This window comes from Candoia aspera, chromosome 6, assembly GCF_035149785.1.
Source record: "Candoia aspera isolate rCanAsp1 chromosome 6, rCanAsp1.hap2, whole genome shotgun sequence".
Taxonomy (NCBI): domain Eukaryota; kingdom Metazoa; phylum Chordata; class Lepidosauria; order Squamata; family Boidae; genus Candoia; species Candoia aspera.
The window spans coordinates 79,809,495-79,881,583 of record NC_086158.1 but is presented as its reverse complement, the minus strand read 5'-3'; the positions used below and the strand labels follow the sequence as shown (position 1 = coordinate 79,881,583).

Here is a 72,089-nt window from a genome sequence, read left to right as displayed (position 1 = left end):
TATTTAAAAATATAAGAAGACTTAGTGGGAATAAATGGAAAGTTTTTGTTTAGGGTTATGGAGAGAGATTTGCACTGATTATTCTTGAGGATCTTATTCAGATTAGTGCTGTTTAATTTGTTCGTATGTAAACCTAGAGCTAGAAGTTAGCCAAGCTTGCTGGTGACTTTAAATTATTTACATGTGCTACACAGTTAAATAATGGAACTGATCTTAAAAGGGGATTAATGGGTAAGACTACGAATGGCCACTAGGATATCTCTGAATACCAGTTAGTTTCAGGGGAAGAGCAAGCTATCAATATGCCTCTGGCCACCAATTAGAACCAAGTGTTTTGTGTTCTTTTTCTGCTAGGGGTTCCCACAGACATCTGGCTGGTCACTGTGCAAAAAGAAAACTAGACTAGGAATGACTCTGGGTTAATCCCACAATGTTCTTCTTAAAGCCTTAGATACAACCGTATGAAATCAGGATCACACCAAATTTTGCTTTTTAATTAATCTAGGGCTCTATCTGAGTATCTTCTCAGCCACAGGGATGTTGTGAAAATATTTCAGCTCCCTAGATCTGTGCTCATTATTTTAGTTTAGTGAAACTAAATTACTCTGCTGAGTCAGCCTTGCAATGTCTTCTACACCAAAGCAGCCCTGGATTATCATTGGCCAATTCAAAGGTAATTGCTAATGTAATTCTGAGGGCAGAAAGATGGGCAAAGATTCATCTGTGTTCACATGGTCAGGTTTTCTAATCCTGTTATGCCTATCTAAGGAAATCAATATGTTCTGATTATACAGCTATTTTCTGCAGAGAAGAGGCTCAGATCAAAATTTGCCTGAAGACTTTAAAACTCAGAATCATCTTACTTCTCAGTTCAGCTCTGTGTAAATGACATTCCTGTTTCTTCTAAATTTTTCCTTCCTTGTCATGGACAGGAATGCATTCATCTCCAAACCTTTGGAGAGACTCCTGACTCAGGAATTCCAGAGCTGCTACAGCTGCAAACTTAAAGAAGAAAACCTGAAGAACACCAAGCAGGAGATAATTCTCAGGCAAGGTCAGAAGAGTAGCTTGTACCTACTAGGCTAAGCCATAAACTAGATATAACTGCAGAAGACTTCTGTCTTCAAATGCTGATTGCAGCTAATGGAGCCATGGCACAAGAAGTAATCCTGCATCAGCTGCAAGAGACACTCCTGGCCACCACACAGCACCAGCTGCAACGCAGCGCTGGCATTTTGCAAAGCTGAGAAACTCTGCTTCTTTCCTCTTCTTGTTAAATCTGCTTCTTTTCCTCTCTGTTGCTTCAGTGCCAGCATGAATGTCTTCTTCTTCTTCTGTGCTTTGTATTTTCATTGATGAGGCTGCCTGCCACAAACGTATGTTAAAGCCACATTTCACTTCTAGGAAGGAGCCCCTGTAATGGAGAAACACATAGAAACAGAAAATATTTTGGTATCTTAGTAACTGTATATCTGTTGGGGAGCAGAAAACATGCACAAAAACTCTCTTTTACACTTTTTTTTTTAATTAAGGAAAATAGAAGAACCGCCACTTCTACAGAGTCCTGGAAGCTCTGAGCGCAATGGTAGGTATTTCTTCGGGTTCAAAGAAGACATACCATTGTGCAGTTCATCTGTGGACATGGAGGAGGCTCCGCAGTCCCAGTCTAGCACAATGGGGGCCCTGGAAGTCCATTGTTGTAGTACCTGGGAACAATAAGCAACTAACAAAAGCATGTAGGATCCTCTGATAGTGAGAATGAAGTGGAGGAAATACAGGTTAACTTTACAGGGCCTTGGTCATTAATGGTCGTATGACAGAATTTGATGGTGTAAAGCTGAATAGGTACACAGGACCTTGCATGGAAAATGGAGAACATTTCAATCTCAGGGGCCACATTGATTGCTGCCTTAGATATCAGAGGTTACTAACATCTGTGTGCCAATTTGTATGTATGTACTGTACATGTACTCTTCCACACAAAGGCACTTATCTCATTCCTAGCAACCTACCCCAGATCAAGGTACACTAGAAAACAGGTTTTCCACTACCAGCAGGAAACCAGCAATCTGGTCCCTCCAATCAACTGCTGTCAGCTCTCTGGTGATGAGTAGGCTGTTTTGTTTCTGGCCATCAATGACAGCAGGAAATCAATAGAAAAGTTGGATTAGTCTCTGAGACTAATTCCACAGACAATACTTTCATAACCAAGAATGTCCTTTGGTCTCTGTTTGTCTACTTACCTGCTAAACCATTTTTTTAGTTCACTATTCCTCCCTCCATTAATTTCTTACCTGGCTAGTTTTCAGGTAGGTTTTAATTCAGGTTTTAAGACTTGAAATAAGCTCAACTAAAAAAAAAGGTTCTTGGTTTTAAGATATAGAAATCCTGACCCAGAAGGTCAATTAAGATGATACCCCATTTCTTGGTCTTTAGAAAGTCAGTATGTTGGCGGATCATAGGGACTACCTGTGTTGTCTTGGTAAAGATGAAACTTCTGCTGGTGCAAAATGTAACAACAAGAGCTAAATCCAAAGCCAAGATTGTTGAATCTGATGCTGTTCACTGTTCTGGATCACTGATCTCCAACTGAATGGCTTTGCTATTTGCCGTCAGGGCCTTTTTCTTTATGGATGAACACTAGAACACCTGGGATGACCAGTTGGAGGGAAAGGAGTAACATGGGGGAAGGAAGGGAAATAGGCTATTCTGAAAGTAGGCATGGCTGGTTGGAACATTCCAAAATCCATGCTATGTCCAAACCATCCCTAACACAGCCTAGCATCACTGTACATTTCCCCTGCATCTTCTTCACTGGCCCTGATTTCCCAATACTGCCAGTATGGTGGCATGGTCTCTTCCCCAACAGAGCTTCCCTCACTCTGGCCAGTGGGGGAGCTCACCAGATCTTCTGGGGAACTAAGAGGTCCCATTACAGTCCAACTGTTCCCACTTTCTCTACTCTGTGAGCTAGGAGAAGGGGAAGTATGGCAGGCAATCATGGTTATAGCCCCACCTCTGCACTCAGACTGAAAACCTTATTTTCTGATATTTTGGGAGCTAGGTTCTTTGAATCAAGAGATAAAGACCAATCACATTTGCAGGGGGAATCATGGGACTGCTTGTAACTAAGGTACAATGCATCAACTTCTATGTGCCCAGTAGATCTTCCAGTAACCTTTTGCTGCAGACCTCTTGCACTGATTTAATTTATTCTGTGCAGTTTGCCTTGGGGCTGCAAGAAGAACCAGAAGGAATCTCTACCTGTTTTATTAAATATGTTGCCTGAGCTCAGACAGTTCCTTCAGAAGGTGTCCTAAATTCTGGCTTTTTGCTATCCAGATGTGTATAGCTAAATAAAGCTCTTTTTAGTACTAGACCTATGACACTTTTGACTCCTCCGTTCGACACACATCCATACACACTGCAATCCATGGGAGGGGGAGTTTTATTGCAACAAAAGCTGCACAGCTAAGCAGAGAGTCCTGCTGCACGAGGCACGGAAACTGCCCATTTGGAGTCAGGAGATATTAGCCACTCCCACAGACAAGGCAAAGAAATGACTCTGAGGATATTAGTCAACGGAACGTCTCTGCAGGTGGGGCGTGGAGAATGGGCCCACTCACATGAGCCTTTCCCTGGCAACTCCCTCAGGAAGGGTGTCTGTGATACCAGTCAGTGCACAATCCACAACGATCAACACTCAGAGATTTGTCCTTGTTTTGTCCTTGTTTACTCACAGCCTTAGTGAGAAGAGGCACGGCTTGGGACACAGGGTTTGAACAGGTATTCTCCAGTGGCAGAGCTCTCGTCTTCAGGTTGCCAGATGTTGTAGGACTATAACTCCAATAAATTCCCTAGTCAGAAACGCCAAAGTCTGAGAGTGACGAGAGCTGAATGCTCTTCGGGGATTCAGGGCTGAGAAAGACAGCTAGGAAGCTAGGAAACATGAGCCAAGATTTACACTCTCTTTTCATTTCTTTTGAGAGCATCTGGGATGGAAACTGGCACTGGTTACAGAGCTCATCTTTTTGCACTATGCCACATCACCAATCCCTTCCAGATGAAGTTTTTGTTGAATAATTGCCCAGCTGTATTTTGCAATGATTCCAGATGAGGTCATCCCCAATCCAAAGCCCCTCAGTATTTTCCCAGAACTTCTCCTATTATTTTTTTCTTACCAAAGAAAATACATTAACAGCTTGCCTATTTATTTGTTGTTTGTTTAGTTGTTTATTTTAATAGCGAAGTCCTATATTCTACCTTTCTGCCGGCAGGGCACTCGAGGCAATGAACAGTTTAAAAACCGCACTCAGTTGGTGGGTCAGCATCTCTTCATCATCACCTTACGGAAAGCATAAAAGTGCACAAATATTCTTCCTAGGGGAACAATTAGCAGTTGGGGATCTCTGTGTGTTTATGTTTGTTTTTGTATGAGGGATTAAAGCTTGTAAACCTAACCAGGGAATTTGTCCAACTGAAAATCATTAATTTTTCTCCTTTTCTTCTTCTGCCGAAAAAAGTTGCTGACGTCTGCTGTAGAAGTATTGAGATAACTTGAGGAGTATTCTTACTGCATATAAAATAGGCTGCTATCCTGTTACTCCTGTTTTTTATAGGCTCCAAAGGATTGCATGCTTATAAATAAAATCCAAGCATAATGTACCATTCAACGGATATAATAAAACCCCAAAACACAAGGGGTGTTATTCTAGATCAGTGTTTCAAGCTGGCTGGGGAATTCTGGGAGTTGGTCCACATGTCTTAAAGTCGCTAAGGTTGAGAAACACTGTTCTAGATAAATCTAAATATCCAAGGAACACCTACAGACAGGTGAGGATAGTACAAGGGCACCCAACCACTGCCTTTCTCTTTTTTACCCAAGTGAAAATTACAGTATTTCCACCCACCAAATGTAGGAATCCAAATTTGGGTTTTTAAAAATTAAAGAGGACAGATTAGTCAATTTTATCAATGCAACAATTCCCTGAGTACTGCACTATATTTTGGGAGGCTGTGGCAAGGAGGCCTATTACCTCCATCTTCATACTTCAGATCAGGACTGGAAAACTGAAGGTGCAAAATATATCAAATAATAAGAAACCTCCCCACCTTTTTTTCTTTTTTCAATTTAAGGCCAGAACTACACTAGTAGTTCAGATCTGGCTTTGAAAATCTGGATGACCACTAAATGGGAGGAAAGAGATAGAGAAAACTCGAATTCTTTGTTGCCAGTTAATGGTTAATTGCGCAGCCCAGAACTGGTAACCTTACACTGTGTTAATTATTCCTTTTTCTGAATAGTTTCTGAAGCTGGGAATAATTTTATAGTTCAGCAAATAATAACGCATATCCATCAATCCAGGTTTGAGGCTTCTACATGTCTGGGCCTTATCCTGGAGGCCATTTTGCTGAAGTTCTAAGCAAAGCCAGCTCCAACCCTGCCAGGATCCCTTGGTGTCAAAATGTTTTGTTAATTCATGAATGGCCAAAAGTCCCTAGTGGATATACTTAGTTGTGATAATCATGCTAGATCTACTAATCCTTTATATGTCTGGTTTTTCCCTGGTATACCTGTTGTGGGAAATGGAAATGATTGCTCAATTTAGGGCACTTCCCTACTGCCTCCATTTTTACTGCCCAAACCCTCAAGAGCAGTTTGTCAGCAATCCATGATTGTCTTAATTTCTGCCCACCCAGAAGGGCAACAAACAAAGAATTAGAACCAGGTTGCCCCGAACTACTGCAGGTCATAACATCACCAACCAACCAAACAAAAACAATAGCCTGGCATTATGTAAGTTGGATTTGGCTCAAGCACTTTAAATTATTATTATTTATTTACCATTGTTCCAAGCTCCAAGAACTACAGGGAGCATAGTGGTGACATGGTGATGACATTGGAAGGGATGCAATTTCATTCCTTGATGCTTCCAATTATAAGGATCAGGTGTCATGTCATTGGAGCAACACCTGCTAGATGCATTGAGAGAGCTACTATCATTCAGAGCAGACAAGAGGGCTAGACAGTCAGTCTATCTCTGAGTATCATAGGCTAAGATCAAACATGGGAGGCCATAATTTTCATGCCTAGCTGGGAACTTCCCTATCAGATATGGACTAATTGGACTTTACCCTTATCAACTAGGGCAATTCAGAGGTAACAGAGAAGTGAAATGCTGAAGAAGGAAAACAGGTACTGATCACAATCCAGACTGCCCCACCTCTGGATGTGATTATCAGCAACAAAGGGTATTATGCACTACCAACCCGTTTGGATGCATCCTTGGAGCTTTTGGTATGCCATATGGGCCTATTCTAAATCCTGTGGATTTCTCCTGGTTTTCAAGGCCTGGTTTCCAGATTTCCATTAGGGACAACCTTGAACTCACTGTCCCTTGTTCTGTTTGCTGTCTGGCAATTAGACAATGCAGTAGCACCTCATAATCAAGCAAGCCCAATCCAAAGCATACTGAACATTTCAACTGTGGTCATCTCTTCCACCCAAACTTTTTTGTTATTTTTTCTTATATCCCATTCCTCCACTCCTGGTGGGACAATTGGGTCAGTTTCCCATGATATTATCATCATCCTGCTTGGTTGGTCAGGCTGAAAGATTGTAACAGGCCCAAAGCAATATAGTGACCTTCATGGCTGGAGGGTAATTTGAATTCTATTTATGTGTTGTTGTTTATTCATTCAGTCGCTTCCGACTCTTCGTGACTTCATGGACCAGCCCACGCCAGAGCTTCCTGTTGGTCGACAACACCCCCAGCTCCCCCAGGGACAAGTCCGTCACCTCTAGAATATCATCCATCCACCTTGCCCTTGGTCGGCCTCTCTTCCTTTTGCCCTCCACTCTTCCTAGCATCAGCATCTTCTCCAGGGTGTCCTGTCTTCTCATTGTGTGGCCAAAGTATTTCAGTTTTGCCTTTAATATCATTCCCTCAAGTGAGCAGTCTGGCTTTATTTCCTGGAGGATGGACTGGTTGGATCTTCTGGCAGTCCAAGGCACTCTCAGAATTTTCCTCCAACACCACAGTTCAAAAGCATCGATCTTCCTTCTCTCAGCCTTCCTTATGGTCCAGCTCTCGCAGCCATATGTTACTACGGGGAACACCATTGCTTTAACAATGCGGACCTTTGTTGTCAGTGTGATGTCTCTGCTCTTAACTATTTTATCGAGATTTGTCATTGCTCTTCTCCCAAGGATTAAGTGTCTTCTGATTTCCTGACTGCAGTCAGCATCTGCAGTAATCTTCGCACCTAGAAATACGAAGTCTTTCACTGCTTCTACATTTTCTCCCTCTATTTGCCAGTTATCGATCAAGCTGGTTGCCATAATCTTGGTTTTTTTGAGGTTTAGCTGCAAGCCAGCTTTTGCACTTTCTTCTTTCACCTTCATCATAAGGCTCCTCAGTTCCTCTTCGCTTTCAGCCATCAAAGTGGTATCATCTGCATATCTGAGATTGTTAATGTTTCTTCCAGCGATTTTAATTCCAGCCTTGGATTCCTCAAGCCCAGCATGTCGCATGATGTGTTCTGTGTACAAGTTGAATAGGTAGGGTGAGAGTATACAGCCCTGCCGTACTCCTTTCCCAATCTTAAACCAGTCCGTTGTTCCGTGGTCTGTTCTTACTGTTGCTACTTGGTCGTTATACAGATTCTTCAGGAGGCAGACAAGATGACTTGGTATCCCCATACCGCTAAGAACTTGCCACAATTTGTTATGGTCCACACAGTCAAAGGCTTTAGAATAGTCAATAAAACAGAAATAGATGTTTTTCTGAAACTCCCTGGCTTTTTCCATTATCCAGCGGATATTGGCAATTTGGTCCCTAGTTCCTCTGCCTTTTCTAAACCCAGCTTGTACATCTGGCAATTCTCGCTCCATGAATTGCTGAAGTCTACCTTGCAGGACCTTGAGCTAGCTACTTTACTATTAATTATGAAGGCTACTCCATTTCTTCTGTGGTCCTCTTGTCCACAGTAGTAGATCTGGTGGTCATTTGATGTGAAGTGGCCCATTCCAGTCCATTTCAGTTCGCTGATGCCCAAAATGTCTATCTTTAATCTTGACATCTCACCAATAACCACATCCAATTTGCCCTGGCTCATAGATCTTACATTCCAGGTTCCAATGGCGTGTTGATCCTTAGAACATCGGATTCGCCGTTCACCACCAGCACCGTCGGCCGCTAACCGTCCTTTCGGCTTTGAGCTAGCTGCGACATCGCGTCTGGGGCTAGTTGAACTCATCCTCTGTTCCTCCCCAGTAGCATTTTGACCATCTTCCGACCTGGGGGTCTCATCTTCCGATGGTATACCGACATATCTCTGGTTGTACTGATCCATTTAGTTTTCATGGCAAGAATACTGGGGTGGGTTGCCATTACCTTCCCCAGGGATCGCATTTAGTCTGACCTCTCTGTCATGACCTTCCCGTCTTGGGTGGCCCTTCACGGTTTAGCTCATGGCATCATTGAGGTGCTCAAGCTCCAGCACCACGACAAGGTAACGATCCTTTGCTGAAGTCTATTTAAATAGGTATGAGGAATTTGTGGTTCTAAAGTTGTTGCTGAACTGTAGCTCCCCTTTGGTTATCCTTTTTGTAGCTGCTAGAAGTGGTGGTCCTATGACATTTAGAGCTCTGCGACATCTATGACACACTCAGTGCACCAGCCTCCCACAAATTAGCCCATTCCAGATGTGTTGGATTTCAACGTCCATAATTCTCAGCTAGCATAGAAATTAAAGTCAGACTTCTTCAGCGTGCATCTGGTGGGAGGAAGCTGCTCTCCATGATACTGTCTCACAGATCAGTCATCAGCTATAGAAGGGGCATGTGCAAAGCATGGAGGATCTAAAAACCAGGCCCGTCAGCACAGGGCCTTGTGCTCTGCACAAGTTCGCACAAGTTTGGATGGCCAAATGCAGCACAAGGAAAAAATTGCTGTGCCTTTGAAAATTGTGTGGCAGGGAAATTTTCAATCAGGGATTAAACATTAAGAGCTCTGTCTAGTTTTGCACTGGGCAATTCGAGGGCAATTTGGTGGAAATATTTAAGGACTGACCGGGAAATCCTAGGTGAACCCTCAGAAGTAAACCCAGGTTTGTTCAGTGGGATTAAACCCAGAGTCAGCAGTTTACTTTTATCACAGATTTTTTTTTTCTGATTCCAGCAGTGGAAGTGGATTTAGTACCAAATTTTACTTAGGCTGTTTTGGTTGTAGCAACAAGCACAGGACTGTTCCCTGGACAATAACCTGCAAAGGGAAAACCCACAAAAGTACAAACTACAGACCTGAGCTTGTCTCCTGACCTGTTCCCTGCAGGCCTGTATTTGTTCCTGCAGCAGTTCCTAGACGCCGTGTTCCAGCAAATGCCCTTCTATAGCTCAGTTTGTGAAGCAGAGAGACAGCTGTGACGACAATGGCTGCCGAGTCAGCTGCCTGCTAACAAGGGCTTGTTTATTTCTTGACTAGGATACACACATGGAGCAGAGAACAGGGGCGGAGCTGTTCCCACAGGTTTCTGAGAAAGGGTGAGTTAATGTGTCCCTGCCGGAGAGAGGCAAAAACAAAAACAACAGAAAACATACAGCAGGGAAGATTAACAACAAGACAGAGCCCAACAGAGAAGACCCAGGGCAGGGAAGGAAAACAGCAGAGGAAAAACACACATTAACGGAAGGAGAAAGAAATGATTACATGGGAATAGACTTCAGTGCCTCCAGCCAGATTATCAAGCCTTCGTACAGCAGTTCTCTAAGATTTCAGCCTGTGGCACCTGTTGCTACCTGATCTTTTTGAGGGCCATGGCACAGATGGCATCTGGGATTCGCCACACCAGTTCTCCCACTAAGCTGTGGGTCTTCCCTAAACAAGACAGCCAAATGCTTTTCAAGTGAGCTGTCCGGGCTGGAATCAGGAAACCTGTATCTCTGGAAACTATCCGACTTGGCCAGAACAGAAGTCTCTTGTCTTAGGAATTCTTACAAAGGCTGCTTTGTAAATCACATGTGAACCACACATTTCATTCATATCACATGTGATGTCTGAATGAGTCGGTTGTTTGAAATGCACCTAATGTTCATTGTGCGTGATGATTGCATATGTGCAGGATGTTTTTGGTGTATTTTACATACATGTTAGTGGGAACTGGATGGCAAGGGATGATGATTTAGGAAAGTAAAACCATCAAGAGGATTTTCTACTCCTCCTCCACAAATTGTTGGGCAATTAAATGAAATTAGTTCACATGATCAAAAAGCAGTCATTAAAGACCAGTTCACATATTCATCTTGGCACACTGTTATAATTTATATGTCAATGGTCTATAAGAAATCTAATACCACATATACAATTTACCTATTACCGCATACAATATGTCATATTTTTCAACTGAAGTTCATAAAGCCAGTGGGGTATAGAGGTGAAGGTGTTGGAATAGGAGTGAAGAAACCCAGGTTCTAGACCACCCTTGGTCATGTTCATGTTATGTTTATGGAATTAAACATAATATAAACAAACTACGCTTATATTACATCTGTGAAATTATTTCTCAGGAAATTCAGCCTGCTTAAAATGTTTAATGAATTACATCCAACTTTTCAGCTAAGATTGGCTGCCAAGCCATCTAGAAAAGACCCTTCAGAGAAATGTAGTGAAAACTTCCTTTCACTGCAGTGAAAGGAAAATTCTTCCTGATGCTAGTGGGAGCTTTCTTTTAAATTTAAGAAGAAATACAGGTTCTCCTGTTCCAGACTGGGATCAAGGCAACAGGCAAATGTGGAAACCCATCAAGCTTGTGCAGACCCAATCTAGTTTGAAAGCTGTACATTTGCCATTTACTCTCAAAACCTCCAGTAAATTGGTAACAGCAAGAATGGTGCAAATGGTCAATAAGGGCATTCATGGTGAGAGGAAGTCTAAGAAGTCAAGATGGTGGGTGCAGGGCTTCATTTGCACCATTGCAGCTGCCATCTTGATTTTTTTGACCCTGCCCTATGGACATTCCTGCAAAATCAGTTTGACCCAGAGCTCTCTAGGAGTTGCTGCTAGTCTGAGGAATTGCAGCAAGCTAACCAGGTTATAAGACTGAAATGAGGCACCAATTCAAGTCGTCAAAGTAAAGAGATATACAGTAATGTTCTGTGTTGTTTTTTTGGAAGAAGCCCGGCTTGGCAGACAAATGGTTGGTTAGAATAGCATGGGATAAATGAAATTACTCAGTATCAAACTGAAATGCTGTCTGAATCTCAGGACTAACAAAGCTGGAAGATAATAGGAATAACAGTAACAAAAACAACAAAAGTCTCCCTCAAGTACAGCTGGCCTCTGATGATTTCATGGAGACCTCCATGTGATGGATTTGGGGCAACAATATAAAAGTGGTTTGTTGTTTCCTTCTTGGGGAAAATTTTGGGCTTCCTAATCTAGCCTGCAGTGCCCATCCAAGTATACCCAGGTCCAACTCCGCTTTGCTTTCTGAGATAAGCCAAGATTGGCTAGAAGCTGCTGCTACTGTAACATCAATAATAATATCCCTTCATTAATTTACATAGTTTGTTTCAAACCCATCACAACACATTTGTCTGGGGGGAAAAACAGTTGTTAAATTTCGAGGATGTCTTTGATTGTTATCTTTCATTGTTGGTCACCTTAAAGCCTGTCACTAATCTGGCCTGTCACACAGAAAAATTACACTGGCTTCACTATGTTCCGGTTTTCCTCAACTCTTCTAGTAAAATGTAGATCCTCTGTGAAGAAAAAATTCTGCGGACAAGCATTGCTTAATCTTTGTGGCTGAGGATGGATATGAAAACCAGTACAGGAAAATGAGCTGACAATTGCTGATTCTCATAAAGAAGTTTTCACAGAGATCTGGAGATTCTGTGGGGGTAAAAAAAGTCAAGGTGTCAACCACAACCATAAGACTGAAGCTCCATTGTGACACACATAAAAAAGGTGGGGCTTTGATTTCATGGTTGTGGATGCCATCTTGACTTTTTTGACACACACACGCACACCCCCGTGGACACCCCGTTAGAAAGTGCCAACTTCCTGCATATCCCCGAACTTGAATGTGGTTGGGCTTTCATTCTGAGGCCAAAATTGAGCTGTTCCAGTTGTTTGCAGAGGCAAGAGAAGCCATCAATCATTTCTAATTTACCAAATGCTGGACTGAGAAATTCCTAGAAAGACAGCATTCCAGCCCCTACAATGTTTTTACAAATGCCAATGTCTAGTTCTCCTCCTTGTGGGAGAGGAATACAGAACCAAGAGCATGCTGATAGTTCCTTGAATTTTTTTACAGCCACATTTGCAATTCTCAGAATCCAGACAAAATATCTGGGCCATGTTAGATACACTGCCAACATAAAGACTTTCTGGGCTTGTTTTAGATGTCCTACCTCTTAATTTCTTCCTGCAAGATAAAAAAAACCTGGCTTCCTTTCAGCAATTCATGTTCCTGGTTCTCCAAAGAAAGGAAGAGAGACAGAGATCCCATTTCAAAGATGAGTCAACATCTACACAGGAAGCACTGCCATTTACAACTGAGATGGAGATAATCTAGTGCAACAATTGCCAACATGTAATTTGTTCTTGAAAGCTTTCAGATGAGGATTTCTTTGAAATATTCTATGCCTCTGAGGTTTCAGATGCATGCCTAAATGACACTTGATCGATTGCAGTTGATTTCTTTCATCACTGAGATGACACTCTAAAATAGCACTCAAGATTAACATCAGAAAAGCATTAGAAAAAAATAGCAAGCAACACAAAAATCAAACAAGCAACACAGTGGCATATAATTAAAGTATTGTTTATTTACTGTATTTTTATACTGCTCAATAACAGCACGTCCGCCCTGAAAAACAAAAGTAATTAACCCTAACAAAGTTATCCTCACCAAACACTGGATGGAAAAAGAGATGTAATTTTTTTTCATACAAAGTTTGAGCCATACACTGAAATATTGTCCATTCCAAAATCAACTGTCAGGACTCAAGCCCATGTTTTTGGTGTGTGTAGAAAACAGAACACTACAGAAAAAGCAGGGCTATACCTCCTTGAATCTGGCAACTTATATCAGTTGTTCACCCTGACACAAAAGCATAGACAGAAGTCAGCCAGATTATACCATTTTTTAATTAGGCAACTTCCTTAATAGACTATGGGAATGCTGTAGATATAATATATCTTGGCTTCAGCAAAGGATTTGATAAACTACCCCATAATGTGCTGATTGGTCAACTTGTGAACTATGGGCTGGGTGTCATGATAATGACATGGATACATGGCTCACTTGAAAACTGTATTGCTTCCTCATATTTTAATTTAAGTGGAACTGAAGATGGGAGTAGAGAATAAAGCTCAAGGCTGCAATCTGACAACCTTGAAGTCATTTTCTGTGTAAGAATCTGTCACATATAAATCAGATCACCCCCATTCCCCAAGCTCCTGCCTTTCATGAAACCATAATGACTTTTTAGTTCAGGACATTTTTATGTGTGGCCATTCAGAAGGCAGTGAATCAAGATGGTCATTAAAATACAAAAGCTAAAGAATGAAGAAGCAATTTAAGATGAAGTAAAGATGGCCAACTTTTGTGTTACATCGATATGAACCATACTACACCTTTTCAGTTGTAACAAATAAAACTGCAATCTGACATACATATATATGGGAGTTAATCCTTTGGACATAAAGGAAGTTATTTCTCAAAAAGGATTAGATTGTATGGCGGTGAGAGTCAGCTTTTTCTCACCTTAAGCCATAAGGCTGATGGAACTTGTATTCAAATTATCTGAAGGACATTAGACAGGAGAAGTCTAGCTTTTTGCCAGAACTCAAGGAAAATGTTTATATTTTGTTGAACCCAGTCTCTACTTGCACTTCAATCAATGGGACATAATCATTTCCTGTTCAGTGGGATTGAAGTATGAAGAACATAGCTGGCATCCAATCCAAGCCACTGATCTTAAGACGCAACTTTGAAATAATTGTTATTAATAATTGTTATAATTAAGTACTTCAGCAATATTTAAATATTGAGAGGAGGGCTTCAATTACAGAAGAAGAGAAAGGGGATGCCAACCCTTTATTTTTTGTGACAACCCTCTTAGTTCCTATTCTCAGATGAATCTAAAATTTGGGGAAGGGAGGGCAAAGGTTGTAGTGTGAAGACTTCATTGGTTCTCTTGCCCCAGCTTCTTAAAAAGTATACCCACCACAGCTTCTCTCAGAGAGCAAGATTTGTTCTCTCTCAAGGAAATGAGCACAAAGAATAACAGATCCTGTTCACTCCTTCAAAGCCAAAAGGAAGGAAATACAGTTAAACCCAAACTCTGCATTTTATAGGCATAGCATATTGATAAAACTGCCTTAAAATTTTAATTGCTAACAACACTGTAAGACTCCAGTGAAATAATATGGGAATTCATGGAACACTTCAACCTTTTCTCCCTTCCAGTGATCATATCCCACTTTCGATAATCCACATCCAAGCCCCAGATCTTTGATAGACATGTTTTTGCTCTTTGCTATGGTATCTATCTGCTAGGCAGTGAAAGACTTTGTATTTCTAGGTGCAAAGATTACTGCAGATGCTGACTGCAGTCAGGAAATCAGAAGACATTTAATCCTTGGGAGAAGAGCAATGACAAATCTCAATAAAATAGTTAAGAGCAGAGACATCACACTAACAACAAAGGTCCACATAGTTAAAGCAATGGTGTTCCCCCTAGGAACATTTGGCTGCGAGAGCTGGACCATAAGGAAGGCTGAGCGAAGGAAGATCGATGCTTTGGAGCTGTGCTGTTGGAGGAAAGTTCTGAGAGTGCCTTGGACTGCAAGAAGATCGAACCAGTCCATCCTCCAGGAAATAAAGCCAGACTGCTCACCTGAGGGGATGATATTAAAGGCAAAACTGAAATACTTTGGCCACATAATGAGAAGACAGGATACCCTGGAGAAGATGCTGATGCTAGGGAGAGCGGAAGGCAAAAGGAAGAGGGGCCGACCAAGGGCAAGATGGATAGATGATATTCTAGAGGTGATGGACTCGACCTTGGGGGAGCTGGGGGTGTTGACGACCGACAGGAAGCTCTGGCATGGGCTGGTGCATGAAGTCACGAAGAGTCGGAAGCGACTAAACAAATAGACAACAACAAAAACTACCTGCTAGGCAGAAATTCCGTAGGTGTGTTTCTTCCATCATTACACCTCCAAGCCACCTGATATCCTCCAAGCCCCTGATATCCTTCTGTCTGAATGTAACAATTAAAGGCATCAGAGCCTTACCAAAGAAAAAAAGGCAGACATTCTGCCATGATGTCAGCCCATTGTTTTAAAACATTTAGCTATGATTAAATGCAATTTTAAACAGAATTGTTTTGCAGGTCTGCAAACAAACAGCAGAGGCTGATAAATGGTGGCTTTTCCAAGGAGAAAATTACAGAGTATGGAAAACAATAGCAAGTCTTCCAAAGTCCTGTCCTGCATGTCTGTACACTAAGCTGCATTTCTTCTTCCCTTTGCTGGTCAACCAGAGTTATCACAGCTTCAGAAAGCTTTTCTGGAGAACCTGTTCTTCATCTGGGAATTATATGGTTAAGCCTGACTGCAAAGTTATTGCAATTAATTACAGCCAGACTCAGCTCCTGAACATTTGAAAATGTGGGCCATACAACATTTGGCAACCTCCAGTGTCAATTGCATGTACACCCTTGATTCTTGTTTGTTTCTCCCTTTTTACCACCAGAAGATTCCCCTCCCTGTCTCCCCACCTCCCCATAAGTAATGTCAGAATCAGTGGCAGGGAAATCACTTAAGGGGGAAAGGAGGGAGGGGAACAGAGCAGAAATTATGGTTGAATTTAGGAACAGCCAATGCTAAATGTTGGCTTAATGCTCAGCTCTCAGCATTTGAATTAGCTCTGTATCAACAGAGAGGCAGGACTGGGCAGTATCATTCCGTATGATCCAGCTTCAAATAATTGTTTAAAAATTGAATCACAACTTGGAAAAAAATAGGAAAGTCATGTAAGTTTAGTTTAGATATGTATATATTCATCTATTTATGTACCTGTTATCTTCAAATAGGCTTTTATATACTTACTTAGAAAAAGAGATAAATTAGATATTCAGGAGTTTTGCTTATTATCTTGATTTTTTTTAGTTTAGTGTAGCCTTTTTTAATCTTTTGGCAGGAGTATTTTTTCTTATTTTAGGTTTATTGCTTTTATTTAATTTAGTGCTTTACTTTTTTCTTCATTTTATCTTTATATGTATACATATGCAAAATAGTTTAGGTATCTGTTCTAAAGTACACAGTATTGTTAATACACTGATATATTATTATGCTGCTGGTTTTTATATAATATGATAGTTAACTTTAAAAAAAGTAATGCTTTTGAAATTTAAATAAAAAGGGAAAAGTCACTATGGAAAACAAGTAGATGCAAGAAATAATTCAATATTTATTTCATATGTTGATCCTTGACCACCAATAAATACTGATAAAGTAATCAGTAGTAAATAATTAGTAACTGATACGTTACTATGATTTCAAACTTGTTTCAAAACTAAAACAGGCTGGACTGTAGAAAAAAAACAGATGAAGTGATGCTATACAACTAGGAGCAATGTATAATATACACAGGTCGTATTCAGTATTCCATAAATTAAAACACATTTAACCTTTTCTGTGTGTCCTCAAGGATACCAACTGCTTTAGCTCAATCTGCAGCTAATTAATTCTGAATCCTGGGTAACTGCTGTGAAATGACTTCATCCTTGGTGTGATTCCATTCTGTATTCTTTCCAGCCACTGAGACTTACCATTTCAGGTAGTCCTTGACATACAACTATTTGTTTAGTGACCGTTCGAAGTTACGATGGTACTGAAGAAAATGACTTGCGACCCGTCCTTGTACCTATGACCATTGCTGCGTCCCTGCGGTCACATAATCAAAATTCAGGTGCTTGGTGACCAGCATGTATTTTTGACAATTGCAGTGTCCCTGGGTCATGTGATCACCGTTTGCAACCTTCCCAGCCAGCTTCCAACAAACAAAGTCAATGGGGCAAGCCAGATTCGCTTAACAACCATGTGATTTACTTAATGATCACAGTGATTTGCTTAATGACTGTGGCAAAAAAGGTCATAAAATTGGGCATGGCTCACTTAACAACTGCCTTGCTCAACAATGGAAGTTCTGGTCCCAATTGTGGTCCTAAGTTGAGGACTACCTGCTACTGCAAATATAGAATAAGGTAACTCTGAGATATTAAGTAATGTTAAATCTTGAAAATCATTTACATTTTCAACATTTAAAAACATCTCTTCCCCTACCAAACCCCAAGTAAAACTATGGATATATTCATGATCACATGATGATTAAAATATTGCTTTTTAAAAAATATTTGCACTTTTTAAATATTTAAGTGCTGAAAGAAAAAATTACTAGAGCTGGGAAACATTACCATATCTATGCATTTCAGAATAAAGCCAAAGAAACAAGGTGTAAGTATTCACATGCAGATTTTTATTGGGGGCATACAGTTGGAGTATTCCTCAGAATTGCCATTTTGCTTCCTGTGTTCCCAACAATCCATTGCAGGAATTGTCCTATTTTCCAGGTGAATTCTGGCTCAGCTGTTTTCAGGCTTGATTTTTGGCCAAACCGCATGCCAAACATTAACACGCACACATACATAAATACTTGTACACAGAGACACAGATGTAGCTAGAAAAATTAACTACACTGGTTCTTACACCTGGAAAATATGAAACAGATTTATTTCCACACCAATTTAGACATCTGTTCCTGTTATTTGTCACTGATGGATGCTCTGCTTGGTTCTGTAAGTATAATGCTGATGTTCAAAAGGCAATACGTTAAACTTGATGTTTACATTGTTGGGAGAAAAAAAAACCTAAAGCGAGTCAACCCTTATTATTTAATATGATGTAAAATACATTTGTAACACGAACAGATATTAATGCTACATTTTCCATGAAGCTGATGTTTGGCTGGATGCAAACAGGGAAAGGAGGGATTTATCCCCATTTTTTAGCCAGGAAAGCACTGAGAAAAGGGCAAGGAACAGAAGTAATTCAGATAATTCAAGTCGGAGCAGAGTTGATTTTCCATGTGCTACAGCAAAGCAAAGTCAAACTTCAACTAGCAATGAAATGCCTGACGCAACAGAGACCTCCAGATGGGTATCAGGAATTGCAGCAAAGCTGCTTCCCAGGATTTCTTTGGGCTGGGGGGAGAGTGAGAGAGACTGCTCCAAGTTTGAAAAAATGTCACGTAGCCCATGTCCCACATGGAGAAGATGAAAGGGGGAGGGGGGGCTTGGAGGAAGTAGATGGGTTAGGAAAGCCCAGCAGAACAAGCTCAGTTGCAGCTGGCCAACGAAGGAGGAGAAAACCACCAAGTCAGCAGATACAGTTCTCCCTCCAGTGGGAAACTCCAGAGCTTGCCAAATGAATTCCTGCTTTTTCAAAGACCCTAGAGAAATCCAGGGGGGGAGGAGGGGGGCTCTATGCAGCTGCTCACAGTGCTGCCTCAAACCCTCCAAGACACTGGCCTTGGCTCAGTTCCACGAAGGGAAGGACGAAGGACGGGCAGCTTTCATTTTCAAAGTCTGCAGGGGTTTAATAGCCCTAGAAGCAGACAAGGGAAAAGGTCAGCTATCAGTGTATCCCAGCTTGGATTACACTGAGTCTTGGGGCTTCCTGGTGTTTGTGCCGAACAGGAATAAAAACATGGAGGATATGCTTTTCAGGCAGTGTATTTATTTACATACCAGTAGTTCTGAGTGATCCCCCCACCCATGGAGGGCAGATATCAAAAAAGTCAAGATGATGGCCACAGCTGCACAGTCAGAGCCCCACCTCTTTTTTTGACAGGCATTTTGTCTGGGTGGGGCTTCAGTGGCACAGCTGCCACCACCATCTTGACTTTTTTACCCCTTCCTGCAGAAAGTCCTGCTTTCTAAGATGCTGTATGATAGATAGGTTAAAACATACAAATGTGCCCTACAGTTTTGTTTTGCTTTTTTCATGATGGAATTGCAGAAAAAGCCCTCTGAAGTCTGGATGGGAGGGATGAAGAGGAGTATTGAGACAATCACAGCATAAGCATCCATCCCTTGCCACAATGATGCCAGAAATAACACAATGTGCATTAGGTTGTTGGGATGCAAGCTCCATGCTTTCAAAATGCACTATGACGCATAGTGCAATGCACAAGCATGATGCATGTTTTGTTGCTTGCCTCTCCTTGCTTCTCAAGGACACCTATGAACCATGAACATGGCAGTTTTGCTAGGGTGATCCATTCCCCCTCCTATTTTAGCCTTCATTTTGAAACCTAACTATACGTAGTAGTAACTCCTTGAGTAAATTTGCAGGTAGTCCTCACTTAACAAACATTTGTCTAGTGATGATTTGGACTTACGTTAGTGCTGAAAAAAAACAACTTATGACTGGTTCTCACACTTACAACTGTTGCAACATTCCTGCAATCACATGATCACAAGCTTGGCAACCTGGTCACATTTATGACCATGGCCACGTCCCATGGTCATGTGATCACCATTTTCGACCTTCCCGGATGGCTTCTGGCAAGCAGAATCAATGGGGAACCATGTGACTCACTCAGCAACCACGTTTGCTTAATGTGTACGGTGATTCGCTTAACAAATGCCTCAAAAAAAGGTTGTAAAATCAGGTCAGGTTCACTTAATGACCACTTCGCTTAGCAACTGAAATTCCAGTCTCAGTTGTGGTTGTTAAGTGAAGACTACCTGTACTGTTAACAAGGGAAAGGAGGAGAAACAGAAGGCTGGAAGGCTGAATTCCTGAGCCAATCTTCCTCAACCTGGTGTCCTTGAGAAGTGTATGGATTACTGATCCCAGAATTCCGGACCAGCATGTGTGTTGGGCATTTTGGAACTTGTAGTCCTAATATATTTGGAAAGCACCTGGTTGGGGGGTTTGCTTCAGGATTTTGATTGCTTTTCAGTGAGGTATTCTGAATCAGTCCTAAAACTGGTAGATTACAAATCCCACAATTAATTGGAGGATTGGTTTCATGCTGTGTGGAGTTTGTGAATGTTTATTTATATGATGTTGATGCTATGTAAGCATTCAAAACACACAGCATGTTGTACAGTTACAAAATACCAGTTAAAACAATCCAAAGCAGCAAGCCATTATTAAAATAAACAACCTCAAAAGTAAAGTGGAGCAAAAATCTTCTGCATGAAATTTTGGCTGAAACTCAAGGACTTTAATGGCTCTCGTAGGGCTGACTACAGAGCTGAAATACTCAGCCAGGCAGCCTGGAACACCCGCCCAATTCAGCAGTTTTTCCTTTTTTTAAAGGAAACTAAATAAATGGAAATACTGGCTGTTGTAAAGTAAAGTTCCAAGCCCTAATGCTATCTTTATTTATAAGAATGCCTCTGAGTCCCACCAAGGCCCCAAAGGCATTCTTAAAACAGAAAAAAAGGGCAATTTGGGCAATTTTTCCAGGGCTTTTATGTGGAAGTGTGCCCATCTCTCCAGGGCGAGGTAGGGGGAGGCAGAGATTAGACAAGACCATCCTTGGAGGCTAAAAAAGAATGGTGAGGATCATCCTCATTAGTTTGTAATTAAGTACTTAATGGATATCTGGTGGCTGGATGTGACTCCTGTGGCAGCCATTTTGTGAATAGACATGCTCCCCTCATGGCAGCAATCTTATGAGAACCCCCATGACATCCTTTTAAGCCCCCTCAATGGGCCCATTAACCCCAAAGATTTGTCTATTCCTAGTCTAAAGGAACTAGAAGTTAGGTGAGATTTAGAATTTGGACCATATCTAAGAATACTTGAGCCATCAGTACTGAAGAAAGAGGAAAAGGAGAGGAAGAAAAGAAATGGGAAGGATGGAGCAGTCATTGACTGTGACATCCTGGTTCTGCAGATATGCATAAGAAAATTGGGGTGAGGGAAGAAGGAGCGTGTACTACAAGGCCAAATTTTCCATCTCTTCTCCCTACAATCCCTTCCCTGCCAGCACAATAAAACTTGTAGGTTCAGGGCTGGCGGATAGCCAGACACAATTCTACACCCTTTGATGCTATATGAACCACTAGAAAAAAATAGCAAAAGAATGGCATCCTGCATGAGTCCCCATGAGACAATTCTCAACAAGAATTAGTGGAAGCTCAGGAGTAGGGGCACTTGTGTTGGAGGCTGGAGGGCACCACAACCTTCTTTATTGAAGATCTTAATTTTTCTCCAGTCCATTATTAATTCTATGTACCTACCATAGAGCAGGCGAGGGCTAAGACCTCTCAGTATGTAACAGCGGCTTATGGGCCAGGTTTCAATTATTTTATCAGAGCTTGTTAACTCAGGGGTCCACCCCTCTCCCCACACCCCATGGATATTTCTTAGCTTGCAGCTTTGGCCAGGAAGGAAGTGCATCTTACTTCAAGGCACCTCTATTTCCTCCCTTAACAAAGGCAGGTCAGAAGTCTGCTCCTCCACCCTTCCAGATCATGGCAAACTGAAAGTTCCTAAGGCTGTTTCCTGATTCATATCAGCCACTCCACTATAGTTCATTCAATCAAGATCCAAAGCTCTGGGCTTGATGAGCAACTGGAGGTTGTAATACCAACAAGGCAAGAAAAATTAGAAGACAGCCAAAGACTCCTCCTGGGAACGAAATTGTAGCACTACCTAACACAAAATTCTACTGTGGAATCTTTTCCCGAAGACTAAGAACTCTGCTGGTGTGCTGGCATGATGGAGACTTTTTGCAAAATATGCTTCATAATGGGAATGAGAGACGGTAGTGATTTGAGTAGGAATGCACTTTGCCAGACTTCTTAATCTGTTGTACTGGACTCACCCTCACCCTCACTTCAGTGAAGGGAAGTAAACTGTTTAAAGGGAGCTCTGACAAAGGCACCTGTGTTCATTAAATATATACAGAACAATTTCTTTTGGTGATTCTTCCAATTCCTGTACAACTATTCTTTAATTAGAATAATGTTAATTCAATTAATAATCTAATTAATTTTAATCAGAGGTGATAACATCCTGAGAAAAGATGTTATCTTTTCTTTCAATGATTTTTCTGCTTTCAATGATTTTTTTTTACTGATTGAAATATTTTTAATTCCACATGAAACATGGCATGTGCAAAGAAAGAAAAAGACTTCCCTTCTATGTGGAATGTGTTTTTTTTCTGGGTAGAGCCCATAGGAATAATTTTTAGGGAGGATGCAGGGAACATATCCTTCCTGGTATTTCAAAGTTTCCCCTTTGTCTCCTGCAACATTTGGCCAATGTTGTGATGCCTGTAAGATAAAACCAGCAAGTGCATGCAGAATAGAAAATCCTCTCTGTATTTATTTGTGAGCATGTACTTTGAAGCTCTGATCATCAGCTATGATAATGGGAGTTCCACAAGGCACCCTCTTTTGTGACCTCAAAAGTTGTCCACACCTGAGACAGCTATGAATCTTCCTTAGCTTACTGGAGATGCACTTCACTGACCACTTGGACCATGGTGCACACAGGTTGTCCTCTAGGGCAATGTTTCTCAACCTTGGCAACTTTAAGATATGCGGACTTCAACTCCCAGAATTCCCAGCCAGCCACACACCTTAAAGTTTTCACCTAAGAAACACTGCTCTGGGGATGTGACCAGTTTAGCAGCCTCTTTAGGCTGGTGTGGGCACATCCCCCCTCCATTTTCTGGGCACTTAAGCTGTTGTTCAACCTGCTTTTGAACACAGGCACTTCACTGGAATAGTGCTAAATCTGTGTCCAGAGGGAGTCCAACTATTAGCTGAACTCAGCAGATAATCAGGCTCCTTTTGAACACACCACAAAAAACATTTGTTCAAAACCAGAGGGAGTTTTGCTTGGGGGCTCAATCTGCTGGTTTAGACATCTGTCGAAACTTGTCTCATCCCTGTCCTCCATCTCATGTTAAGGTGAGTGATTGCTGGTGACATTTGGTGGAAGAAGAGGGAAACAACTGGGGCAATCTATAAATCCCTGTCCTTAATATGCTTTGCACACCATAAATAAGAACACTACCATTTGTTGCCATTGTCCCTGTGGGATCATAAATGGGAGAGCAGTAAATTGTATGTCATGTGGTTTTCTGTTGGTTCAAAGACTGGTGAAGAGCATTTTAACTCAGTTGCAAGAAAGATCCCTATGTCCACTGTACTTAGGAAATAATGGGATCTAATAGTAACAATCCTTGTCTCTCACTTGTATTTCCATTTTGTTCTTCCTCAGCTTGGTAATTCTTGATCCCTGTCACATCATATTACTTGGCAAACTAAAGTCAGAACTTCACACAAGGACCATAACTTAAGAGTTATTGTTATTTCAAGCACAGAGGTTTATTTCTGTTGTTCAAACTGAAAGAATTTGGGTCTTAACCATCCATCAGTCTCTGCTGAGGCATTCACTGTTTTCCATTCTGTTCTGATAATTAGTCAAATACCTAAGAATAGCTTCCTGCTCTACTTTCTATGCAATATCTATGGCAAATAATATATGGCAAAACTTAAACTACCCACCATTGTGTAGGCTTGAACTTGAACTCTTCTCAGACTTGAGATGGGTCTTCCTACAGTGATGTTCTAGGTGTCTTCTCTGCTGCTTCATCTCCTTGAATGCAGTGGATCTTTCAGAGGTGAGAGGCTGCTCTAGTGCAATCTGATCAAGAGCCCTAACCACCCCCTTATTCCAGTGTGCAACCAGGGTCTCGACTGAACTGCCCACTAGATCCTTCTCTGAAAACCCACTGGATCAGTTAGGCACCTGGGGGAGACTGATGCAGTAAGCTCTTCCCCAGTGTGGAGGAGGATCGCACTGTGAAGCTCCATAGTAATCAGAGTGATCTGTCCATGACTACAGACTAAGTTTGATGCTCCTCAATTTCAGTTCACTTTGTGTTCACCCTGAGGTATGATCTCTTACTTACGTTGGACTCTCAGTAAGTGGAGTCAGGTCCATAGTTCTCATGGCCGTGAACTCTTGGGCCGCTCCAGACTCCTTGCCCAGGAAAGGCAGGTTGAAGTTCCCCAACACCACCAGTTTGGGGAACTCTGCCACCACCCCAGCAATTAGGTTGAGCAGGCCTGGCAGGGATGCTGCTGTGCAACAGAGGGAGCAGACAAACTGCCCCTTCAGGCTAACCTGTCAGCTGGGCTATTTTTGGACAAAGGTTTCACACTATTTCAGAAGAACGCTGATTGACTAGTAGCGAGAAACAGGTCATTCCAAGCACCCACCTACGTTTGCACAAACCCGCCCCACCCATTAGGGAGAGTGATTCATATGCATACTGTTTCCTCATCTAATATGTACCTGGTACATTTTTTCCTCTAAAAGAAATAGAAGGAAATAAAATGGTTTATGTTTGATGAAGAGGGAGAAGGGAGAAATAAATAAAAGAAGACTCAAGGAAGCCAGTTTGCTTAATTAAGCAAAATTTTATTCTACTTTTTTGAGCTTTGGGAGAGTCTTCCAAGGCACTGAACATCCCCAAAGTGGCCCATAATTTGTGTTCAGGTACAACAGCAACCACCTGTGTGCAGCTTATTTAAACTAAATTGGCCAAAGAGTACAATGAGAATGTGTGAGGTAATGTAAGCAATTTGCACAATGTTGACACAGATGAAATCCACACGAATGGTAGTTGTGTGGTCACAAAGGGTGTGACACACTGCCACATGATTAAGGACACAAGAGCTACTTTTGTGCCTCTGATCACCCTAAGGAAACACCAGAGTTGAAACTACAGAGGGAAGAACAGATGCCTAAGAAAGTTTTGGCATCTTCTAATGGAGTTTAGAAGAAGCTAAATACCTCTTACTGTTTGAATTGCATCCTATGGAGCTTGAGGATAGCACAGAGGTCAAGTTGTTAAATTGAGGGCTCTTCTGAGAAATCGTGCATGAGGTCTATGATTGTTATGAAATGCTAACAAGATGTCTCAATATGATGGCCAGAAAGTCCATATAATGTAAAAGTGGGTGATGGGATGTAAACTCTTCAGGCCAGCCTCTGACCTCACTGCCACAATTCCAGATCATAAGCAAGTAAGTAACCTGCACAATCTGCTTAAAAGCCTCCAAAAAGGGAACCACACTTATTCCAGTAGGCCACTCATGGCACTGCTGAAGGTTGTATGCATCAATACAGTCCATCTTACGTTCAGCTGAAACCCACTGTAATGTAACTTACTGTAAGCCCATTAGCTCTTGCCCCCTACAGATATCAGAGAGCTGAGCTCCCTATTATGATTAGTTCTTGCTTTCCGGTAATGTTTGCAACTTCAGAAAAACATCCACATTTGCTTTTGACCTGCCAGTCTGTAGTAGATCCCCACCTGAATTTCTTTATTTCTCTATGCATCTATTGTTCAATTGCTTCAATTTTTGTGCAGGGGGAGATGTTTGACATATCATGCTACTTCTATCTGTTCGATTTAGTTACATCCTTCCACTGCTACATTCTAATTTTGGGGATCATCCCACCAAGCTTCAGGAATCCCTATCGTATTCAATTTCCAGCAGGGTTATAGCTCATCTTCTTTCCAATGGTCTGTGCATCAGAATATCAGTCTCTCTCCAGTTGTTTTCCAGGAAAATTTCTAGGTATCTGCACATCCTCCTGGCTTCTCTTATAGCAGAGGTGTTTTTTTTCAGATGGAGCCTGTAGCCCATCTTCTTGATGGGCTAGTGGGCTGCAGGAAATATTCCAGTAATGTCACTGGAGGGGGCCTTGTTGTTGTTTATTCGTTTAGTCGCTTCCGACTCTTTGTGACTTCATGGACCAGCCCACACCAGAGCTTCCTGTCGGTCGTCAACACCCCCAGCTCCCCCAGGGACGAGTCCGTCACCTCTAGAATATCATCCATCCATCTTGCCCTGGGTCTGCCCCTCTTCCTTTTGCCTTCCACTCTCCCTAGCATCAGCATCTTCTCCAGGGTGTCCTGTCTTCTCATTATGTGGCCAAAGTATTTCAGTTTTGCCTTTAATATCATTCCCTCAAGTGAGCAGGGGACCTAGGCAAGGGTATTTTGCCCCTTTTTTTCATGGTATATGTATGTGTGTGAGTGGAGGTGGAAGGTTAAAGGTGAGAATGGATTCTTGCATTCCCATCCCTATTTATATTTTTAAGGTGAAAACCTGTTGAGTTTTGGTCATAAGCTCTCAAAGGAGGGGTAGGACTGAACTTAGCTGATGGTCCAAGAAACGAACCTTTTCTATCATCATCACTCATGTAGCCATCGTTCAGCTTTAGAGTTCTCTCCTTACAGTCCTCTTATCATTTATACACATACAAACACTACCACCCAAGTCCACCACCTTCCTCTTCAGGGTTTCAGTCAGACAGAACACAGTCACTGTAACACCTGGCAGCATTACTCATTCCCATGCAAACTTGTGAATATGAATCGTGATCAATGAGCTTGACAAGTCTTGGCAACCTGTTTATCACATCCTGGATCCACACATTGGGGGAGGGCGCACATTTTAACAGCCAACAAATCTGATAGCGACCTCTTTGGTATCCCAGTGAGAAACTCCAAAATCAACATCCTTAACCTCGTCCTTGGAGGGTTAAGAGTCTTCTTGCCCATATGTATATTCTGGAAACTTTTGTGAGGTACTGTGCGTAAACACTGCTTCTTCCCACATAATCTCTGATGAGAGGAGCCAGTCACCAGTTTCAGAGATTGCTTGCAAGTTCCATCCCTTCTCCCGTGGGGGAGAGATGGGCGGTGAATAAATTTATTTATTTATTAAATAAATAAATAGTTTTCTCCATGGTAGTATTCACCATTCACTTTGCTGGAAACATAAAAGCTCTCTTCTGTGGCGGGAATCGCCTCCCCAACTATGTGCCAAGTTGCGATTTGTTACTCCTTTCTGGGATTTCTGGATTCTTGGTATCACTACGAATGATAAAATATTACGAGATAGTTCTGGTTGAAGGTTATTGGGGAAGAAACAGCATTCTTCATTGGGTAATCTGACAGCAATTTGCAGCATACAGCAGCTTTTCACAACTAGAAGTTTCTATGGCTTGCTATTTGGACCAGCAGAACACTCAATCCCTGCTGATTCTGATAGATACACTTTGCCTATCGTGGAGCACAGAAATACATTCATTAGTGAAAACAGGCATCAGTTCAGTTTATGGGCAGTTGCTGTGTTGACCCCAACACAGCATTCAGCGAAATGACTCTGCTTTGCTTATATGGTGACACAAACACTGGGGGAGAGCTTTCATGTTATAAACCTTTATTTATAGATGTACAAGTATATAATTAAGAAATACAGCCTTCCTGAATATCTTTCAAGACCTACACTTTTTATTGCACATTGCTCATTCATCCCCGGCTATCTACTTAAGAAATCAAGAGCTCGGACTGTTAGGGCCTGGGGCTCCTGCTGCCATCCAAGAAGCTGATAATTTTGTCCTGGGCGGCTGAACAAGTGACCCTTCAAAATGGCTGGCATTCAAGGGATCACCGAACGCTAATCAACAGGGCTGAGGTTTCGAGCCAGCACCTCCTATCCGGGGACAGTGGAGAAGTCTCCTTGGGACTGCAGACATATGGAGTGGATTTGCCCTTCAAGGTGGCCGTCTAGGGCAGGAAAAAGGAAACCCACTAACTTCGTTTAAATCAATATCCACTTGTCAGTGCCAAAGAAATAACACAATTATCAGACCTCCCCTCATCCATCTGAGCTCTTATTTGGTACTTGGATCATTCTGAACAAGTCTTTAGATGGAAGTTTGCCAACTGTATAGAAAAAGTTTCTGGACAAAACTAACAGCAACATAAAGAAGATTCCAGTGTGAAGTAAAGATAATGCTGCTCACTTGGCATAACTAAGCCAGATTTAGCCTGATCCTGAGGGCTGATTTGCTTTGATGGTGGGAGCTAATCCATACAAGCAAAAGGACTGCTTCTTTGACTAATCAAAATCCAAGATCCCTTGCAGGAGTGGAAACATCTTGAGATTACTGCTAATTCAGGATGATGAGGTTTACTAGAATGAGGAGCATTAACTGTTACTCTGGTTGATGGCTCAGCTGTTTGAAGTAACTTCTCTTAAGGCTCTTCTGACAGCATTGTATGGACTCAAAAGACAAAAAAGTCTGGCATTTTATAGCATTTTTTTTCAAATGGAAGTTGGGCTTTACAGTCCAGTCAAGTAATAAGAATATTATTCTTTGCCTCTTTCAGTTGCTTAAATAATGGAAAGTTGCAAAACCTCTTTGGACAAAGATGGCCTGTTCTCCTGAGGAAGGTTCTCACGAGAGTCTATAAGCACTGTTGCTGCACAGCCTTTCCTTCCTCTAGATAGAAGGGCCATCCAAGTCTCAGCCAACAGAAGAGAAAGTATGTAGCTGCACCATTGCTTGGTAGGCCACGCAGCCGGAGAGTAGGTTCCTGGAAAGAAATCAGCAGTAGCATTTTGTCAAGGAAAAGCTATTTTGTAGGGTAAGAGGAAATCTGATTGGAGAGCCGGGGAAAACAGACAAGGGGCTGTCACTTGGGGGGGGGGCGGGGAAACAACCCTCTGCGTAGCAGAATGAACCCTGATTGCAAGGCAGAAAATGAAGAATCTGCAAAACATAAAAAATTAAAAGTCCACCCAGCAAAAGCAATTCTGGTGAACTCAAGACCGTTTGAGACAGTTTGTTCTCCATTCTGTAGGAAGAGCAAGCGGTCTAGCAAGAAGCCCCCAATACGCTGCAAATCCAAAACTGGGCCAAAACGTGCACGTAGAAAATATATCTATTGGGCTCAGTATTTCATATTTTAAAAAGGAAACAGTTTCAAGGTCTGTGAACTTACTTATTTCCCCCCACCCCCAAAGAAAGTCCAAGCCATTAAAAAATATAAAACGTTTGTATTGTCAGATAAGATTGCCATTGATAGAAAACATGACACTGGGCCAGAAAAGGGGTGTGGGCCTGGGCAGGGAAAGAGAGGCTAGAATTCACAGATCCTGGATTATGAAGGAAGGAGGGAGGGAGGGAAATAATTTAATTCTATCCCTGCATAGTTTACAAGTACAACATATTTACGATGGTAGGTTAAATTCTAAATAGCGTCTTCTTCCTTCTAAAATTAAATTTGTTTAATTCCTACAGCTCTTCCAGTTCCGCCCTTGCTCTCTGAAGTGACTAGTGCAATTGCAGAAGACTTTCTCCACTGCTCCTGATTTTCTGCAGACCTTGAAAGGAAACAAAAGCAATTCAACAATTGCTCCCAGGATGGCAGAATCCCGAGGAAGGGGATATTGACAACAAGAGAGGGGGGAAAAAAGACCAGCCGTCTTTTCCCTCCTTGTTTTAAGAGATGTTCAAGTCTAATGCTGGACAGAGAAAGAGAGGAGAGGGCAGTTGCGCATTGCTAATTCGCCAATGCCATTTAATTTAAAGACTCATTCTTTAAATAGAAAGTCTGTCTCCTTGGCTCAGTGTACTTCCCCCAAAGTCTTCAGGCATTTGAAGAGTCTGAGAAGAAAAACAGCAGAAGTATCAGTCTCTGGTGTATTGCAAGGGTAACAGGACCTTCACTAAGCATATACTTGCACTTTCATTGGGGAACACTACAATGGACTAGCATAACTGGAAATGCGAATCAGCAAGCTGAAACTTACCTTTTTGTCATTAAACATTAAAATAAACCTAAGAGGCAGAAGAAGGGCACCTGCGGGGTAAGGTAAAAAAAAAAGTCAAGATGGCTGTGACCGCAGTGACTGAAGCCATGGGCCCTAAACGCCTATAAAAACTGGAGGGGCTTCAATCACACAGTTGTAGGCACCATCTTGACTTTCTTGCTCCCCTTATGGGTGCCCCTGAAATAGAATATTGGTCAATGAAGACTATGACTGCAGGCAAATGCAGGAGTAAATATTCTGCAGAAAAGCTTTTCAGGTGTTCTTCAAAGGTTTCTCCCTTTATCCCAAAACACATATCAAAATTCAGAACATTATTCTTAGGAATAGAAGTGTTTTTTAAAAAAAGCCATTGGGCCTTGCCTGTAGCAGTCTCAGATATCTAGTGCCTTAAATACAGCCTGTTAAACCTCTCTACGTTTCTAAAAAATGATTGAAGTCTTTTTCTCACTAAGAAGGATAGCTATTGCTGCGATGGTTCATTTGCAATTCAAGTCAAACCTGTTCCAGAAGAAAGGGGTGTGTGTTTGTGTGTGTGTGTTTTAGCATGGAAGACCATTATGTCAAATACAGAGAGAGTTGCATCCTCTTTCTGCACCATTTTCTCAAAGTAAAACACATGCCATGGGAAGAAAAAAGAAAAGTTGTGCTATTAGAGACCAGTTAGTTATGAGCCTGGTGACACCTGATCAGTGGTCATGAATCTGGCTCAGTTCCAGCTGGGAGGGACAGATTCCAGTAGAAGGACTGCATCTCATGCTGCCTAAAATCTTGCAGGCTGTCTCTGCATTACAAGCCAAGCCAAAACACCCAATTAATAAGTGCCCCTAAACCACCATCTTAACCCCATTAACTAGTGGGGCTAACATCCTAGAGAGGCTACCATTTGGGGCTTTCAAAACCTTGTTTCACAATTCCAGTTTCTGGAACCCCCCCTGTCATGAGTAAGGATGGCGAGCAGGGGGCTCCCATCCAGACTGTCAAGCGCATGCGTAGCACTGAGGAATTGGTCAGCCATTCAAAGAGACACAGATCGGGACTGCCTTAACCCTTGGGGTTTATATGTCTGGGTTTTCCCACACTTCTTCAGTTTGTTAGGATTCCTGTTAAGTACTAGCAATAAATATTAGAGACCAGTTCCTTGTCTCAGTGTGTTTCCTGGCTGTTAGGACACCCCCAAACAATAATTGCTTCTGGTGCAGAAAATACAGTTCAAGAGCTGTGCATGTTTGGAGTAAAATGGTGGCATGTGGACATATCTTAACTAAGCTTCCTGGCTTTCCCAGTTGTGTGAACACCAAATGAGTTTGGGTTTAGAGATAGTTGCTGGAGGAACCAGCTGATCTTGGGTTCCAATGTATTATTTTTGCAGGGCTTAAAATTAATTTTTTATATTTTGATCATTGGGCCCTACGTGAATTATTTGTAGATTGGTTCACCTTAGGAAAGATTAATATTAGTAGGATGATACAATGTTTATAGATTTGTAATTGTTAAGCAATCACCCTGATGGTTCTGTTTATTATGTAATTTGGATGTTGTGAGTAGCTTTGAGGAGGATGGACCCATATTAAAGTGGCATGTAGTAAACATGAAGAGGAAGGGTGGTGATAAAGACAACAGCTTCAGGTGATAAACAATTCTAATTGGAAAACTAAAGAAGCATCACTACCCTAATGCAGTGGCTGTGGCTCTCTCACTAACACAACTGTTGTTGTTTTTTAAAACTTTACAGGCATTTATTTTAACTAGGCCTAAATGGAGCAGAAGACGTATTCATATCTTTGAAGCTCTTCTCATATCTTTGAAACTTCTTTGAAGTTTAGTATTATTTAAGTGCTTACATTTCTATGGCCAAACATCACTATCTGTAGGAAATTCTCACCATGAAAGGGACAAATCATTGCAATTCTTTGCAATCCAAAGGAAACTACATCAGATGCCACATTTTTTGCAGGCGCAGCTCCCAAGGTAGTCTAGTGGTTCCACCAGACCATGCTGAACCTGATCTCTTCTACAATTTGTAATGGCATGGTAAAATCATGTTTTCAAGCTATCTCTTGAAATGAACTATACCGTCATCTTCCAATTGTCCAATGCCAGTGGTATTAGGATTAAATCGGTTTTGACTTGAAGAGGTAAAGCAAATTGCTAAGCACGTATGGGTGAAGTGATTTGGTTGCTTAGATTGTTCTGAAGGATCACAGAACTACCACCACCAAGAGAGCATCCCGTTTAGCCACATTTGAAACAGAGTTTGCAAAACTGTGTTCCATCTTTGTACCTGCCCAGGTTTTCCATCAGATTGGGTAAGAAATACCACTGCATGAATCCGCAGCTGACTGTCCTTTTGGCTCTTGCTACTCTAGTTTTAGCTGAAGTCACTGATGCTGAAAAGCTTTTTCAGTGAATGCTTCTAAGAAGACGATCACTAACAACTGTGTAACAAGCCCATCAGCTTCCCAATTATTCTGCTTTGCACCAGAATTAACAATGCTCTAAGAAACAGAAGGAACATGCAGCAGTGTTTGCAGAGAGGGGGAGGCTGGTCAAAATCAGCAAGATGGCAGACAAAGCATCACAAAGCAAGCTCTGCCCCTTTTGTATGTGCGGACAATGCACCCAGAAAAGGGGTGGGCCTTGCATCGGAACGCTCTATCTGCCATCTTGCTGATTTTGACCAGCCTCTTCCATCTACAGACACTGCTGAGAACATGAAAAGAGCAAATATATGAGTTAAGCTGAATGTCCTGGCAAATGGATGATTGATCAAGGGCACAACAGCATCAAGAGGAACCAGTGAGCATAGGAGTTCATACACTGGGTAGGCTGTTTCACAATTGGTTTGATTTTGTCTTAACCTAATAGGCAAATGGGGCCAGTGAATAAAAAAATGGGTTTTAGGCAGTAAGCCACTGAAACTATGATTTATATTGGCTTCCATAAGGTGTGGTTTAGCATGAGGTGTAGATAGAGGCATTTAGTTTGTAATTTCTTCACTTATTCTCAGTTTGGTTTTGTACCCAAATCATTTATGAAACTAATTCAGAGAGATGCAAAGCAAAAGCTGCTAAGAATGGAGAGGAAACAAACTAAGAATTGGTCAAACAAGGGATTTTTTTTTTGCCTGCAAGTCTGACACTTGCTTGTTCCGCAAACCCTGTTAAACTAACCATGATTTAGCAAAAAACATGAACCTAGCTTTGGATTCTAGATTGTGTTTGAAAATCAGTATTCTTGAACCCAACCTCTGGGGTCCCAGAAACAGAAATCACCAGCTCTTACTTAGGTCTCTGTGGACTTTTTCTGCAACAGCTATCCATGCATTGATGCCTGAACTTCAGAAAGTCTGGTACAGCTGGGTGTGCCCATCTTCTGTGCTCTCTGATACAGATCTGAATCTCCAAAGTAACGTGCCCGGTAAAGTAAGCCCTCCTCTGTAAAAGAAAGCCAAATCACTAAAGCGACAGTACAGACAGCTGCAACTTTTCACTTCAGCTTGTATTGTGTTTTCCAATATACTTGGTGGATTTCACTGGAGAGAGGATACGCTGACCTCCTTTTGTCACATGCCATCTTGAGCAGGGAGCTGCAAGGGAGTCGCCAAAAATATTTATCTATGGCTAAACCCTGCCTCAGACGTTGTAATTACAGTTTACCTTCAGAAGAATTTCTAAAGGAGGTGAGCGCAAAGATGGAAAGTTTGGGAACTATTGTTCCCCTTGGATCTTTTAAACTTGGATATGCCTCTAAGTTCGGGAAACCAGGACAACAAAGTTAGTGCAGATCGTAAAGATCAATAAGGCTGTGCAAAGCATTTGAAAGGAGCACTCTGCAAGACATGTTAGCACTAGTCAAACATCCTTCCTTGAAGCATAAATACAGTTATATCCCCTGGAAGCTCGTGTGGCTCTTTGCAGGGTCTGTTTGTACATGTGTGCACACACCAATGACACTTGAGCTGCAACAGCTAAATTGTCAAATGCACCTAACTTCATGTTTAACTATCAATAACCCCTTTCCAACACCTCTGCGAGGCCCAGTTTACAGGGGTGGGATATAAATCTAATAATAAATAAATAACCACAGTAACAATACAGAACTTCTTGAGGTACAGCATACAGAAGAGCCACACTGCCTTGACTGTGCATTTTTCTCTCTGGGTAACATCTTAAAGCCAAGCTACTCACTCTGCTGTTTTTCTTTCCAACAGTTATTTCTGAGGTTTGCAATATAATCATCTTCCACGCTCCTCTCTACATTTTTAAGATTTGTGCCTGTATATTCTTCTGCAAAGCTGTCAGCTACGTAGTAAGATACTTTCAAATGCTCGGTTGTTCTTTTTAATACATGGCCAACCGACCTGGAGGAAATGAGGACAAAAACAATGGTCAGTATCACCACCACCACCACCACCACCAAAAAAGGAAAATCCATTTGAATAAGGAGACTGAAAATCCCAGCCCAGCCCCACCCCAGCCAAAAGCAAACTGTGATATGTATGGGGGCCTACCAAAGTCTTCCTTTATCCTCTGCCTCCCTGCTCCTGCAACAACAGGGTGGCAGTCAGGCCCTTTCTGGATAATCAAGATAGCTTATTCATAAACTGGGTTAACATAGATTATCCACAGGCAGAAACAATGTAAAGCTTTAAGGGCATGTGGTTTATAGCTACTTCTAGGGAAGGGGAAATTTAATGAGGGTGGAATGAACGTAACTGTAGATACTAGCGAACACAAGCTTCTGAGAAAGAGTAACAAATGTGATCTGGAATGGAGGAAGGAGACTGCCTCAACAATCTCTCCATTATCTCCATGGTTTGTTCCTGGAACCCTATCTGGTCACCTCTTTCCAACACCCTTGCCCACTACTGATATCCCACAGACCTTCAGCAACCATCTTGAGTTTGGACCTTTGGTGTGCAAGCTGAAGCATGTCACCAGTGTAATAGTATATGAAAACGACCTTGGGAGACGGGGGTGGGGGAGATGCTGCCTAGGGAATGATCAGATAAGAGAGGGCATATCCCATAGCTGCATAATGGAAAGAGGAAGAAACTCAGAAAGGAACCTCCCTAACTTATCAGGCTGTAAAAAGAGACGGCAGGAGATTTGAACTTTCAGACTTGCAAGATTCTGTAAGTGTAGCCTTACAATAAAGTAGAACTAGCTCATCTGGCTGTGTTTCCTGTCTGGTCTACATGGGAAGGCTGACACCAGTTAGGAAAGCTCTGAATTAATCTACTGCAGGAGTTCAGAACTAAACTCCTGCTTCTGTTACATCCACTTGGTTTCCTATGGCCGAAGCAACATGGGGCCCGTTTCTCTTATGCTGGGCAACCCAAAAGAAACAGCTTATGCTAACTTGAAAAGAATTGGAGCTCTCCTTATTACTTTGGAAAGAGGGAAAAAAATCTGTTCCTTTCCATGCTACAGGGCTAGATTAAAGTAATCTGCTGAGAGGACTCCTTCTCTTACTGAAAATATTCTGTAATACTCATTTTTCAGAATGTCTAAAGGCCTTTCCCCAAGTTTCTCAGCACTTGGCATGAGGAATGAGTTGTTCTTAAAAGCTGCACCTACGTTCAATAAGCACTTTTATTTTAATGCATTGAAGACTATGTATAAGCCCTTTGGGATAGAAATGATGGTCTAATTAGTCTTTCAAACCACTAATTGCTTTGTCTTAATTCTCTCCGAGTTTGTGCCCTGTGCATTTAGCAATGCAAATTATTCATTCTCTTTGTTTCACACCAGGAACCTTGTTTTTATGCACAGCTAGAGCCACAACGTCTGGTTTCCACCTGTCAGTATCCTGAGTGCAGAACTCATTTCAGAAGAAAAGAAGAGCAAGTACCTAATCCTCATTGTTACAGAAAAATGTCAAGATGGTGGTTGAGCTGGAAGTTGCAAGATACTTGTTCTCAAGGAAGGCATATCTATCACTCTACATTCTGCATAGTTCCATCTGTTTGTTTTACTCTTATCCCGCCTAATTTCAAGATGTTTAGAGTACCTTTTCTGATGGAGGAGTTCCTTGAGTCTACTTTCTAGATATTTACATAGAAACAGTGCTTTCAGCTTTTAACAACAGGCAGCAATCCACTGCTCTCAGATTCCTATTCCAGCCTAGCCTGTCCAATCTCATCCCATCCTACCCTCTCATACTTTATCCTCAACTCTGCAGAGATGGCACTGTCTCAAACAAACTGCTGCTATTTCCTCCTAGCCTGAGTAAGATAAGCATTCAGAAGCTTTTTTATAAAACAAAACTGTATTTGTTCTTTAAAATCACACTTCTGCATCACATATGGAAGTGCCAGAGATTCCTTCTATACATAGTGAGATTTCTAGAAACTGAATTTTGTTTTTTCCTCTGCAACAGACACTTAATCTCTGGTTCGCTGCCTATGTGTATATGTTCATACCCGTCTCCCCTATTTATGCCATCCAGAATGAAATACTTTTTAAGTTCCTTGGCCTTGTGTCAGAAGATGACCTCTTAACCCAAGATAGACATACAGTCAAGCACCATGCACATGAATTGGAGACAAATATTAAGTCCAATTCAGCAAGGTTTTCCACCTTGATGGGTTTGTTTACATGGGTGATAATCTAAACAAGGATTAAACCTATCACTTAATGGCTGAACTCCAGCCTTTTTAGCAGCAATACATTTTCCTCTGCCAAGACAGTTGGCAAGCTCAGATTCTTCCAACAACCCTTGTCTGCTGCAAAGAGAGAGCTGATAAACCAGCATTGCCCCCTGCTGGCTATCTATATACATTGGTCTATTATCATTGCTATATTTAGCGACAGATGGTTAGTGCAATGCATTTATAGTATATTCAGTTGTTCAGGTAGTGGATGAGACTGCTGTCAAAACGTTTGGTACTTGGTTGATGCTGCTAATTTATTTGCAATGAGCCAGTGGACTCAATCCATTTGGTTTCCCTTTTGAGTCTCTAATGAGGAAAGAGATGTAGCCTGAAAAGAGGGAAGGTACCTCCTGAATCTCAGGAACTGGAGGACGTCTGTATCTAAAGACGAAGAGAAATACCCTGGCTTCTTCCAGAGTATGACATGGAAAGCTACCAAAAGCTTCTATCAAGGCTGCAGTCTTGCACAAGGGCCTATACAGTCATGCCATCAGTTGATAAAAATCTATGGAAGATCACAGCAAGATGTTGCTATGAAAAAAAGCTGGAGGAGGAGGGAGCTTCAAAGAACGAAAGAACACACACACACTCAGTTTTTAAAAGTTGCATTTAAAAAATTTTCAAATTTAAAATCCTTTACTCCAGTTGTTCAAATTTTAAAAACAAAAATGCACTTCCGTCTGGTGAAATATTTCTTTTTATGGATTTCTGGACAAAATTGATTGGGATAGTCAGCTTTCAGTTTGGAGGATTACATTCATAAGTTCAGTATTTCTTAAATGCTGATTGGTTGACTCAGTGCTTTGAGAATGGAGTTCAGCTTTGGAATTCAACATTTAAGAAATGCAAAACTTAAGAAATTTGAAATCCAAACTGAAAGATGACTATCCTAATTTGGTTCAAAAATCCTCAAAAACAATACTTCATCAGAAAAATGTGCAATTTCAATGTTAAAATCTGAACACCTAGCATAAAGGTTGTCAAACTTGACTATTTAAAAGTGCCAGTCTGAATGTGTACCTTATAATCCTTCCCCCACCCACCAAATTTCACCTTTAGAATGGCACCACATATGGGAAGTTCACACCTATCACCTCCCAAGTGTGTGGAATTCTTGTCCAGTCCACATTTCCTAAAATACAGTTAAGCATGCAGGCAACCTAAAGTGCAACACAACATACAAGACTTATACACTCCTTTATGTCCTATCAGTGGTAAGCTGTTTTACCAGCAGGCCACTTGGAATGCAAGGGGAAGACCAAAACCTATCAGCCAAAGGATGGAGGCCTCCTCCAGTCCATGGGCAAAAGTGCCCACATTTCCTTCCCTTCTGGCTGATTCAATGCCAGACTGGAGAAGGATCCAAAGGAAAATCCTGCAGTCAGATTATGCCCCAAGGCTCCAGCTGCCAATTCATCACTGAAAAATGATAGCGTGGAAAGGGTGGAAAAACACCCACAGTCTAAATATCCAAAAATCTTGTCCTCACAGAACAAGGAGCACTCTTTCTAGGCATATCTCCTACTCTAACCTTCATCAATCCTGTATCATCAGTCCATCAGTAAAACTGGCAATTGCACAACAGCAGCTTTCCCTCCTGCCAGACTTAAATAAAACCACCTAAAACCCTTCATATAATAAGGAAGAAGCCCATCCTTACAAAAGCTCCACATTTTTTTCTTTTCCTTTTTCCTTTTTGGACAATCTTCATGAATATAGTCCAGCTTCCCTGGTATCATAAACACTGATTGGCACGAACTTTCCTAGAATTTGGGGAGTTGTTTTTCCTGCCATATATGGAAACTCCAGGGATATAATTTGGGGCATGTACCCTACCCAGGAGCTGTATCCTCTTCTGTCATTATCACCTCAAAATTTAGAATAGAGCTGCTAGAAAAGTTCCAAACTGAAGATTTCCTGACTCAGAAAATGACAGCCAAAAGGGATCCATCTAATAACATCAATATCCATCTACTTGCGCAGTCAATCTGCGGAGGGTTTCAGAAGCCACAAAATGCTTCTTTGTGAAATAGCACCCTTTACGAGAGATGATATGCTGGGTCAGGTTTCAGTTACGGGATTCCTATTCCCATAGATTGTGAAGCCCTACAATTTACATGTAAAAGTTTACCACGTAAATGACTGGATGTTTTAAGTAATTTTATCCCAGCAGGCACGACGTTAAACCAAGAAAGACAAAAAGAGAGAGAAAACCAATTGGTGGTAAACATATGCTTTGTTCTTAAGTCTTTCCCATAAACCCTACTGCCCAGGCTAACTGTGTAGACAAGAGTAATGGCCACTAACGGTCTGTGACTCAAACTGTAAGGTGGACTGGAGACCATCATCTGGCTGAGGGCAGACACAATGATGAGAATGAGGATAGGCATCAGCTGGACAAACAGCCCAAGGCCACCCTGGGGAGAAAGAAGGGAAGATATCAGTGCATTTGCATCCTCCAAACCACTTACCATTGACCACTTTGGTTCAAATCTTGCAACTTTGATCTCTTTGAGAAAAGGAGTGTTCTCACAAAGAGATCATGTGTTGGCTCAGTAGCCTACAATGTCCTTTTTTACTTATGGCTTTTGGGTATGTGAATTCGGTCAAATTTGATTTAGTCAATACTGCATGGTTAGTCAAACCATGGCTTAGCATGGTATATGAAGACTAGCTTCTGAAAGGTCATATAGTTTCATACTACTTCAGCAAGCACTCAAAGTACTCTGCATGTACTGGCTGTGTCTGTATTTCACACTAAGCCATGACTTGTTTTAACCATGATTAACTGATCCCTCTGGAAAAAACTTGGAGGAGGTGCAAGAGACTTCATGGTTAGTCCCATTTCCTCCTTGTCTGGTTTGTCTCGTCTGGTCTCCTTGTCAGAAAAACAGAATGATCTGGGAATGGACCAGATGCTATGCGTATCTCTAATGAACAATCTTCTGCTAGAAATGCAGTGCTGGGTTCCACCCACAACATTTGACTTATATTATGAATGGGTATGACTAGGACGGCGGGAGTCAAGTCTTGTCTAATGCCCCTACAGAGTCTGTGGCAGAAGTCAATACTGAACAAATGACATTCTGCTTCATAGCTTTTATTTTCTGGAGGATGAGTCCAGTAATAGATACCAGTCAGAATGACACCATGCTAACTCCAATACCAGAGGCGGTATGTTCCTCAATACCAGGTGCTAAGGAAGATGAGTGGAAAGGCATTACTGCACTCTTTTCTTTTCGTAGATTTCCACAGGCAACTCATGGGCACCCTACGTGCTGGGAGAAGATCTTTGCAACAAAACACAGATCATTTTCAAAACACATTTTCAAAGACACTCAGCACAATGCTTTAGAAAACACAATAATGCGGTTACTTTAGCATAAGGCAGGAGTCGTACTCACACGTGTCTAAATAGCAATGAAAACTCAAGGGGCAGAACTGGCTTTCCAAAAGCCACAGTCAACTAAAAAGCAAAAACTTAGTATCCTCCTGCACTTCTGGATTAAAAGGTAAAGGTTTCCCTTGACGTTAAGTCCAGTCGTGTCCGACTCTAGGGGGCGGTGCTCATCTCCGTTTCAAAGCCGAAGAGCCGGCGTTTGTCCGTAGACACTTCCGTGGTCATGTGGCCAGCATGACTACACGGAACGCCGTTACCTGCCCGCTGAAGCGGTACCTATTAATCTACTCACACCAATAAGGACATGAGGAATACAGCAAAATGTAATTTGACTGAAACAGATCTATGCATGTTCTGAAATATTTTAATTTCTCCCTCTGGCTTGCTTCAACTTACATCGCCTTGATGTTCTCGTCTGTCTTGCCGCTGGTGGTAGGTATATCGCATCCTGCCATTACTATACACATGTACATTACCTATGAGTGAAAGAGATTTGTTAAGAATGGTTGAAGACTGCCTATCAGCCAACTATCATAAAGAGAAGCTGCTAATTGTCCCTCATTTAAAGTTAAGTTTAACTGGGTGCTTTCAACTGAACACAATCCAGTAAGTTGTCTGCAAATTGTGGATGTTGTAGCCAACAAGCTGAGGAAGGACAGAATGGAACAATAGTAACTGTAGTGATAACAAAGGCAGACTGGGTTCTTGAGGCAGGGGGAAGCTTAATTGGACCTTGACTTTATAAAATGCTTAACACTCAGTTCCTGGCCATGAAGCATGGAAGTCAAATTCCACTACAATCACCAAGATTAAAGCCTTAGCACCATTTGATTATATTTTCCGCTCTCCAAGAAGGCTCTCAGTATCAGTTGTAAGCCTTTTGTCCAGGGAATTAAGTGGTGGTAAATGGTGGTAAAACTTATGAAGTCCAATGACTTTTATAGCCCTTTCCCCTCTCTCTCCCCCACCTGCTCCACCATCTGGCTGTTAAGACAAGCAGCCCCAGATGGTTGCTCTGGGCCCCCCAACTCCTTTGGCCAAAGGGTGCTGATTCCCAGGGGGTTAATCTCACGCGGTTCTCCCTGGCGTTCCCTCCAGGTAGGCTCCACCACTCTCGGAGGCTTTCTGTTGTAGACCGAGATGCTGCAATCCCAGCGTCTTCTTCCTTTGGGCTCTCTATTAAAGGTGGAGCCTGCCAGGGAGACTCAGGTAAGTATGCCTCCCATCCTCTCAGGAAGCAGCTTCCTCACTTCTTGAAAACCTACAGACTTAGTCACTGAGTTTTATTCTTTTTCTTTTCCCTTAGCTGCTGATGCTCTCTCCCATTTCTTGCCACTTGGACCCTGATCTACACATCTCCTCCTTGACCCCTGCTGCACTGAAACACCAATAGGACAGACAGAACTTGGTAACACAAAGTTTTAATTGGTGAGTTGAGACAACCCTGCTCCTGGAAATTTCTCCCACTCAGTTAGTAATCTACCCATGAATCTCTTGCAATTCTGTTGCTATAGAAGTGTTCACATTTTAATGGACATTTAGTGCTTTCAACAGCCAAGCTAAGGCATGCTGTGCAAGCTATAAATGCTTAGGAGGGAGCATAGCAACCTGCTGGGGATTGCAAGTGGAAGCCCACAAAAAGTTATCAATCGGTTAGATGGCCATAAACCTGGAAAGCGGAAAGTCAAAGAGTATTATCTGGGCACTGGGCTTAGTTCTCAAGGTGATTCTAAAGCTAAAATCAGCACACAGCCAGAAGCTTATGGACACATGCAACTCATGAGTTGCCAGCAATTTTGATTATAAAAATGCTCAAGAAGGTTGGAGCTCAAAAAATGCAATGCATGTTTGTGGATGCTTAGAAAGTTGAGCATGAGTCTACACTGCTGTTCAACAAGTATTCCTTTGTGGTTCAGTATTGTGATTTGGGGGGAAATGGAAAAATCATTGTCATGTACCACTTGACAGAGTGGAACTTTTTCTCTGTGACAGTGTTGCTAAAAGCTCAAGTATTGAATCTCAGTACAAAACTTGAGAGTTGTTCACCAATATCAAAATAGGACATTTGCATCCTGGCTTAGATTCCACATAATAGTAAACTTTGAAAAGACAACTGAGTTTTTTCTTCTGTTATTTCCATTTAGCTGTAATCAGAAGCATTAGCAAATTGTTCCAAACAACTCAAGCAAACAAGCAAGCTAAGCTACATGCTAAAAGAAGGCAACTGGACTCCACCACACAACCAGAATTCCAGCCAATTTTACCCAAAGAAAAATGCACTCTGGATCCCAATGATGATGATCACCCAACCTCTTAGGTGGGCTTTGGAGAAAGCTATCTCCATGCACATGTCTTAAAGGTCCATAGTTCAAGATAGAAAGTCAGCAAGTTTCTGACTGAACTGAAGCCTTGATAGTGAAGAATGGAACATTCCTTCCCCATAGGAAAGCATAGAACTCACCTAGCAGGAATCCTTTTCTGTCTAGAACTCCATTTTCTGCTATAATGTATAACTATGCAACAGCATCACTGCTAGCCTGAAGCCACTTAGATCAGGTTACATCTATAAATAAACTTGGCAGTCTTCATTTCTCAAAGGCTGGACCCGAGGAAAAGAAAATAACTTTAAAATACCTCTCTTTTCCAAATGCATTACTGTCATGAATCTTGACCTATGGACCCAGCAAATTCTATTTCTGATAACCAACTGTTCTAGCAATATTGTTACTGGTCTAGCATGTGAAACCTATTAGAAAAATTCATAGCATTTTAGGCCTAGATCAACTTTCCCCACCTGGGCAAACTTTTGGAGGGGCTGGATTATAACTCCTATCATGTCCAGCTGGAAGTCCCATGGGCTGGTTGGTGGTAGATGACAGGACGCACGATATACATTTATTTATTAAATGTATTACCAATTTTTTATTATAATTTTAAAGAAGGAATAGTTCAAAGGGTGCCATAACAAGGAAGGCTGGCCTAGGTCTTTCAATGAACACTGATCCTTCTGGCATGATCTTGCTGTACTTGAAGTCATACTTCCATTTTGGTATGAGAAATAGGAGAAAAGCCAGTTCAGAAGCATCCCCTTTCCTTTACAGCAGTGTTTCTCAACCTGGGCAACTTTAAGCGGTATGGACTTCAACTCCCAGTTCCCCAGCCAGCATGCTGGCTGGGGAATTCTGGGAGTTGAAGTCCATACCGCTTAAAGTTGCCCAGGTTGAGAAACACTGCTTTACAGCCTTCCTTTTGCCAACCAGACTTAAAATTCAAGACTTACTAGAGGGAAAACCACCACCAAAGAACATATTGAAGATATCTTCTGGGGAAATATCAGCCTCAAAGCCTCGGTTGAAGTCTGCAGAGCCATGTCGCGTGGAGCTGACTTTTGCATCTCCAAACTGGTCATACTGCTTCCTTTTCTCTGGATTGCTCAGTACTGCATATGCATTCCCAATGGCTAAAATGTAAGAAAGAAGGAAATTGTCATATTCATTCCCCTGGCAACAGCTAATGTGTAACAGTGATTACAAGGGAACAAATTGGGAAATGTCCAGCATCTCCCACCTTACATTCAAATCCAACATAATCTCTTTCAGCCTGTGACCTCCAGCACTCTGAAGATGTTAATGCAGACTATCCTAGAGGGCTACAGTAGCCTTTCTCAACTTTTTGACCCTGGAAAAACCCTTGAAATATTTTTCAGGCCTGGGGGGACCCCTGCACATTCAGGCTCAAATATAGGCCAAAAGTTACAAAATTATTATATTTGTTTCATGTGTAGGCCTGTATATACACATTAACAGTGTTCTTAAACTAAAAATAAAGAATGAAGCTTATCTCTTTAATGTGAAGTCACCCAAATTTGAAATATTTTTTTAAATAAATCGTGATCTCCCAAGGAACCCCTAGTGACCTCTCATGGAACCCTAGGGTTCCAGGGAACCCTGGCTGAGAATCCCTTGGCTACAGGAAAGATTACTGATACATTTACATGACATGCCTTGAGAACCTAGGAAACCATCTGAATAACAAATAACAACCACCACATCTTTCTGTTTCCCATCCTTACTCTGAAAGCTCACTTAAACTTCTCGCAATAAAAGGTATTTCCAAGAGAAAAGTAGAGGAAAGAAAGACTAGATCTTCTGGGCTACATTTTGGAGCTGTATTCAAATGTTCATTTTGTCACATGACCACTGCACTTATGTGATTAGAAGTGCACAGCTTTACTGCTTTCATATTGGTTAACAATACTGCAGATTATGAGCAGGCTCTGGTTATTTTCAGACTACAAGTATGGATTGGGGGTCTGAAACATTCCTGCAAGCTCTTGCCACGGGGCATACTGTTAAAGCTGAGGCCCAGACATCTGGGAAGTATGCTGTCTGAAGTGGTCCTGCCAGTATCTTATACATTATATAAAACTGTATTCCAAAATGAATGCTAGTCAAAAGTGGAACCTTACCATTTCTTATCTTTTCTTATTACACGTGAGCTTGCCTTCAGTGAATCTTCAAAAAGGCAGCACCTCAGAAACTAAATGAAACACAGCCAGAAACAGACCCTGGACTGGATCAATCCTTGGGAATTAAGTCAGTCATATGGGAGAAAAGAAAAACCCTTTCAAACTGATTTCAATGAGATCTTAGTGTGATCAATGAAGATTCACACCAATCCCTTACATTTTATTATAGCTTCCCTTTTTGATTCTTCCTTTCCCTTCCTTCAGTTTCTACTGGCCTTTCAATTTGGTTAAGTCACTATGATTTATTTAATAAAGTGAATATTCTTCTTTGGAAAAATTATTCTAGAAAATATCTTCATGCTGGAATAACTAGAAATGCAAGTGAACAGGAAACAGCTGCGGAATACAGTAAATCACAAGAATTGTGATGCAACAGAAATGAACTCAGGGTGAATAAAACGTCTGCAATTACCTGAGGTGCAGAGGCTATCCTCAAGATTACTATTATTATGGAAAAATACCACCCCCAAGTCCCAATCCATCTCTGTAATCATGTGTTGGTGGTTTTTTTGCTTTGATTGCAGGTTCATTGCTAATATAAATTATATTTATTTTCCCCTATATCTGACATTTTTATTCCTCAAATTAATTTTTCCCCTTTACAGGGAACAGTCCTTATCTTGAGTTCCTATCCATAGTTCTCAGATGTTTGGACTTAAGCTTCCATGATTAAGCTCTAGGCCAGTGTTTCTTAACCATGGCAACTTGAAGATGTGTGGACTTCAACTCCCAGAATTCCCCAGCCAGCAAGGAAGTCTGCACATCTTAAAGCTGCCAAGGTTGAGAAACACTGCTCCAGCAACAATACTGACAGTCCCACAGCATTATAACAAAGCATGAGTACAAGAGGAATAAATCTGCAATAGGTTATACCCACAAAAGTTAGAAACAATCCACATGAAAAATGCCAGGGACTAGGTACCTGTGTAGAAGAAATTCTAGGTAATACTTAAGCTCAAAGAACAAAAGTATCTTTAAGAAACATGTCCAAATTCAGTGCATACTCATCTCATGTTTGGTCTAGAAGGTTTCAATGGTGCAGTAAGACTTTTTAATTTTGTTTGTCTTTCAATAATCAGGGCTATGGTTTTACTGGAAAGCAATTCTAAAAGGGAACAGAAGCCTGAAACTTCAAAATACAATGTGCTAAAAATGTAAATGCTGGAATTTCCAGCTTTGATCAAAGCTAGGTATATTCTTAGGTAAAGGTAAAGGTTTCCCTTGACGTAAAGTCCAGTCGTGTCCGACTCTAGGGGGCGGTGCTCATCTCCGTTTCAAAGCCTTGGAGCCGGCGTTGTCCATAGGACACTTCCGGGTCATGTGGCCAGCATGACTCACGGAACGCCGTTACCTTCCCGCCGAAGCGGTACCAATTAATCTACTCACATTTGCATGTTTTCGAACTGCTTGGTGTGCAGAAGCTGGGACGAGCAACGGGAGCTCACCCATTCTTGTTATTTATTAACAATACAGCTATTCTTTAAAAACATGTGCTGAAACCATCTACGTGCAGAATTTGGTTTACATGGGTTTACTTTGCAAAGGTAAGAAGCATGATTAATTCAAGCAAGGTCTAAACATAAAATAACACCATTATCAGCTGTCACTGCAAAATGGAACATTAAAGGATCAACTGACATCAGTGACTGAAAAATATTAACCAAGGCATTTCCAGAGAGAGAATGCTGAACACTTGGTGGGTTAACAAGAGAAATAAAATGTGCTTAAAGATAAACTCCTGGAAGATGGTCCAGTTAAGGAGGCTAAAGTGTTATTTAGCTCATGCATCATAGTTGTGACATGCCAATCTTGGAAAAGCCTTCAATAAACATAATAATATAAAGTCTACAAGTGAAGAAACCTGTGTAGTGTTAGTTTTGTGTGAGATGCTTTGTGGATGTCTGGACGAGGACAGTTTTAATCTGATTCCAACACATTAGGCCTAAGTTTAAAACCTGACAAAGAATAGACAAGTACAGTGCTGTGTTCCGAATCCCGATACAACTTTCCAATTTTATGCTGCAATTAAGCCTTCAGCATTATTATTCAAGAAATAGTAGTTTCAGGTTTGAAAAAAATCCCTTTGAACTATATTTTGCTCAGTTGACAAACTGAAATAGAAACATTCAGTTTTAAAGCTGTGTTTGAATTCAATTACTATATTAATTTCTAGTTGCAATCTAGGGCACTAATTAAGTGTGAAGACCACAGAGGGATCATTTTAGCATCTTAATGTTTAGGCATAATCTTAACTGTCCCAGCAAAATCAACAGGGTTTGCACCATAATCCCAAGTGTAACTTTTCAGCCTCCACTTGTGTTCAGGATACGTTCAGAGTGATTGACACTTTCTGACAAGTATGTTCAGGGTCCCATACTTGAACATATAAATGCAGCTAAGACTGTAGTCTTACAGAGTGTTCTTATGTCACCTCTTTAGAAGTAAGAAATATCAATTGCAATGGAGCTTACCCATGGAGAAGTGGGTATCAAATTGCAGTCTTCATGTGCCAGCCTTTAGCACAGAACTGAAACTTTTAATCAGTTGGGCATATGTTTCTTTTCAGCACTTAGTTAAGTCCAACTCTTTGTTTAATTTATTTATGCACCAAATTACTAGGGATTGCAATAAATACCACCAACACATTCATATGCTATGTATCTCCCACTGCTACCCTGGGTTGCAGCAGCTATAAAATGTGGTTGAGAAGTCTCTGTATCAAATGCGTAAAATGAGTAAGTTAGTCTCATGTATATTTATTTTACAAATTAATTTTTACTTGATGTTTTAAAGCATTTAGCACAGCAAGGGGCAATTTATTATACCCTTTCCACTTCCTTTTTAATGATTAAAAACCAACCAGAGCCCTCTTTGGTGGATTTCTGTCACTAAAAGGTACAATTTTCAGAGTACGAAGACATCATTCTTGAAAAAAAAAGGGTATTTTACCTTTAAATGCCTCTGTGGCCCCTGGTGCATGATTTTTATCAGGATGAAATTTCAGGGCTAATTTCCGATAGGACTTTTTCAGATCCTCATCTGAGGCATCCCTACTCACACCCAGAATTTCATAGTAGTCTTTACACTGTTTCACCCTAAAAAAGGAAGGGACAATCAGACAAAACACCTCACCTGAGAGAGATAATCTATTTACAATTTAATTTTCTATTTCTCCTGAATTAAAATTCATACTAATACAGTCCCTTCCTTTCCTTTCCTTTCCTTTCCTTTCCTTGATGTTGCTGTTTATTCGTTCAGTCCCTTCCGACTCTGTGACTTCATGGACCAGCCCACGCCAGAGCTTCCTGTCGGTCATCGCTACCCCCAGCTCCCCCATGGTTGAGTCTGCCACCTCTAAGATATCATCCATCCATCTTGCCCTTGGTCAGCCCCTCTTCCTTGATAGAACCCAAAATATTAATTGCTGCTGTGATTCTTAACCATGGCATGCATTTTCATTTCTTTCCAGGCACAGGTTAAATCAACCAATGTACTTTTATCCTTTTTTTTCTCCATGTAAAGCTTGTGCTTTATCTATCTGCACAAATTTTGAATGCTCTTAGTCCCTAGACCCATGTCCTCAAATTGACACAACTTCTAAAGATCAGACTCCACCCTGTGAAAACGCTGCCCCCAAGTGGCCCAAAGCTGCATTACTTTAAAGAAAAAAACGGGAACTACACTTAAACAGAAGTGTGTGGGGGGAATAACCCCTTAGACCAGCGTTTCTCCACCTCGGCAACTTTAAGATGTGTGGACTTCAACACAAGGCTGACTGGGGAATTCTGGGCATTGAAGTCCACACATCTTAAAGTTGCTGAGGTGGAGAAACACTGCTTTAGACATAAAAAAATTGCTTTGAAATCCAGAACACTAAAAATAGTATCTTATATTATAAAAGAACACTAAAAATAATATCTTATATAAAAGTTGTGTATCTTTCCACTTCAAGCCACATTAATTGTACTTTAACAAGCATATTATACAAAGCCAAACAAACCATTTACAAGGAATGAAAACTTAACCAGCTGGTCTTTATCCATATTGACAGCTCCTACCTCAATACAGACAGACAGACATCCTCCAGAGGCCTTCTGAAACCCTTCTCCCTTCCCCAGAGACTGCGGACTGCTGCTATCAATCAACACAAGATTGCAGCCGCATCCCACATCTTCCAACTATGGCTGACAAATTACTCTGGGATTGTAACTGTGGCCTGGTGGTCAGAATCTTAGCTAGGGCTTACCTCTTCACAGCATCCACTTGATCCTGAGTGTAGCCTTTGCAGATGTCACCCCCGGCTTCTCCATTAGCAGAAGCAAAATCCTCGCTCCTTTTTCGGCAGCTGGGTTTGGTGGACTCCTTGGGCTGGGAATGGTCACTGGCTGACTGTTTGATCTTGGTGAGGGAGTCCAACAGCGCTGAAAGGGAAAAGGTACAGCATTGATCCCCTGGTTCCATTCTTGCAAACTGATGTTTGTTTGTTTTTCACAGTCACTGCCAAATGTTCTCATTTCACACCTCCAATACACTTTTTGCTGGGCTTCCTCCATTTCCAGTAAAATCAGGCTGGCTGAGTTACTACTGCTCTGATACCCAAACAGAAAAAAATGTCACTTAATACACATCGTCTATCGACAAATCTTTCCATTACAACCAATCCGCCATCCCTTAAGCTTTTGTTTGGGTTCATCCAGAACGCTCCAGCAGTTTCTCCTTTCTTTTTGGAGCAGCAAGTGTAAAACTGTGCGTGATATAATGGGCAGATTTCAAAATTTCTTGCAAATTATTAGAAACTCAAAACTGAAAGATTGCTTTCTGATACCGTAGAATACCCCTAGAATTTCCCTTGTTTGTATTAGATCCAATACAGTATTTTCAGAATACTTATTCCTTTATATTCTTGATTGGCCCTCAATTACTAGGACTGAAATTCTCAGCAAGTTTTTATAGCACTTAATCATGGCAGCTAACTGAATAATTTCTGTGAATTGAGGATTTAGGGCATTGTTTAGGGCATCATTTATTTTAGACTGGTGGCCACAGGATGCCACCTTATCTCCAATGCTATTTAATGCCCATATGAAACTGCTGGAAGCAGTCATTAAGCGATCTGGAGCACACTGTCATAAGAATGCTCTATTTCTCCCTTCTACAGGCAGTCCTCAAGTTACAATGGCAATTGGGACCAGAATTTCTGTTGTTAAGTGATATGGCTGTAAAGTGCAATGACACCTGACCACATCGCTTAGCAATGGCAATCCCAGCAATCCCCGTTGCTGTTGTTAACTGAATCCCACCAGTTGTTAGCCAATGACCCACCCAGATCCAAGCTATTCCCAGCTTGGTCCTTCCCAGTGCCGAGCCTTGGTTCTTCAAAGGTAAGGGACTGCCTCCCCTTCAGTTCCCCCCAACTGCCTATTCCCCCCCATATCTCTGCCCTTTTGGCCACCCTGCACCCTGCCTTGCGGGGCAACAAGTAGCCCCAGACCCGCGGGGCTCCAGGGCTGCTTGCCTCGCTGCAGCACAGGGGCTTCTTGGCATGCCACGGCTCTGGGCTGCAAGAAGCCCCTGAGCTGAGTGCAGTGTGCAGCTGCAGCCACCCTGGGAAGCCCCAGCCACCCCAGCCCAGCCCCTTAGCACCAAGCCCCAGCTGCCCTGGCCACCCTGCTCTCCGAGGCCCCTGCTGCCCAGCACTCCGCCATCTTCTTGCTCCTGCTGCTGACCAAACACACCCACCCTGGCCCTTTGCAAGGCAGCTGCTGGCCATGCAAGTCCTTCTTCTGCAGGTCTCACACCACGCACGGCCTCAGGAAGAAAGCCTTGCACAGCCAGCAGCTGCCTTGCAAAGGGCCAAGCTAGGAGTGCTTGGTCAGCAGCAGGAGCAAGAAGATGGCGAAGGTGAGCTCGGGTGACGGAGTGCAGGGCGGCAGGGGCCTCGGAATGCAGGGGGCCAAAAGGGCAGAGATGGGGGGGAAATAGGCAGGTGGGGGGAGTTGAAGCAACCCTATGGTCATAAGCGCAGGTGAGCTGCCAAGTGCCTGAATTCTGATCACATGACTGTGGGGGTGCTGCAATGGCTGTAATTTTGGGGACCGGGCATAAGTACCAGTCATTCAGCGCCACCATAACTTGAAATGGTCACTGAACGAATGGTTGTAACTTGAAGACTACTTGTTTATGGATCAGAAGAGGCCATGCAGATTGGAGGCCAGTGTCTGATGGGCTGGATGAGGGCTAATAAGGTGAACTTGGCAAGATACACATTTTCCCTCCTTTTTGGAACATCACCTGTTGCCATTCTAGGAAAGGGATAACTGGACTCGGTGAGTCATTAATGCTTTAATTGCTGTTATGTACTGTAGGTGGGACTACCCTTAAGTATGGTCTAGAAGTTACAATTAGTGCGATGTGAAATAGCACGCGTACCGGTTCATCAAATTTAGCCACTGCCACGAACATGTCTCCTGACAGTAGTGCACTGTCTGTTGCTTTGGAAACTGCCAGGCTTCAAGTTTTGATATTAATCAGTACAGTCTTAAATAACTAGAAATCAGGATACCTGAGAAGATGCCTTGGCCCATGGAAATCTGTCCAAGCACTGTGATCGTTACCTCAGGCAATCCTGGTTGTGCCAGATTCTACAGGCTTTTCTTACATCAATAATTGGAAATAGCATTTAAAAAAGTTCAAATTCACCGGCTGGTTCTGAGGATGACTGAGATGCACAATGCAGGAGTTTCCATGTCCTTAGAAAGTGACTCAGTCCTAAAACTTCTTGCAATAAGGTATTATGCAAGGGATTAATCACTGTGTTACATCTCTCTGTACTACCTGTTATCTTCCAAAGGTTTCAACACTGATTTTGTTTATTCGGATAAGATATAATTATACCTTTAAAGCATAAAAACATCTTATGAAAACTTTCATGATGTTTCATAGCTGTTTTGCCCAACTGAGCAATTTTCAGTTAGGAAAGAAATCAACATAAAAATGAACATTTTAAAAATTAATCAAGTTTTTAAAACATGCTAGAAAGCAGCAATAATAGTTGTAGTAATAGGAATCTGAGGCAGAACAGCAGCATATCCTTATGACATCCAGGGCATCCTCAGTTAAAATTCATTTCAATGAGCTATTGTCTTTTCTTTTTTTTTTGGAGACTAGAGCTCTCCTAAATTTCTAGAAATAAAATATTTTCTTCCAAAGAATCAGCATGAAACCCTCAACTGCCACATCCTATCATCGTTATGCCATGAACATACACAAAGAGGAAACAACAATTTACCATGTCTTCCCAGTTTGTTTATACCCTAAACATTCTGTGTAAAATTTGTAAATGCACATAATTCCACAGGTATGAGCCTTCTTACATAATTGTAAGTAGAAAGGGAACACAAGTATCATGAAGGATTTTCACCAAATCACCCCCCTTTGGTTAAGTATTTAAAGGGACTAAATAAGGTACAAGAGGAAAGAAAAAAGTGCTATCAGACTGAAAGTAGAAGGATCATATATTCAAAATTAAATCTGTCTGATCCCTAACTGGCTAGGATTATTTGTTGGAAACAGAAGCCTTAGTGTGTGTTTTTTTAAAGAGTTGTAATAGCCCAATCTAACTGCTCTCACAAAAGCCACTAGACCGAAAAGCATTCATATATCAGCCCATGTGGGACCCAAGTTTTAGTCCATCCTTAACCACAGAAGCTCACTGACTGATTTGGGCCAGTTGCTCTCTTGCTGCCAAACCTATCTCACAGAGTGTACCACCTGGAGCTCCTGAATTAAAGGCAGAATATAAACCTAACAACAACAACAACAACAAAAGAATAAATATCCAGAGTAAGCTCTTTTTCTAGAGGCACTTATCACTATCTTTCTTGAGGCATCTGAGAAGTTGAAAGGCAGCATTTATAAAGTGCATTTATATATTTTGTGATATAATGGCATTTGGTTTAAACAAAGGTTTAATTATAAAATGTTTTAAAAATTAAAAGGCTACCACAATATTTGTTTCTATTATAGCTGTTAATCAGAGTCATGTAAGTGTGCTTTCAACGTTATGACAGAAAGGAAGTTAGAGTACTAAGGATTTAGTTCTCTAAATCTCTAAACAAGGACTTCTCTAAACAAGGACTCTTTAGTTGCAACTGTGTTGCAGAGCTCCAAGAAGTCAGTGGACAGTGAACAATTAAGCAGAAATGTCAAAGAAAATGGGGAAAAGGGAAGATGAGACAGAAACTGTGCTACCAGACGAACTGCATGGAGGACTGAGGCAGTGAAGTAAAAGACTGATTGGAAGGAAGCAGGACATTAGAACATCTATTACAACCTTGGACCACAAGAATGTGCTTATTTGAAATCTACCTATTTTCAGAAGTCTAGGCAGCTTACAAATGGAAGATTGAAATATTTCAGCATCCTTCAAATTGTCTCTGGGAAGCACACAAGCAGTAGCTCCCTACAATGTCTCTTAACACCATGTACTCAGAAGTATACTGTTTGGGATACAGAAGGTCCAATTATGCTGAATGGTGTTGCTGGTTCCAGCACTTCCCCGGTGGAATGAAAAAAAGAGACTCAGGTGAGGGAGGGAGAGATTACAGCAATGAAGGCCAAGCAGGACCAGGCAACTGAGCACAAGGTTTTGGATCCCAGGTCCCATTAGCCCACCTAGCTGGGGGCAGCATCTAGCCAATCTTGGCTAACCTTAGAACATTTGCAGAGTTGGGACAAGTCTGCTTGGATAGGAGACCAGGAAAACATCTGTGGGCCACAGTGGGATATTTAAAAAATACGCAGGAGAAGGGAACAGGAAACGGTTTCCAAACTGTGACCAAGAAAATCACAGGGATGCATCCACCAGGGATCAAACCCAACTGGAGGGGGTCTTCCCTTGACTGCTGCCCACCCAGTTGCCCCAGCCAATGCCCAGGACGCCCAGAGCTGTAGTCCAAGTCATCTGAAAGGCTCCAGGAAACCAAGACCGAGGCTAAAGAGAGCCACGAGCGGCCACAGCTCTGCAGCGGATCTAGGGAAGGGGCAGGAAAGGTAGGTCACAGACCCCCAGCAGGGAAGGACAAGGAGAGAGAGAGAAGCATCCTAAACCGCGCCTAGCCCAAACCGGGAAAAAAGCCCGAAGATGGCGGGGAGGAGGAGGAGGAGAACGTACACGGGTCGGCGGTGGGGAACCCGCATTTGGGGGCAAAGGGAAAGACTACAAGGGCCATTCCTATGGCTCAGGTGCGGGGTTGCCCCCTTCACCCTCGGCGCAATGGTCGCTGGGAATTGTAGTCTCTCAGCCCGGCTTAGGAAGGTCGACCGTCGTGCTCTCTTCGTGCACGACACAAACCCCACTTTCCCAGTCGGTTTCCCGTTTTCCCCTGCGTCAGCCGTGAAGCTTCCCTTGAAGACTCCCTTCACAACTTGGATTTCTCTTTCACAGCGAGATCGGGGGACTTCAAGTCCCAGGGTACCTCACGCCACCACAGCTTCTGCGCACGCGCAATGCGGGTGAGAGGTCAGACCGGCTACCACAGGCCTCGGCCATCCAGGCCTCCCCCCTCCCTGAGTCCCGCTCACCGCGGACCCGCTGAGACGGGTACAGCCGCTGTGCCTTCTCCAAGAAACGGCGGGCCTTCTCAGTCTGATTGGCCTTGATTGCGGCTACCGCGATACCAATACAACGCTCCGCTTCGTCCCTGTTGGATTCCATGGTGGCGGTAGCGGTGGAAGGCGCCGGCGCACGATGATGCGGTCATAGCGTCCCCTGCTGGAATCTCCCTAATTGTGCGGGCGGCAAACTCTACCGTATTGCTTGGGATAGCCGCTCCACAGGATATATGATATATCTAATGGCCTGGCAGTGCAAAGATGGTATCTGCGGCTGAGGGGAACGGATACGTCTGGCTCTGAAGTAGCAGAAAAACTGCGTTGCTAACCTCCGTGTTGGTCTGCGGGGGAGAAGGAAAAGTCGGAAGGAAAGCCACTAAGAAATCTTCAACAGGATTAAACGTAGCATTGTCCTTTCTGGGACGTATTAGAGGTGCATGCAATCTAGTAGCAGCTCTCCTGGAATGCGTTAGACCTGTGTTCCCCAACTGTAGCAACTTGAAGATGTGTGGAGTTGAAGTCCACACATCTTCAAGTTGCTACAGTTGAGGAACACTGCATTAGACCAGTGTTTCTCAATCTTGCCAACTCTAAGATGTGTGGACTTCAACTCCCAGAATTCCCCAGTCAGCATGCTGGGGAAGTCCACACATCTTAGAATTGCCGAGATTGAGAAACAGTTCGTTAGGCAACATCTTTGTATTCTGATGGAATATGTAATCCCACCCATCTGGGCTGTTAGTGGTCCTCTCTACAATGAGCAATCCAAAGTCTGTGGATATTAATCAACCTATCTTGACATTTTAAGTCAATATCAAAGTTACAGTTTCTATCCCTCTTGATTTGGGGTGATACCTAAGAAGTGCATGGGCATGTTTGTAGCCAATTGCTCTCTTCCAAGGAAACCTCCTCTTCCCTTCTAATGTTTTGCCTTTGTGTGCTGAGACACTGGGAAAATTGAAAAGCATTAGGGTACTATTGTAATTATATACAAGTATCATATGAATATTTCATGCCTGTTTTGAAAGTATTCCTCATCCACAGTGTTTCTGGCTAGGGACCAATGTCCAATTTTTAGTGTTACTTTCCTACTTTTTCAAAAATTATTAGTACTTAGATTCACATTCTGCCTTTCCTTCAGGAGCTCAAGGTAGCATGCATAGCACTTCCTCTTTTTTTTTTTTTTAACACAAAAACATTTCGAGGTTGGGCTGAGAAACAGTAACTGACCCAAAGACACCCACTGAGCTTCCATAGCTGAAGCTGAACTGGAGTTGGCTTTCCTTAAAGTGGCTCTCTTTCTTCGTAAAATTATGAGATTCTCCTTCAGCCACTGAAAATTGCTTAAAAACCGTATTATTAATCATTTTTGGCATCAACTTTTTTTTAAAAACCCTTTGGGGGAGGCATCATCACTACATCAAGAGATGTAGTTTTTTAAAAATGTTGTTTGCCTCTTAAATGAATACTTAAGGGTGTTTAAAGATCAAAATAGGCGTGCTAAACCTTTTTAGAGGTCAATACATTTTTTTAGTCCTTACAGAGGGAAAAAAAATTGAGAAAATTTGGCTGTTTCCTACCAAACTGGGATGATGCAATCTTAAGAATCCTTGGTTTCAATATGGCACAGCAGTGGCCTCTCAAGCATCTGAGAAATTGAGCCTTGGGATGAAGTAGAATTCAGCTCTTGTGTCCCCCAAAGTCTTTTCATACTGTTATTTAGTTCCAGCAACATATACATAGACGGATATAAATCTCAAGGTCTGCCTCCATTACAAGATACACTGCTGTTCATCCATCCTCAAGTCAGCAGAACTACACCAGCATGAAATTTACTGTCCTCATTGGCAATCTGTCTCCTGCCTCTCTTTCCTCTGTTCCCAGTCACTGCCAAACTCCACTCCAAGGTAATAGGTGACAAAGCCCAACTGATTTTACATACCTTGAGGCTACCTTTAGAAAGGGTCAGAATTGGGGGGAAAAGATTATTTGTATGTTTAAAGAAAGCTTAAGCCTCTTTTCACTCATGGGCTGGGGGTGAGGAGAAGGCAGTGTCATGGAAGCCCCATAGAAAAAAGATGTCGCTGGAGCTTATATAGACTGTATGGCCTCAGATGTCCAGAAAGCCATAAATCAATTCCCAGGGCAATAGCAATGTTCTATTTCAAGGTAAGAGGCAAAATTCTAGGAGGAAGTTCAAATTAGCTGGTCAGGTTCAAAGGACAGAACAGAAGCAATCAGGTCTTCTGCTTACCAGCAAATTTCTTCTGCTGAAACCTCATGCAGTAGGCATGCTAAGTCAACTCCCCCAATACTTTGTGCTTGCAACAGGCCAAAGGTGGTTGCACAACTTGGACTGGCAGCTGTTGAACCTAAGAGGTGAATTAATTCCAAAGCTGACAGAGTTCAGAACCTATTCAACTGAGTTAAATACTGTAGAGGTCAAATGGCAAATGAGAATGAGAGAATGTAAGGCTCTTGTGTTCCAGATTAATGAGGACTTGGCCACTTCAATGCAATGAGGATTTTTGCCAGTTCATTTGTGGCCATAGTGATGCAAAGTTATACTCCCCATATTTGAAAGAGAAATTCAAGTAGGCTGATTTAGCAAAAAAGACAAAGAATGCATGGAAGTTAAGGTATTCCCAAATATGACTAACTGAATAAAAATACTGTGCATGACTGGGCCTGCTGGGGGCTAAATTGATGGGACAATTGATCCATTTTTGTTGTTTGCAGAACACACTCCCCTCCTCTTGTCCCAGTTATTTTGGGAAGGGTCAGAGACAATTGCCAGTGTATGAATGGCAGGAAACTATCTTCATTTCATTTAGAAACAAGAACTTGATTACTATACACCACTCTTCAATAACTCAGTATACCTAGGGGTATACTACTCTCATTTTCATGTCACTTGAGGCTGGCCAAGCCAGGCAACATTGAAACAAATAAAATAGATGCCTGGGGGCAAAATGGAAGTGAGCTGGGAACAGTATTATTGGCCACCGCAAATCCCATTGGTTCATTGCACACCAAGTGGGTCTCCATATGGCACTGATGAATGCACAGCTGCTACGGCAGGAAGTTTCAGGAATGCTGCCTAAGAAAGGATAGTGGAAAAGAGATGATCGTTTTTTTCAGGCTGCCCTGGCAGAGGGTTAGTGTCTTTATTAAGATGGATGGTATCTTCTCAGTCCCATCCGGCTGATGGAAGAGGACTGCTTAGAAATGGAGCTGCCGCAGTGACATCAGCAGATAGTCAGAACAGGCCACTTCCAGGAACAGACCAAAGATAGAACAGATTGCTAGCGCTGTTGGGAGAATTGAAGAGTAGATTTTTCAAGCCTTGATGGATCCATAAATTAGGAAGTCATCAGCAGCCATGCCCCCTTAGCCAGTGGAGACCTGGCTTTTAATTATGGGTTGCCAAAGGGCTCGGAGAAGACAGATGGCTCTGAGAGAGGAACTCCACCATCGAGTTCTCAAAATGGTTTGGTTAAACATGACTGTAAAGGGAAGCTATGCTATTGAAAAAAAAGTGGTAGAATTAAAAAAGCCTTTGTGAACAAGCAGTGGATCATTGACAATCTTATAGGTGTGTGTAACGTCTTCACGGTTACACTGTTGCCTTTTCCCTGATTACTTTAGCCCTAGACAATTAGATGGAGATGAACCCAGCTGTTTCTGGTCAGCTTTGCTTGCCTTCAGTTTAAGATAACTAGTTCTTTTCTTTCAGTTTCTGATGGAATCAAAGGAACTTCAGAGGGAAGAGGGAAGCCAGCTTTAGATTATGAAATGCAAATGATACAGATGAACCCAGTCCCCCTCATGTTCAAAAAAGCAGTGGAAACACAGACCAGAAATAAATTCCTTATGTTTTTACCTGTAACAGCACTAACCATAACCCAATTTTTGGTCCTTGGAGATGAAAAGTCATGCCAGAGGTAGGTGTAGAGCCCAAGAGGGTGGGAAAGTCAGGAGATTGTTTTTGAGTTTGGTCCCAATGTGTCCCTTCACCCCCAAACTGTGTATGTACTACCAGCATCAGGAATTTTCCTCCCAGGGAGTGAAAATCGGCCATCCTGGAAAAGACAATTCAGGGGCGCTTCTAAGCATAAAATCGCCAGCACCAGGGACTTTTACCACAGATAACGAAAATTGGCCATTCCTGAAAACAGTATCCATGACCAGTTCTAAACATAAAATTTCATCCTGAATCTCATTAATTCATTACAGATCAATCATGAAAAAGACAATGGTCATGCGTTTTGCAAGGATGTTGAAAAAATGCATTGGACTATTGAGGGACATAAAATAGAGCAGGTCATCGGTTTCATGTACTTGGGCTTTGTGCTGCACCATGCTGGGAAGCGTCATGTGCACACTACTCCGGTTGCTTCAGATGCCCAGAGGAGTTCAGCAGCAATTCCCTTTTCTTTCTTTCTTTCTTTCTTTCTTTCTTTCTTTCTTTCTTTCTTTCTTTCTTTCTTTCTTTCTTTTTCTCCAGAGGTGCCCAAGATACAGTTATCCCAGTTGTTATACAGAACCCAGTTAAACCCTGGAATTAATTACCAGAACTTTGAAAGGGTACAGTCAGAATTCCTAAGAAAGCAATTCCAACTGGCAAAATGCGTGCCTAATGTTGCCTGCAACTGGAGGCAGGACTTGCAAAAGTTGAAACAAGGGTGTAGCTATGTGCATTTACATGTTGGCTAAAGGTTTGTTTCCAATCTCAAGGACTGGCACAGCTTACATTAATCAGTAAATATGATTCCTCCTGGAAACTCCCAATTGAGGGGGGGAAACGATATATAAATTGGGTTTTTCAAGGGAGATACTCATGCTCATAGGACAAGATCAGGCAATGTCAGTGGTCACCCAGCCGGTTTTCATGCCTAAGGCGGGACTACAACTCACAGTCTCCTGGTTTTTAGCCCGGAACCTTAACCACTAGACTTTGGGCCAGTCCCTCTCTCTCAGCCCAACCCACCTCACAGGGTTGTTGTTGTGGGGAAAATAGGAGAAGGAAAGAATATTAGGTATGTTTGCCACCTTGCGTTATTTATAAAAATAATAAAGGCGGGATAGAAAACAAACAAACAAATAAATAAATAAAATCAAACATTAAATGGTGGGCTCCAATGTTAGCCACCTTATTTTCCAATATTAATCAGAAAGCTAGGATTCCAGATGATTGGGGGGTAGCTAAAGTTGTACCTTTATATAAAAAAGAGGACAGAAATAATCCAGTTAATTATAGTCCAATGAATCTCTTAAGACTAATAAGCAAAATATGCCCACAGTGTCTATTTATTAAATTAAATATGCATGTCACAGAAGAGAATATAGCTAATCCTGAAGAAGCAGGCTTTCAAGCAAGTAGGTCCACAATTGACCACTACCGGGTGCTACAATTTCTTGCCAATTAACTTCACCAAGACCCTACAAACAAAATTCTACATGGCATTTGTTGATCTTCAAGCAGCTCATAATTCAATCTCAAGGTGTAGGCTGTGGGCAATCCTAATCAATTCCTCCATAGATAAATGCCATCTGTGCCGGCAGAGTGCTAGAAAGCATTTAGCCCAGGAGAAATCAGAAAAGTCACACACCAGGCATTTCTATAAAAATAATTTTATTTACAGAAAACAAACATATTTAAAGGCTGTTTGCTGAGAGGAAAGATTTCTCTCAGCTGCATATTCTCTGCAAGCCTACACAGAAGGGAAACTGAAACTAAAACAAGTTCAGGCAAGTTCCTCCCTTAGGCAATGCAACCATTAACACGTGAAAAGGGGACAATTAAATTCAACCTCTTCACCTGGCCAAAATGATTAGTTACCATAGTAACCTTAATCTGTAGTAGAAAACAATATATTAACACTCCCCTTTTTATACTACAGAATAAGACATAAACCAATTTTCTTTGACAACTCTGTATGTCTTTCCATTCACATTATTTTAACATTATCTCCCCTTTGGCTTAACAAAAAGCTACCATCCTTCTTCCTGTGTATTTCCAAACCTAGGTAATTGGTTACTGTTCCAAGGCTTTTTAACGTGAAATGGCTTTTCATGCAGGCTTCAAAATCAAGCCTTTGTTTTTCTGTTGGTGTGAACAGCAGGAAATCATCAACATAAATGCACAGATACATACAGCCTTGTTTGTCTTTCTTCATATATACACATAGATATGCTTTTCCTTTTTCAAAACCAAAATTCTGCAGTTTTTCATCTAATTTTTGGTTCCAGGATCTAGCAGCTTGTTTTAACCCATAGATTGACTTTTGCAGTACACAGACAAGATTCTCCCCTTTTTCATAGCCAGGGGATTGCTGCATGTATAGAGAAATGCAGTTTGAATGTCATAGTGATGAACTGACATTCCTTTGAGTGCAGCAATTTTTAACAGTAATCTAATTGATTCACCTTTAGTAACTGGTGCAAAAGGCTTGCCAAAGTCTAAATCTTTCCTTTGAGTGAACCCTTTTGCAACTAACCTTGCTTTATATTTTTGGATTTTGCCATCAGCATCCCTCTTCAGTTTGAAAAACCCACCTACAACCTAGACAGCGTTCATTGGGAGGTAGATTTACCAGTTTCCATGTGTTATTTTCTTTCAAGGATGCTAACTCCTGTTGCATGGCAGAATGCCAATTTTGTGCAATCTCAGGTGGTAAAGCATTCACTTGTTCTAAAGACTCAGGTTCTGTGAATATGTGAAAAGCCTTTACTGTTTCAGCCTGAAAATGTGATGGAGGAACGCCTTTAGCAATAATACCAATTACACAGCTCACCCTATCTGTGCCATATCTTGTAGAAACCTTAATAAGATTTAAGGCAGAATAGAGATTAGCTAGCTAGAGATAGAGACTATCTCTAGTTGCTGACAGACGTTGTTTGCAGTGCTGGTCACTTGTTTTGGAGCCATCTCCTGTTCATTTAGTGAGATTCCCATCCATGAAGGTATTTTATTCCCACAATGTGTAAATTAGAGTTGGGGACCTAACAGGCAGGAGGAGGTAGACATGGACTGTGAGGTGGGAGGGAACGACAGTGCTCCATCTTACCCAAGACTAGTTGAATGATTTGGGGCACCAGATGCTCTTTCTCTGGCAATTAGGTCACAATAAGGATAGTCAACTATGCTCTTCTCTTTGATGCCACCTACAGCCTGCTCTTTGAAGTGGAGTTTGCAGGGGGATGCCAGGAGACATAGGATATTCAGCAATTTATTCCAACTTACCATTCACTAAATAAATGAATAAATAAAAGTTGGGGAACCACCTCCTAATCCATCCTCTTATCAGATACCTGCTCCTCTAGGTGCTGAGATGGTTTCCAAACATTTTTCTTCTCAAGAATCTTTTACCAATGCCCCTCCATGTGGCACCTTCCAAAAATATCAGTCTACGTCTGCCATAGTCTCCAGATGCTGGGATTAGGGTACATGTAATCTAACTTTTCTAGAGGGGAAAACGAGGCTATAGCTTTCAGGGCTGACTTCATACTTATTTTCTCAGCAGAAGGCAGACTGGCTGACTTTGACTGAAGCAAAGCAGGGTCAGGCATGGGTGGTCCTTGGATGGGAAACCACAGGGAATACCAGGACTGAAGACTAGACTGGGAAATTAAACATTAGAGCAACAACAACACCACAATTTTCCAGAAGAAGGCAAATCAGTTCTCTGCGTTGACTGGCCCATGAAGTTGTCAGGAGTAGAGCTCAATGGGAACACTGCTTTAATTTTCAGAATTGGCAGCAGCCACAGAGGAAAACACCGCCACCAACTCCTAACATATTCCTAGAATAGCCTGTCCCTCTCCTTTATGCCTACCCTGGCACTTTTGACTTCAAAGGATAACTGATTTTCTCAGGGAGAGTTAGTTTTCTGCAAACCACCAAGCAAATTGCACTGAGGTTTTGACATTTGGGGCATCATCCTTTTTGGATGACCTCCCAGCCATTATTTGTGGTTGTGAGTGTGGAAATGACCCACATAAAAAAGGGCACAGCTTCAATTGTACCATCTGGGCTACCACCTTCATTTTCTTAACCACACCCATGATAATGACGCTAGCTCTAGGCATTTGTTTTCTTTTCAGCTGATGTATTATTTTTTTGTGTAAATGAATGAGGAGTGCTTAAATTTAAATGTTAAATGAAAGAAAGGAGATGGGAATAGAAGCGAATCAGTCTGCCATAATGTTTCCCCGCTGCCTCCATTTGCTCTTGTTCTCCCAGTTCTTGTTGCATCATAACTGGGGAATGTGCAGCCCACCAGCTATTGCTGCTTTACAACTCCCTGATGTTGAATGGGAGTTCATCACAATTGGAAGGGCCCAAGGATGTCCATTATTGTATTAGAGAGTGGAAACTATTCAGTGTTCTTTCTCTTCCACTCCTTAGAGCAGTGTTTCTCAGCCTTGGCAACTTGAAGTTGTGTGGACTTCAACTCCCACAAGCAAGCTGGCTAGGGAATTCTGGCAGTTGAAGTCCACACATCTTCAAGTTGCCAAGGCTGAGAAACACTGCCTTAAAGCAATGTTGTGGTATGAGGCTGCTGCTTCATTTCTCTGTTCTTGGCACCCTCCTCAATCTTTCTCAGCAGGAGCCATGCTTAATCAACACTCCTAAATTGCCTTTTCATACACAAGGGAGACACTGGAGAATGTTGCTTTTGAAATGGTAGTACAGACAGAGCACCTGGTAAAGAAAATGATCTGTATTTGTTTATAATTCTAGACTGGAAGAAACCTGCTGGGAAGGAAGCAGATGAGTTTGCCTAGCAGGCCATAATTTGCCCTGAATGTTAGGTCACAATGGTATTAACCCTTATAGGTCCAATAGTTTCAAACTGTAGTACTACGGATGACTGCAAATCTAACCAGGTTGGGTCCTGATTAGTACTTGAGTGGGAAATCAACAGGGAATCCCAGCACCATCCTGGCAGGAAACAAAGCCTAGACTGCATCTGCAATACTGCCAAAAGAGCAACACTGCCTGCCTGGATGTGTCCATGAAGACACCAGGAGGCCTGCCTGACATGAAGAAGGCGACCAGTTACTCCCCCAAGCCCTGCCCAGCTACCAGAACTTTTCATTTTAAAGTTAGCTAAATGAGCATCACATAAATGAGAGCCAGTTTGGTGAGGTGGTTAAGGCACCAGCCTAGAAACCTGGAGACTGTGAGTTCTAGTCCTGCCTTGGGCATGAAGCCAACTGGATAATCTTGGGCCAGTCACTCCCTCTCAGCCTTAGGAAGGAGGCAATGGCAAACCACTTCCAAAAAGCCTTTCCAAGAAAATTGCAGGGACTTGTCCAGGCAGTCACCAGGAGTCAACAGTGACTTGAAAGAGCATAACTACAAGATAATTATGTTTATGATAGCAGAATAAGTAAACTGAAAGCAGAGTGTTCTGAGCAAAGGGCATCACATTTGTCATGGAGATGTAGAATATCAATAATAGTTGTATATTACCCAATATGGTTCTACTTTCTTCACCTTTTTTTGGAAATTTCATTGGGATCTCAGTGAAAGGACTCTGTGATCTGTACTCTGCTTAAAAGGAATTCACTTACAGTTGAAATGACTAGAACGGCCACTCCTTCAAGTCCAAAGCAAAGTATTGTCCTGCTTGCAACCACAAGAGCAAGCATGGTGTAGGGTGGACCTGGAACAAGCAAACCCAGGTCCATATCCATCCACTGGCACTGAAGTTCACTGGGTAATTTTGGGTCTATTACTCTTTCTCAGCCCAACATACTTTACAGGGGTGGGTGGGAGCGCTATGCAGGCCACCTTGAACTCTTGAAGAAAAATACACTGTTTCTCAACCTCAGCAACTTTAAGAAGCATGGACTTCAACTCCCAGAATTCTGGCTGGTGGGGGAATTCTGGGGGGAATTCTGGGAGTTGAAGTCCATGCTTAAAGTTGCTGAGGTTGAGAAACACTAGTCTAATAAATGAAGAGCCATCCTTCAGAAAGCCTTAGTGAAAGGGGCTGCTATAAGTCCATTTGGCCACTAGATGGCAGAGGTGCTCTTGTAACTGCAACATCGCTTCTGATCCCCTCAGCAGCTCTGGTGCAAAGATGACCTTCAGCTGCAACACTTGCAGCTTTGCAATGGTTCTGCCCATCTTAAGGGGGGCAGGTAGTGGTGGCTGCCCAGGATTCAGCTTCTTATATAATGAGCACTTATCTCTACATAAGCCATTTGCTACCACAGCAGCTGCAACGGGCTTTACCCTGAAGGAACTGGGTTAACATGATATCCAATCATTTCTCTACCAAATGCCTGGGAGCATTGGAAGGGTGTGTTGGAAAGGTGTCCCCAGGGGAGTGTCAAAAAAGTCAAGATGGAGCTTGCAATTGTGCAGTTTAAGCCTTCCCCCCTTTTTAAGTGTGTGCAACAAATGTACAAAAGAGTGGGGCTTCATGGCATGGTTGTAAGTGCCATCTTGACTTTTTTGCCCCCCACCCAGTGGATGCCCATGGTGCATTGGGTGGCCAAGAAGTCTTCTCTATGCACATTGTATGCAGGTATGTGCCAGGAGATAGTCCTTTTTGACAGCCATGGCTCTCTAGAGCAGTGTTTCTCAACCTTGGCAGCTTGAAGGTGACAAGCTGACCTGGGAACTCTGGAAGTTGAAGTCCACAAATCTTCAAGCTGCCATGGTTGAGAACACTGCTGTAGAGAATGGTTTTGCTACAAAAGCTTTATCTGTCACACTGAGCAAAATCATTCTTAGGCCAAGTACCACTGAGTTTTTAAATGAAGAGCATGTGTTTTATGATGTCAAATGAAGTGGTTTTATTGGATTGATCTGCAATGCACCCAGCAGTGATGGGTGTTCCTTTGGAAGACCTGAAGACTCAGGTTGCAGACAGATCATCCTGGAGAAAGTCTTATCTGTGTGAATGCTAAGAGCTGACACCAGCTTGATAGCACATAATCAGCCAATAAAAGCACCAGCTCTTAGGAAGAGATATTTTAGACAGCAAGTGAAGATAGTTATTTGTTCAGATCAGCTGTTTCTCTCTCTTATGCTACTTTTCTTTAAAAAGTTGCTTTGTGAATTTAACACAGTTGGGACTAAGTCCTGCCAGGAAGTAGACTCAGGATAGATATTAGGTGAAATTCCCTGATGGTAAGAGCTGTCAACCAGTGAATAGGCTGCCTTACAAAGTGGTTTGTTCTCCTTCACTGGATAACACTAGATGAGGCTGGAGAGTCATCCATCATAAAACTTTAGTTGATCTGGGACCGAGCATAGTGTTTGACTAGATGACATCAGAGATTCCTTACAACTCTGTGATTCTATGAAGCCTTGAGAAGTCTTTTGGAAACTCAGTAATACTGTCTACTTTCTCCATATCAGAATGCAGCCAGTAATACTGTAAGTTCAAAATATAAGCAATGAGTAAGGAGATATTCAAATAGGCTTTTAAAAAGAGACTGGAAAATTACAAGACATTTCAGCTGGTTTCACCCCACATACAATGTCATAAAGTCTGTTTGCTCATGCCTTACTCTGTGGTCTGAACACAGCCATTTTTGTGCATGATTTCTAACTACACATATTGTGATTTATTCAACAGCCACATTTAAACTGTGCCTTAAGTGTTGTATGGACTAGCCTGATGGATTGTCCTTAATTTTTAAACCAACACCTGTAAAATAACATTATTGCTTTCCCAGAATTACTTTAGAAAATAGTCCAGAAACTATTTTTTAATGTAACAGAAAATAGTTAAATATAAATAAACTGCTCTGCTATTGAATATAAACATTTCCCAGAACTGCATTTGAAAATAGTTCAGAAACACTTCAAGAAAATAAATTATGTAGTTAATATTCCAACCCCTCCTGCAAGAACATTACAAAGTTTCATATGATCAAAATGTATTAGACAGAGATATAAGCCTCACCCATTATTTTTAGTGTGGTTCCTTCCCCCTTCCACTGTCCATCTGACTTCATGTTTTGGTCCAAATAAAGGGTCTCTTATCTTCTTGTAAGGAAGGAAGGATCTTTTTCTCCTTGCAAGGCAAGATTTGTTCCTGAAAAGGACAAATTGCTTACTTGCAATCGGGCTGTGGTGGTTCTTCATGGTCATCTAGATTCACATGTGTAGATTCCATTCTTGTTCAAAGGTATCACAGACAACTGTCTAAAGCAGGGCAGCCTTCTGCTAGGAGCAGTTCCTGCCTTTGTCCTCAATATTCTTAAGACTATTGCAGCAGCCAAGGTTTCTAAGACTACCTACTGTAATGGTTGCCTATTCTAAAACACCATCAGACTCATGAGCAGGAATTCAAAGATATCTGATTTATTAAAGAATAGTATGCAGGATCACGGAGAAAGCTGAGAATGATGAAAGCGCGCCAAATGCAAACTAAAAACCCTCGGTGCAAGTGAAATCCCTCCCCCCGTAGAAACTTCCCAAGTTCACAATCCCAGGTGCTCCTAACGGTTTCTGATGGTCTGCCGGAAAAGTCCTTGAACAGATAACATAACCCAAACACATTCCATTGTGCTGATTTCACATACAGAGTCTCACAGCAGTTCCCTCCCAAACAGAAACGCACGTCAGCGCCATGGCATGTGAAATGTTACGATGTATAAACTACATTGAATCAGTGAACATGACATACTGCCCCCCCAAAATAAAGGTTACATTAAGTAGCAGGCTTTAAAGGATAAGCAAGGTGGAAATGGTTAACTAAATCAGGAGCATTAACATGATGAGCAGACACCCATTCAGGATGAGGAAAATGTTTCCATCGGATGAGATACTGCAGGATGCCTCAAAGTTTGTGGGAATCAACGATGTCCTTGACTTCAAAGTGTTGTTGGCCATCAATCATGATTGGAGCAGGAGGAGGAGGTTGAGGGTGCCAGCGTGAGGAGTGGTGCATAGGCTTAAGTAAGCTGCAATGGAAAACAGGGTGCAAGCGTTTCAAATCGTGAGACAGGTCCAATTTAACAGTAACTGGATTGATAAGCTGAACAATAGGAAAGGGACCAATGAATTTGGGAGCAAGTTTTTTAGAGGGTTGAGGTGATTTGATAAATTTAGTAGATAGATACACCTGATCCCCAACTTCGAAGTCATGTTGTAAGGAACGATGCTTATCAGCTTGCAACTTGTAAGCAGCCTGGGCATCAGCCAAAGGTTGTTGAATTACTGGCCAGGAATCAGACAGTTTAATAGCCCAGTCAGATGCAGAACATGTTTGGGAAGGGGGCTGTGGCAGTTCAGGGATTGGAACAAAGTCGTGACCAGAAACCACGCGAAAAGGGATTTGTCCGGTACTTTGATGGACAGCATTGTTGTAAGCAACTTCAGCAAAAGGTAATAATTCCACTCAATCGTCCTGATGGTAGTTAATGTATGCTCTAAGAAACTGTTCAAGAGTGGAGTTCAAAAACTCAGTAGAACCATCAGTCTGGGGATGGGAAGCTGTGGACAGCACTTGTTTAGTGCCAATCAATTTTAAAAACGATTTCCAAAACTGGGAAGTAAACTGTGTCCCACAGTCACTGACCAAATGGGAGGGAGGCAGTAGATATGGAGGAGAAATAGGCGCACCAACTGTGGGGCTGATGGGATGGATGCACATGGAATGAAATGCGCTTGCTTGGAGAAAAAATCTTTTACAACCCAAATAACAGTTTTTTTCTGACTGGGAGGAAGATCCACAATAAAATCCATAGAAATCTCATCCCAAGGATGGGTAGGACTGGCCACTGGCTGTAAAAGCCCCTGTGGTTTCCCTCCTTTCCGTTTTGACATGGCACAAACAGGACAGGAAGCAACATAGTCTCAATGTTGGCCACCAAAATTGGCAGTGAACCAAATGTAAGGTTTTGACAAAACCAAAGTGTCCAGCAAGTTTATCATCATGGGAACGCTGCAAAATAGCAGCCCTTAACGTTTCAGGCACATAAAGGCGATGTTGCACCCACGCCAGACCGTTTTCAAAAGAAACAGTGTCTCTATTAGCTAGCAACCAAGTGTCAGATTTCAGTGCCTGGAGAAAGTCCGTCTGTAACTGACAAGGAACTTGCACTTTCCGCTTCCCAGACTGGGCTGGGGGCAGGGTCACCTGTGCACGGGTCTGGCTCCGAGTGACAGCAACCAAGCCCAGTTGTGGTTCAGTGAGAACAGACCCAACCACATCTGCCACCTGGTCAAGGTCCTGAGGTAAACGTGACAAAGCATTGGCCAGAAAGTTTTTCTTTCCCAGGATAAATTTTAACTCAAAGTTAAAACGACTGAAAAACTGAGCCCAGTGAATTTGTTTAGGACTGAGATGCCGGGGTGTGTGAAGGGCTTCCAAATTCCTGTGATCAGTCCAAACCTCGAAAGGGCATTTAGCGCCTTCAAGGAGGTGACACCAGGTTTCTAAAGCAGCTTTTACAGCAAATGCCTCCTTTTCCCAAACATGCCAATGGCGTTCAGTTTCAGAAAATTTCCTGGACAGACAAGCCCAGGGTTTTAAGTGATTTTCAGAATCCCTCTGTAACAAAATAGCCCCAACTGAGGAGTCAGAAGCATCAACCTGGACCACAAAGGGGCATTCAGAATTGGGGTGCTGTAGAATAGGCTCAGCAGTGAAAAGGGTTTTCAACTTTTCAAATGCTGCCTGGCATTCAGGCGTCCAATTCAGCATGGCTCCAGTGTGTTTTACTTTGCGTGTCTCCCCCAAACCCTTGGTACGGAGTAAATCAGTGAGGGGCAAGGCAATCTCAGCGAACCTCTGGATAAATTGGTGATAATAATTACTGAACCCTAGCAAACCTTGCAATTGCCTCCGGGTGCAGGGACATTCCCAACTTAGAATCGCCTGAATTTTTGCAGGGTCCATCTCAATGCCCTTGTCAGACACTCAGCCCAGATAGTCAAGTTGGGTTTTGTGAAATTCACATTTGGAGAGTTTGGCATCTCTAAGTTTGCGTAACACCTGTTTGAGGAGGCGTTCATGTTCCTCCTCGGTTTCAGTGTAAATGAGAACATCATCTAAGTAAACCAGGACCCCTTTAAACAAATGAGCATGTAAAACTTCATTAATCAACTGCATGAAGACTCCAGGTGCCCCTGCTAATGCAAAAGGGACGACTTTGTACTGAAACGATTCTAGTGGGCAATTAAAAGCAGTTTTCCACTCATCCCCAGCTCTTATGCGAATGCAGAAATAGGCTTCACAAAGATCGAGCTTGGAGAAAATCTTGCCCTTTGACAAATGAGCTAACATGTCCTTCATGAGAGGGAGAGGATACTTGTTGACAATAGAGATGGAATTTAACCCACAATAGTTTGTACAGAGTTGAAGCGTGCCATCTTTCTTTTCCCAGAATAACACAGGGGCCTCAACTGGGGAATTAGCAGGTTCAATAAATCCCCTGGACAGATTTTTGTCAATGAAGTCCCGTAATGCCTCAAGCTCCTTCTGAGTCATCAGATAAATTTTTGGCTTGGGTAATTGAGCATTGGGGACCAACTCTATTGCACAGTTTTCCGGTGGGGGGGTGGGTAGCTGATCTACTTCCACCTCTCCAAATACGTCTGCAAAGTCTTGGTATTGATCAGGCAAGCCTTCTAAATGTGCCAAGTTAGGGCGCGGTGTGGCGATTGCAGCCCTTCCAACCCCCGCACGTGCAACTATCTCTGCTGTAGGAGCTTGGTAAAATCCATCTTTAAAAGTCACAGTTCTGTGCTCCCAGTTTATATAGGGGCTTTGATAGGTCAACCAGGGGATCCCCAGGATTACCAAGGGGGTTGCCAACAGGTGCCACCACGAATTTCAAAGTCTCACAGTGGTTGCCCATTTGCATTGTCACAGTTCCAGTGAAATGGGTTGCAGCCCCCCCCCCCCTGCTGTTGAACCATCCAACTGTGTGACGATCAAAGGCGGCTGGAGGGGGAAGCTAGGCAGGTCCAAAGCAGCAACCAGATCAGGGTGAATTAGACACCTGGAACACCCAGAGTCCACTAAAGCCCATACCTCTGTAGTTTTTGTGCGGGGACTCAATTTCACTTTCACTGCTAAAGTGGGACAGTCAGCACTCACCATAGCATCTTTGTGCCCATCCTCCTCCACCTGCCCGCAGGCGCTCTTCATGGCAGGTGGCTGGCATTTCCCGCCGGCTCCTTAGAGTCATCTTCAGCCTCTTCTGAGAAGTAGATTACTTCCTCAGCATCGGCTGTACCTTTGGCTGCTGTCACATGCCGCAAGGGGGGGCACGATTTGGCCAGCGGCTTCCCCGCTCACTCTCCAGCTTTGGTTTTGAGCAATCAGCTGCTTGGTGGCCCTCCTTTCTGTTGAGGTTTTCCTACTAATAGATTAAGCTACTATTATACCTAATCATTTGGCCAGGTGAAGGGGTTGCATTTGATTGTCTCCTCTCACGTGCTTCATGCAAAATAGCCTGGGGGGAGGACCTGCCCGGACTTGTTCTCACTTCTTCTTTTTCTCTCTGCTGGAAATGTAGCTCAGCAAGGCTTGCTCCAAACGGAGCTAAGTCCTTTAAATGTTTTGCTTTTGTTTTTGTTTTCTGTAAATAAATTATTTGTATAGAAATGCTTGGTGTGTGACTTTTTTGACCTCTCCTGGGCTAAAGGCTTTCCCAGCATTCTGCAACAGGTTATGTGCCCAGTAAACAACGCAGTAAAACCCAGAGAGAAAAGAGAGGTCAGCTCCACACCTCGTGCACAATTTAAAGGCAGGTAGCAAAGACCTGTGAAGATTTTCTTTGGAGCCACCTGGAGATTTTCCAGCAACTGCCGGTCTGCAGGACTTAGAAGCTAGCTGAGGTGACTTGCAAAAGAAGGAAGAAGCCATGGCTACCTCCCAGCCCTCAGCGATGCCTCTGGAGCGCCTATCAGAGACCAACTATTTGAATTGGGCCCTGAAGATGGAAATGTATCTTCGCAGAGAGGATCTTTGGCTGCCAATTGGTGAGCAAACCCCCCAAAATCCCAGTGCTGAATGGCTGAGACAGGATGAGCGGGCTAGAGCCACCATTATCTTGGGAGTTGAGGACAATCAGCTAGTCCACGTGCGAGGCATGCAGTCTGCAAAGCAACTTTGGGACGCTTTGAGAGACTTATATGTAAAGGCAACAGCAGGGAGTAAAGTTACTCTAACGAAAAAGCTGTACAGAGCCTACCTTGCAGAAGGAGATAGCCTTCCTGAGCACCTGCATTTTATTCAGCAGCTGTTTGTTGAGTTGCAGGAGAGAGGAATGGAATTTACACCTCTCACAAAATCCTATATCCTCCTCTCCTCACTAAATGCAATGTGGGACACGCTGATTTGTACCCTGGAGGCTATGCCTGAAGCAGACCTCACCCCATCGTATGTTACACAGCGCTTACTCGCTGAATGGGAGAAGAGAGAGGAAAGATCCCCCCCCATCTCTTCTGGAAAGCTGCAAGACCAGAAAATGAGGGAAAAGAAGGGAAAGGAACCTGAGGCCACAGCGCTAGCAAGCCAGCGATGCTTCACTTGTGGTTCAGCTGGACATTTGCAAAGAGACTGTGCCATGAGACCCAAGAGTAGAAAGACAAAGAAGAAGAACACAATGGCAACACAGAAGAAGGCTCTTCAGACAACCCAGATTGCACAGGTTGCTGAGAAGGGTAATTCTGATGTATGGGTGTTAGATTCTGGGGCCAGTTGTCATTTATGTAATTGTAAAAGCTCTTTTGTGTCACTGTCTAAAACTGAAAGACAAAGTGTATCTTTGGCTGATGGGTCTGTCACCAAAATTATGGGACAAGGTGACTTGTATTTATCCTGCTTAGGAGAAACTGTAAAAGGTGTGTTGTATGTGCCAAATTTACAATCAAACCTTTTATCTGTGGCACAATTGGCTGCAACAGGGTATATCATAACATTTAAGAAAAATGGTTGTGAGATACGAAAAAATGGGAAATTGTGTGCTACTGGTATGTTAAAAGACTCCTTGTACATTGTGCAAAATGCAAGGAAGCCAAGCTGCAAGGCTGCAGTTGGTAACACTCCATATCATGACCAATGTGTACACCTGATGCACAGGAGATTTGGTCATGCTAATATCAAGTATATAGAACAAATGCCACAGCTGTGTGCTGACCTAAAGATAAAACCCT

At 42.2% G+C, this 72,089-nt stretch overlaps 1 protein-coding gene and 1 long non-coding RNA gene across 4 annotated transcripts; one reads left to right on the top strand and one right to left on the bottom strand.

Annotated features, from left to right (window-relative positions):
- Positions 1 to 26,872: 26,872 nt before the first annotated feature.
- Positions 26,873 to 54,101, bottom strand: DNAJB12 (DnaJ heat shock protein family (Hsp40) member B12). 3 transcript variants are annotated; one of them, XM_063307504.1, is made up of 9 exons: positions 53,918 to 54,101; positions 48,582 to 48,756; positions 47,285 to 47,430; positions 43,088 to 43,267; positions 40,204 to 40,283; positions 38,715 to 38,824; positions 33,940 to 34,112; positions 33,035 to 33,186; positions 26,873 to 27,003 (listed from the first exon to the last, which is right to left on the bottom strand). In XM_063307504.1, the coding sequence occupies exons 1-8, from the start codon at positions 54,048 to 54,050 to the stop codon at positions 33,065 to 33,067; spliced, it is 1,119 nt and encodes a 372-aa protein (XP_063163574.1). In that variant the 5' UTR covers positions 54,051 to 54,101; the 3' UTR covers positions 26,873 to 27,003; positions 33,035 to 33,064. The 3 variants fall into 3 exon arrangements, with proteins under 3 accessions (XP_063163574.1, XP_063163572.1, XP_063163573.1); XM_063307502.1 differs by lacking the exon at positions 26,873 to 27,003 and adding an exon at positions 27,336 to 29,585; XM_063307503.1 differs by lacking the exon at positions 26,873 to 27,003 and adding an exon at positions 27,336 to 29,302.
- On the top strand, positions 40,617 to 42,211 carry LOC134500295 (uncharacterized). Its single transcript, XR_010068231.1, has 3 exons — positions 40,617 to 41,016; positions 41,114 to 41,235; positions 41,952 to 42,211. It is a non-coding gene; the product is annotated as an uncharacterized LOC134500295 (long non-coding RNA).
- Positions 54,102 to 72,089: the final 17,988 nt, after the last annotated feature.

Excerpts from the sequence above, each read along its gene's own strand:
- DNAJB12 (XM_063307504.1), bottom strand. The coding sequence starts at position 54,050 with ATGGAATCCAACAGGGACGAAGCGGAGCGTTGTATTGGTATCGCGGTA. Across the intron at positions 40,284-43,087 it reads TGGTGGTGGTTTTCCCTCTA|GTAATGTACATGTGTATAGT; the intron begins GTAAGTCTTGAA and ends TTTCACTCATAG. Across the intron at positions 33,187-33,939 it reads TTGGAAAGAAAAACAGCAGA|AGGAGGGCTTACTTTACCGG; the intron begins GTGAGTAGCTTG and ends TTTCTTTTACAG.